The following is a 72,089-nucleotide window of genomic DNA, read 5'->3' on the forward strand; positions in this document are numbered from 1 at the left end:
CAGAGTGAGACCCCCGTCTCTAAAACAATACAATAAAAAATAAAAAAAATAACTATTTCCCAGAGGCTACCTCCTGTTCCATTTCTGCTGTAGATGGCTGGGCCTTGCACTTCTTGATCAACAGCCCACGTAGACCTAAGATGCACCATTGCATGTGCCCTGCCTAGGACTGCTGGGGCTAGGCTGCAACCCCAGATGCAGCCACCAGCAGGGCCCCTTGGGGGCCTGGCTCACAGGTGCTTGTGGCTCTGGGTCCTTCCCTAGTAGCCTTGCTGGGATCCTCCTAACCAAGTGCATTTAAATGAAGGTAGGATCTTTTGTAAACGGTGGGTTCACCTCCATTCTCACTACACCCAAATAATTCTACATTGTTCCTGGTAATACAGATTTCTGTAATATATCCTAACTATTTTGGCCACTCTGTTTGGCACTGATGATGTCATGTTGGTATTGCCCTACTCTTGACTTGCAGTGGGTTGGTTTTTGAGTGTCTCATATACGCTTCCAAGTACCACAAAAACAGATTCTCAGGAGGCAAAGAGGAACAGCCTTGGCTGGCTGAGGAGATGGCTGGTCCTCTTGCTGCCTTTGAAAAAACCTGTCCTTAAGAGCTCTTAGCCTGCCTGCTGGGGAAGTGTAGTGGCCCAACCATCCTGACTATGGGGTCCAGATGTTTTGTGAGAACAAAGGGATGTGGATTTTGGTGCAATTTCAGTAGGTTAGGAGTACACAATTAAAATACCTAATTGAAAAAACAAACAAACAAACAAACGAATATTTTTCTTTGATAAGAGCCCATTCAAGACCCATGACAATTGTGACTTCTGTGTCACACTCTATCCTTTCGTTACTTTAATTCTTCACCAAACTGAGACTTGATCTGTTTAACCCACTTGGAAATTGAATCATGGCTTGCTTTGCAGTACTTTTTCAATTTATAAACTCTGTCTCTGTAATAGATGATTGAGGCCTTGAGGGCTGTGTCCTGCTTCTTTTTATTAGCCTTTTCCCACCCCAGCCATCCTTTCCTAGAACTTTGCTAGGCTCATTTGAACCTTGCTCACTAGGCACTGGATGATAGATGCCAACTGTTTTTTCATCTACATTTTTTTTTACATGAGTGTATTAGTCTGTTCTCATGCTGCTATGAAGTGGCATATCTGAGATTGGGTACCTGAGACTGGGTAATTTATAAAGAGGTTTAATTGATTCACAGTTCCACATGACTGGGGAGGCCTCAGGAAACTTACAGTCATGGTGGAAGGGAAAGCAAACACATCCCTCTTCACATGACAGCAGGAGAGAGAAGTGCAGAGTGAAGGGAGAAAAGCCCCTTATAAAACCATCAGTTTTTGTGAGAACTCACCATCATGAGAACAGCATGGTGGGGGACCACCCCCATGATCTAATTACATCCCATGAGGTTTCTCCCCCAACATGTGGGGATTACAATTCAGATTACAATTCGAGATGAGATTTGGGTGGGGACACAGAGCCAGACCATATCATTCTGCCCCGACCCCTCCCAAATCTCATCTTTCTCACATTTCAAAACACAATTATGCCTTCCCAACAGATCCCCAAAGTCTTAACTCGTTTTGGTATTAACCCAAAAGTTCAGATCCAAAGTCTTTCATCTGAGGCAAAGCAAGTCCCTTCCATCTAGGAGCCTGTAAAATCAGAAGCAAGTTAGTTACTTCCTAGATACAATGATGGTACAGGCATTGGGTAAATACACCCATTCCAAATGGGAGAAATTGGTCAAAACAAAGGGACTACAGGCCCTATGCAAGTTTGAAATTAAATGAGGCAGTAATTAAAACTTAAAGCTCTGAAATAATCTCCTTTGACACCATGTCTCACATCCAGGTCATGCTGATGCAAGAGGTGGGATCCCATGACCTTGTGCAGCTCCACCCCTGTGGTTTTGCAGGCTACAGCTCCTATCCCAGCTGCTCTCATGGGCTGGTGTCAAGTGTCTGTGGCTTTTCCAGGAGCACAGCATAAGCAATAGGTGGATCTACCATTCTGGAGTCTGGAGGATGGTGGCCTTCTTCTCACAGCTCCACTAGGCAGTGCCAGTGGGAACTCTGTGTGGGGGCTCTGACCTCACATTTCTATTCTGCACTGCCCTTGCAGAGGTTCTCCATAAGGATTCTGCCCCTGCAGCAAACTTCTGCCTGGACATCCAGGCATTTCCATACATCCTCTGAAATCTAGGCAGAGGTTCCCAAACCTCAATTCTTGACTTCTGAAGAACCTGCAGGCTCAACACCACATGGAAGCTGCCAAGGCTTGGGGCTTGCACTCTCTAAAGCCATATCCTGAGCTGTACCTTGCCCCTTTTAGACACAGCTGGAGCTGACTGGGATGCAAGGCGCTAAGTCCCTAGGCTGTACACAGTAGGGGGTCCCTGAGCCCAGCCCACAAAACCATTTTTTCCTCCTAGGCCTCTGGGCCTGTGATTTGAGGGGCTACCTCAAAGGTCTCTGACATGCCCTGGAGACATTTTCCCCATTGTCTTGGGAATTAACATTTGGCTCCTTGTTACTTATGCAAATTTCTGCAGCTGTCTTAACTTTTTCCCCAGAAAATAGATTTTTCTTTTCTGTTGCATCATCAGGCTGCAAATTTTCCAACTTTTATTCTCTTCCTCCTCTTGAATGCTTTGCTGCTTAGAAATTTCTTCCACTAGATACCCTAAATCATCTCTCTTAAGTTCAAAGCTTCACAGATCTCTAGGGCAGGGGCAAAATAAAGCATAGCAAGAGTCACCTTTATTCCAGTTCCCAACAAATTCCTCATCTCCATCTGAGACCACCTCAGCCTGGACTTCATTGTCGATATCCCTATAAGCATTTTGGCCAAGGCCACTCAACAAGTCTCTAGGAAGTTCCAAACTTTCCCACATTTTCCTGTCTTCTTCTAAGCCCTCCAAACTCTTCCAACCTCTGCCTATTGCCCAGTTCCAAAGTTGTTTCTACATTTTTGGGTATCCTTATAGCAGCACCCCACTACCTCCTGGTTCCAATTTACTGTATTAGTCCATTCTCATGCTGCTATAAGGAACTGCCCAAGACTGGGTAATTTATAAAGGAAAGAGGTTTAATTGACTCACAGTTCCTCATGGCTGGGGAAGCCTCAGGAAACTTACAATCATGGCAGAAGGGGAAGCAAACTTGTCCTTCATCACACGGCTGCAGGAGAGACAAGTGCAGAGTGAAGGGGGAAAAGCCCTTGTAAAACCATCAGATCTCATGAGAACTCACTCACTATAGCAAGAACAGCATGGGGGGACCACTCCATGATCTAATCATCTCCCACGAGGTCCCTCTCCTAACACATGGGGATTACAATTCAAGATAAGATTTTGGTGGGGGACACAGAGCCAGACCATATCAGTGAATTTTATTTTCAGTTTGAGTCATCTTTTAAGTAGTCTGTTTTTGAAACTTATGTAATAGCGGTGAACTATCCTAGGGGGGCACTTTTCTGTTTTGTCCTGATGTTCGAGTGTGCTTTTAGAATTTTCTGGAAGACAGATTAAGAGACTCTAGGGACCTGCCACCTCCGGGAACTATGAATTGTAAAATGTGTGCAAAGAATAAGAATGCCAGCAGAAGAGAGCAACTGGAATGAGAGGAGTAGGCTGTTCTCATCTTCCATATGAGGGTACCATGTTCTCTGGGAGGTAGGTTTCCCTGTTCAGAAAATTGATGCCCTGCTGAAACCAGTCTCTGGGCAGGAAAAGGTCTCATTTGGCTGTGAGGAGGTGGGAATGTGAACAATTTGAGATGCTGACTTAGCTTGGACTCCAGTGGAAGTGATCTCATCTATTCATATCATTCTGTCTCCACTTCCTTATTCCAAGGCACCACCTCTGCCTCGATGTCCCAATGCAGTCCATCACTTAACCTATTTTTCTGGTGATTCTGACCCCAATTGGTATATTGCTATTCAATTTTGGCACTAACTTCCTGGAGTTAGAACTGACCCCAAAGCTTAAATAACATGATCCACAACAACAATACCCCTACTTCTGACTGACCAGCCAAAAATCTAGGGGTGCCCTTGATCTCCCTCAGGTTCAATAACTCACTAGAACAACTCACAGAACTTGGGCAAGTGCTATACCTTTGATTACAGCTTTATTATTAAGGTTGAAATTCAGAAACAGCTAAATGAAGGGGTACATATGGTGAGGTATGGGAGGGCCCCATCTGTAAAACTTTGATGCTCTTTCCCCATGGAATTAGGATTCTTATCCTCCCAGCACATCAATGTCTTCATCAATGAGAAAGCTCCACTGAGCTTTTGTGTTTAGAGTTTTTATTGGAGTTTCATTACATAGGCATGATTGATTGGCCATGTGATTGAACTCAATCTCTAGCCCCCACTCTCCTCCCTGGAAGATGGGAAGTCAGACTGATATTCTATGTCTCAAAGTCCCAGCCCTCTTATCACATGGTTGGTCTTTCTAGCATGACCAGCCCCATCCTAAGGTTATCTAGGAACCACCATGGACCACTTCATTAGCATAAAGTCAGGTGTGATCCAATCCAGGGCCTCTTGAAAAACAAAGACACTCCTATTATGTGGGAAATTCCAAGGATTTAGAGTTGCCCTCCCAGAAGCCTGGGACAAAGGCCAGTCATTAAACAAAAATTATTATTATACAACATTGCCTCTTAGCCTTCCTATTTTATTTTTCAGATTATCTATTTATGAAATAGAAATGGTGTCTTGCTGTGTTGCATAGGCTGGTCTTGAACTCCTGGGCTCAAGCAATACTCCTGCCTTGATCTCCCAAAGTGCCGGTATTACAGGTGTGAGCCACTGTGCCTGACCTACATTTTAGATTCCAATTCATGCATTAGCTTGGGAAAGTAATGATATTCTCTAAAGAAGGAAGCAACCAGAGCTGTTCTCCACCTCCTGAATCACTCGGGACATAGAGCTCCAAGATATGGGTGGCTTTACTGAAATAAAGCATTGTAGTTCACTTGTGCTATGTGGACCTTGTGAGGTGGTACCACTCTGTTCCTCAGGCTCATGTGGCAGCCTCATCAGGAACATGGTCAGTCACAATGGCAGAGGTAAAAAGGATCATGGCGAAGCAGGGACAGGCCCTTGAGGCTCTGCCAGAAGTAACAGACATCACTTTCAATCACATCTCAAAGGAAGGCTTGTGTCAAGGGACAGTTAGAACCCAATCTAAGATGTAGAAAGATGAATAGCATTAGTGGTCACATAGGTTGACAGGAAAGAGCAAGTATGGAAGCTTCAGTTACTGTCTTGGTGAGAAAGGACCAATGAAGAGACAGGAGTAAAGGAGAGCAGGGATGTGAGAGGCAGAGCTCAGGTAAACAAGATGTTATCTGGGGAGAAATTACACAAGGAGGTGAAGGGAAGGAGAAACTAGAGGTTCCTCAGGGTCTAGCTTGGGTAAGGTGGGAGTGCTGCCACCCAGGAAGCAAGGAAGAGTAAATGGAATGTTCTCTGCTTTGCAGGATGGTGCTGGTGGCAATTTTGACTTTCCAGACCCCCAGCCAGTAGTAGAATATAGAGAAAAGATGAGGTTTCTTCATTTCATAAACAATCAACTAATCAATAAGCAGGCAGCCCTCTTCCTTTGAATGTCCTGTGTTAATTGAAAACCAGAGGACTTTGATCACTGAAGATTGTGTTGCATAACTGGTTTCAATGCACTATTGTTTTCCTCCCTGTTTTTTTCCATGATGGAAATGATTTGTTTGCCACACTGGGCAGGAGATCATATTTAAATGTTTCTTGGGTTTGATCTCCAAATAGGGGATTAACTAATGCTTGTGCTAAGGTGCAGAGTAGTGGTAAACAGATTTAATAAACTCTAAGTATTTAAGCCGCTGTTGAGGGCAGGGGTAGTCTAAGGTGTGGGCATCTGCTGGTTTCCAGCTTGGTCAACCCCAGAACGTGTCACATTTTGTACTTAAAAACTCAGAGGAGTTTGACAGCAGAAGAAGCCAGGGGTGAAGGTGGACAGGCTGAGAGCCAGGTGTTTCTAACTTAGTTCTGCTTTTGCCATGAACCTGGGCAAGTGATGACATGTTCTAAAGATCTTCCAAGTGTTCAAGGGCAGAGATGGGGAGGAGGTGGGGGGCCACATTTGCTGAGATTCAGACATTTATGGAGAACTCCTAAGAAGGATTATGAACGCCAAGCTACCTGCTCAAGAGAAGGAGATTCATGTTTCCTCTCTTTGCTATGGGAGTGAACAGAGACCATGATTGTTTGCAATAGGAGCCTTCATGACCTCTCTGCCCTTCACCAACCAAAGTGGATTCTATCTTGGCCAGCTCCATTTCTCGGCTTTTACAATTTATAATCAGGGCAAGGCAGAGAGAGAAAGAGAAATAGGGAATCAAGAAGGCAGGTGGTGGGGAGACAGTTGGGAATTACGGCAGAAGAATCAGAGATTTCCTTGCAGGATAGAATTAAGAGTACAGGTAAAATAAAAGAAATAGAGAAGAAAATCAGGCACCCACATGGGCTGCCAGGAGGCAAGGCTTTGCTGGGAGCAGAGAGTAAGAGAGAAGTTTTGGAGAATCAGTGAGAGAGCTGGAGAAAAAGGCTTGAGAAAAGTTTTGCTACAGGTTAAACTTCACCCTGTGGTGTGCCTTGAAAATCTAAATAGTAATGGAATCGATTCTCATGAACATTTCCAGTAAAACAACCTTTGAGTTGGTGCATTTTGGAGCCTCTCTGGAACCTGAGATGCTCTGAAGCCTGGATCACTATGGAAGTAGCCTGCTGGGGGGTGGAGGTCGGCACAGGGAATGCCAGGCAGGTGGTCACCCCCAGGCCTCAGCTTACCCATCTGTAGCACTGTAAGGACCCTGCTTGTTCCGTTCTGTCTTTGCGCTCGTCAGCTCTAGCTTTCTTATTGGGTGCAAGCTCTTCAAGGCAGGCCTGTGTCCTCGTCCCCTCGTCCCTCCCACTCCCTGGTGTGCACAAGAGAAGTCAATCGCTCCAGGTCTGTGGAGCAATAGGGTAAGTGTCATGGCCAGCGTGATCCCTTCTTCTCCAGGACAGGAACCCTTCAGCCATGTTTCTTTTGAAGCTTTTCTTCCCCCTTTCCCTTTCATGCTCTTCCCAGATGATGGGCTCACCAACCACATCCTAAGTCCTCTATACAGGAAAGCAAGAAGGGTTGTTCTGACCCCAGTGCCCTTCCCTTTCCCTTCTCCCACCACCAGTAGCTCAGAAGCCAAAAGACCCTGTAAATAGGACTCTGCTTCCTTTGCTAACTTGGGCTACTGGGATACGTGGCGTCCACTCCCGCTTCCTCCTCTGTGCTTTCAGTTCTGCAACAGCTGGAAAGCAAGACTGCACTTCCCAGCACCTTTGTGCTAGGCTTCTGGATGTGATGTGGGTTCTGCCAATCAGGTTAGTCCCATCTCTCTGTCACGAGACTAAATTTGAGGCTGGGTTAAGCTGAGACACAGAGGCAGGGAGGGACGCACCCATGTAGGGGCAGAGCTCCTAGAAAAAGCACTACAGTTTTAGCCCTGGCTTCCCGGTGTGTCTGGGGCATCCCTCATTGTAGCAGAAGGCAGGTCCTTCCCCATCCAGCCCTGTGGTGTGGCTTTGGGAAGCGAACCTGCCTCCTAATGATTCCGGGAGTCACGTAATTCCCCATGAGCACTCCCTTTCTGCTTTCAGAAAGACCTGTCTCTCTGCTGCGGAGTCCTGCCTGACACCTGCGAGCACCCGGTTGGGTGGACAGTCGTAAGAGGCTGGCCCCCATCCAGGGGAGGCTTTGTGACGAGGTCCTGGCCATGGGCAGGTCTACAGAAGTTGCTGGTGGGGCTTCTGGGGATGAAGCAGAAACCCCAGTTGGCTGCTCAGCTCCTTAACTGTTTGCCATTTGCCCTCTGGGATGTGGTGTCCTGACGCCTCAGCTTGAGTGCTAAGAGGCAAGCAGCAGATGAGAACGTGAGCTCAGGTGTCGGGGCAGGAAGAGGAGCACCTGGGGCTCCGCAGCTAACCTGCTGCTGCCCTGCACATGTGTGGGAGCCTCTTCAGAGGCTGCCTCTCTCTGCTTCCACTTCCCTGATCCCCTCTCCCGCCCAGCACTAGGGAATCTTTGTTCGTTGGGCCTTTTATTTTTAGCTATAGGGTTCAATGAAAGCCTTTCTGCTTTCTCTGCATTGATTTTGCAGAACAATCCAAGGGTGGGTCTGATGCTTTTATGGCTCAAATGTCCTGGGGTTTATTTTTCACATGAACAAAAATAAATGTTAAAACTCCTGTTTGTACCTTTAGATAACCAACTTACCATGGTGGTTAAGGTGGGCGGGTAGAGATGAGGGAGACAGAGAGACTTTGGAGTCAGACTGAGCAGCTTTCATCTGGGCTCCATCACTTACTAGCTGTGTGGCCTTGGGGGAGTAAATAAGCCTCTCTGAGCTTCAGTTTCCTCATTTATAGATTAATAATAGCAACACTACCCAGGTTATAACCACTCAGGTTGTTTGTGAAATTCAAATAAGGTAATGTTTGTAAAACTGAAAGGCCGGGCACAGTGGCTCACACCTGTAATCCCAGCACTTTGGGAGGCTGAGGCGGGCAGATCACGAGGTCAAGAGATTAAGACCATCCTGGCTAACACAGTGAAACCCCGTCTCTACTAAAAATACAAAAATTAGCTGAGTGTGGTGGCAGACACCTATAGTCCCAGCTACTCGGGAGGCTGAGGCAGGAGAATCACTTGAACCTGGGAGGTGGAGGTTGCAGTGAGCTGAGATTGCACCACTGCACTCCAGCCTGGCAACAGAGCAAGACTTCATCTAAAAAGAAAAAGAGAGAGAGAGAGAGAGAGAGGTGGGGGGAGAGAATAGTTCATGGTACTTATTAAGAGCTTAATTTTTAAAAGCAAAGCTCTTATTGTAATTACCTTTAGTTTTTTCATTTATAAAGAGGACAGAGAAAATCACCATACACTCACTAATATAGCACTGGCTCTAGCACAGGGAATTCTATATTAGGCAGACCCAAGTGGGCTTTGTCTCTACAAGTCAATAGCAAAATAGAGGGTAAGAGGAGATCTGAATGGTTCTGGGAGCAGGAAAGCAGAAACCAGGATCATTTAGACAGATGTGGGAGGATGAGCTTCTGTCTCTGGCTGGCCTCTCTTCCTTTCTGGAAGCTTCTTCTGCAGCAGATGGACTATGCAGGATTCCCTCTCACCACGCACAGACCGCAGCAGGTTGGCCCAGGACTCCCACTTAGTGCAGATTTTATGTCTGTTAAACACCCATGACCCTTCTTTGGGACAAAGAAATTCTGAGTTTAATAGAAGCTCATCATCAGGCTAAAAACAATCTGGTGAGGCCAGAGTTGGGTGTATGAGGCTCTTCTTGGTCCGTAGAAAGAAAGGAAAATTCACTCTGCCCGCTGATTATATAGGCCCCTGAATACTAGAGGTTTGGGTAATCTTTTTGTTTTACAAAAGTACAGCAGGCCACTCAGAACAAAAACGTGGAGTAGTTGAGGGCTAGGGAGAAGTAATACATTTTTGTTCCTCTAAATCTCTTGGAATTGTTTTCTCAGCTTATTCTAGATCCATATTGATTTCAAACTTGATCTCTAGGTTGAGAATTTTTGAAATTTAGCTGAATCATTTGAATCCATCCCCCATGTCGACAATCTGTAACTCAAAACTTAACTATAACACAAACAAGTGTTTGCAGAGGGGAGGGTCAAGAATGCTGAAAAGTTTAATTGAAGGCTTCCTTCATTGTTCTCAAGTTTGCTCTGGGATTCACTGAGAATAATTAACATTTGCGGATAGTGTGGGCATCAGAACTGGACCTCTTCTGTGCAAGGCTTTGATGCTTCCAGCAAAGGGTGGCTGTCTGTAGTCTGCTTGGCTGTGGCTTTGAGTTTGAGGGCTGGCTCCAGGCCTCCTGGGGGCTTCCCCATCCCTCCACCTTCCCACTAGCCACTTCCTTTGTGGTTTCCAACATGTCATCTCATGTTGAGTGCTGCTCAAATCTGTTTTGATTGGGATGGTCAGTTCACAAGTTAAGAATGTGTATATTTGATCAAAACTTGCTCTGCTCCCATTTTGAAAACTTGTAAGTTCTGATGTCTGTCATTAAGAATTATGTTCATTGTATTTGACAGTACAGTAGGAAAATTACAGTTAACAGTTGTTTATTGTAAATTTCAAAATGACTAGAAGAGAAGAATTATAATGTTCCCATCACAAAGAAAGGATAAACATCTGAGCTGAGGAATATCCCAGTCACCTGGACTTGAGCATCACACACTGTAGACAAGTATCAGAATCTCACACGTACCCCCAAAATATGCACAACTATTATATATAAATTTGAAAACTATAACAAAAAAGAATAACATTTATTGAAATTAATTTTGAGGGGACTTTTGTCTTTGTTGTCTGACTAAATCTGCTTAGTCAAAATATAGCCTATCTTTAAATTCCTTTGCCCACGTATGTTCTTCAGTTAATTTTTTAAACCTCATTTCACTCCACATCACCTTCCCCCTCCTCTGCTAACTTGTCTTATGTGCGCTACCGCCTCCATCTTTCTTCTGACCTCTTTTAGTGGAGGCATCCTTACACATTTTGCTTCTCATCTCATATCCGATTTATAAAGAAAACCGGTACTGTCACACCCGCTATGAGTTACCACCTAGCGAAGTGATGTATCCCAGAAAAACATTTGAAAGTAAGTTTGCAGGTTCCTTCAAGGATTATGTTTTCTCTAGTTACAGCACATGGAGCCAGATAGCAGATGCAATACATTTATTTTCTTCATGCTTAAAAACACTAACCGCGGCTGGGCGAGATGGCTCATGCCGGTAATCCAGCACTTGGGGAAGCCAAGGCAGGTGGCTTGCTTGAGCTCAGGAGTTTGAGGCCAGCCTAGGCAACATGGTGAAACCTCTTCTCTACAAAAATTATAAAAATTAGCCAGGCGTGGTGGCAAGAGTCTTGTAGTCCCAGATCTTCTGGAGTCTGAGGTAAGAGGATTGCTTGAGCCTGGGAGGCAGAGGTTGCAGTGAGCTATGGTGGCACCACTGCACTCCAGCCCATATGACAGAGACGCTGTCTCAAAAACAAAAACACCAAACAATTCCCAGGTGAAAAAAATTAAAATAAAAACACCAACTGCATCTTTCTTTATTTGATCTTATAGTCGTACTGACCCTCCGTCTAACTTTTTCTGTCCTCCATATCCCACATCTCCTAATTTTGTTTGTCTAAAAACTTCCCACAGGAACATGAAAACTTGAGCTCTCAAGATGTCCATTGGTTTAGGGAGGAGAAGCTGGCTGAGAGGATAGGACATGGATGAAGGTGTAGAGAACAGCACCACTTCCAGACTAAGACTTTGGATTCAGGAAAAAAATGCGGGTTCTCCTTCCAATTAGGGCGCATGGCAATGAGCGGGAAATGTGACTTCTTTAGGGAAGGAGCCAAAGCTTCCTAGCTTTATAGTTTGGATAAGAACTAAAATTAAGATTTCAACTGGGGGCTGTAGTACCCAGGTCTTGGATGCTCAGTGTGGCTTCTTTGAGGGCCAGTTTTCCATTGCACACCTTGGGAGTGACCACATTTTGATTTGGGGCTTTAGTAGTCATTTCAGAAACATTTACCAAGTGTGTGGTGTGGATAAACCACACAGTGTTTAACACGAAGTATAGATGTCCTAGCCCTAGTGTCCCTCAGGGAATAATAATTTAGTGAGATGGTGAAGCAAGTTCATCCACAATTATATTCCAGAAAGGACATAACCACCAAGACAGAGATTCCAAGAGGGGAAGTGGGTGTTTGGAAATGTGGCAGATCACATCCTTTTGAGGGCAGAAAGGAAGAGAATTCTAGAGACCCAAGAAAGCAAGATAGGAAGGATTAATTTTCCCAGCATAAATTTTGGTAGTTGAGGAATTTATGGGAGCAAAAATAAAGTGTTTAAAAACCCTGGCTGTATCATTCAAGATCGTATTACTTGGGTGTCTATTCTACAATATGTATTTTACTTAAAGAAAAAATGAGTATCTCTATAACTGACTTTAAGAATAATTAACTATAGGGCTATCTTCAATTCTGCTGCTCAAGACAACGGTTTTGTTAGGTCAGCTTTCTCTCCGCTTCCATTAAGAAGTCATTAATAATTTCTCACTAAATCACAATTATTAATAATTTCTTAATGACTGTGAAAAGAGAGCTGCCCTAAAGAATGTTGTCTTGGGCAACAGAATTGCAAATAGTACTGCAGGTAATTATTAATGAATCAACCCTTTAATCCTTACAGAGATTTACCATTAGCCAGGCTTTATCAAACCACCTTCCCACACTGCAGTGCACGTGAAGATGATTTCAATGGAGTAATTGTTCAGCTCTTCCCTCCCGCTCTTGTGTTCAGGCTGGGGAGCCAGTTACTACATGGCATCAATTCTTTCTAAAGAATAGTCACTCCCACTCAGAAAGCTGCCAGGAGCGTTGGGGCCCTTGGATACTCAGAGGCCATGTGCAGGAAAATAATTTTATTCCAGGAAGATCAGCTTTTCCTGAGGCTTCTCTCAGGGCTTTCCAGGCTGTCCTAACTGGCAGAGTCGGGATTCTGCACTCTGAAACTTGGACTCTGTCCCATTGAGAACATGGTGAGGAAACCAGACTGCAAGCCCCTGTTGTGGAGTGTCCACCTGCTCAGGAGAACCCGTTCCCATGTGGGGAGGGTGCTGCTCCCACGAATGTCACCGTGGGGTTCCAGGGGTTCCAGAGCCATCACCTGCCTCCCCGGCTTGCAAGCCATGCTTCCTAATGGTGGTCCACTCTTTAACAGGTGAAGTCCAAGCTCCTGACAGGTCCTGCATAACATTTGCTTGGAAGCCCTTTACCAATGAGTTAGTTCTTTCAGAGCAATAGTGGGAGACAGCAATATTTCTCAGGGAGGAATAAGGATCCTTCGACAGTTCCTTTTTTGCTTCCAAATTAGAGTAGTTTTTAAGAGTCAGTGTATTTAATACAGGGATCAACCTCCTCTTTTCTTAGTTTGCAAACCACGTAATCTTCTCTGTGGCTTTTCACTCATCTGCAGGTCTGGATAAGCAAAGAGGAGCCTCCCTTTTCTAGGGAGTGGGCAATCTCTTTGGACTCGAACCACCAGGGAACGAACCAGCAATGCTGGGGTCTGGGGTGTAAGCAGTGGAGCAGAAAAACAGAGACAAACAGATGGGCATTAAGGAAGGGGCAAGTGAGAAGGTAGGAAGGCAGTGGCAGCAGCCAGATGACAGGAGGGCTGAGGAATGGAAAGCGAGCCTTTTGCAGAGTGCCACCTGCGGAAGCTGCTTCTGGTCTGCACAGAGGCCTGACTCTAGCAACAAAGGGGATGCCCAGGAGAGGGTAGTGCCTGAAAGAGCTTCACACAAAGGGGCAAGAACCCAGTCTGGCTGCCTTGGTCCACCTGTGTGTCCTTACACATGGTATTTCCTGAGGGGCTGGAGGCTTGGTGGGTCATGTGTATGAGAAGCTCTACCTTTACTACAGCTGCTTTTCATGGACCCAAGTATTTCCCTACTTAAGCCCAGGCAGGGGAAGTTGGGAACAAAGCAAGGTACCTTGGCAGGAGACCTCTCTACCCACCACACATAGGCCTGATAAGGACCAGGGATTCCAAGTCAGAAAGGCCCAGGCACTTCTTCGGAGGGCTGCAAATAGATCCTGTCCAAGCCCATTCCCTCACCTTTTTACAACCTATAAGCTCCCAAGGTAAGAAGAATGGGTCTCCACAACCAAGCTAAAGAGGTTGCCTCAGGGCTCCTGTACCCTCCCCTGGGCAGGTTTGCCTGCTGCGAAGTGAGTGAGCATAGAGACACTCCCAGGACCTCACAAGTGACCAGCCGCCTCTGTCACCAAAAGTGCCAACAAAAGCACAAGGGGAACACCCTCTGGGGCTCAGTGGGTGAGGAGCTGCCTGGCACAGAGCAGGTGTGCAGTAATACCTGTGACCTGAACGGATGCAGTGATAGCCAGGCTTGAGGCTCAGACTCAAATCACTGGCTGAGAGGATGAGAAGGTCCAGGCCAGCTCAGGGGAGCTCAGGGTACATGGCCACAGCTGGGCCACCGAGACTGGGCTTGTGGTCAGGTCTTCAGATGGAGGAGATTGGGACTGGGCAATACCTCAGTGCTGGAGGAACCAGACTGAGGGGATTATCACAATCAGCTCCTAACCCACCTTCTGCCTTCCTTGTCCCTTCTAGCCTCTCTCTCTCATCGGATGGTGAAGATACTTCCCTAAAGCTCCCATCTGACACATCACATCGTTCCTCTGCTCAGATCCTTTGATGGATGCTTGTAACAGGAAAGATGGTTCCCGTTTATTCACTAGATGGAAGTCCAGGAATGACGCTAGGTGCCTGGTGGAAAGACGAATGTCAAGGAGCCTGAAGGCCACTCAGCACCAAGGCAGGAACGCATTGTGGAGGCAGGACCGTGTTGGGGAGCAGAGGCTGGAGAACAGCTCCGACTTCTCCCAGCACTGATGCTGCCTTCCCATGAGCACCTCTGGATTCCTCCCAGCCCGGCCTCTGCTTTGACTGCAGAATTTGCTCCATCTCCTCTCCAATGATGCCTCCATTTCGGCTCAGGTCTGAATTCTCATTACACTTCCCTCCAGCCCCCAGCTCAGACACGATCTCCTTTCTGGCTTCTCCTGAGCTTTAATAGCTGTCTGTCCCCTCCCTGTCCCCAGACATTTCCCAGGCAGAATTCCCCAGCTACCCTTCCAGGAGAGAAGCTCTGTCAATCATGGTAACCTCTCAGTGCCTCGCACAGCATGGGCCTCAATTCGTATATGTGGAAATTAGACAAAAATTGAGAAAGTGCCCGTGGAAAGAGTTATTTGAGGAGGTGACAAAGGAAGGCTTGATACAGTAGAGCTCCCTTTCCCAGGGGATATGTTCCAAGACTCCCCGGTGGATGCCTGGAACCTCAGATAGTACCGAACCTTATTGTCTGAGTCTGTTCGTGTTGCTCTAAAGGAATACAGAAGGCTGGCAATTTAAGAGAAGTGGCTTCTTTGGCTCATGATTCTGATGGCTGGAAATGTCAAGATGCGGCATCAGCATGTGTCAAGGACCATGGGCTGCTTGCACTCTCAGCAGAAGGTGAACGGAGCCAGTGAGTGCAGAAGTCACACTCGAGAGAGGAGGTAAGGGAGAGAGGAGAGGTGCCAGGTTCTTTTTAACAGCCAGCTCTCAAGGGAACTGACAGAGCAAAAACTCCCCACTCTCTCGGGGGAGGGCGTTAATCTATTCCCGAGGGATCCGCCCCCACGACCCAAGCACCTCCCATTAGGCTCCACCTCCAACACTGGGGATCAAATTTCAGCATGCGGTTTGCGGGACAAACATCCTAACAATAGCGCCTATAGGCCTCTATGTTGCTGTTTCCTTTGCACATACATACCTAATACGAAGTTTAGTTATAAATTGGGTGCAGTAAGAGATTAACAATAATGATAAAATAGAACAATTTATGACAATATATTGTAACAAACGTTACGTGAATGTGGTTTCTCTTTGTCGTACGAAGTTTAGTTTATAAATCGGGTGCAGTAAGAGATTAACAATAATCATAAAATAGAACAATTTATGACAATATATTGTAACAAACGTTACGTGAATGTGGTTTCCCTTTCTCTTGACCTATCTGACTGTACCATACTGACCTGTCTTTGGACCATGGTTCATTCAACCGCAGACTGGGGGCTGCTGCTGTATCTTCCAGGGATAAATGGGTCAGATTTATGTGGAGCAGGGGCCTGAGGGGTGGGAACAGAATTGGTGAAGTGAGAAAGTGTGGTGCGGGGGCTTCACTAGTGGGGTCTGCCTATTGAATCTGGATGGTCTAGGGCTGGCTCAGCCGTGAGCAGGATCTTAGGCGACAGCTCAGCGGGGGCCACCTGACAGCGAGGACCAGGCATACGGTGTCACCAGCTCATCCAGAATGTTCTCTCAGGTACCAAGGACACCCTGGGGTCTGAGGTGCCAGGCCCAGGAGAGTCATTTCAGGTGAGGCGTCATGTCTTAGAAAGAAGTCTTGGGAATTTGAGGGGTTTATGAAAGCACACCTATAGAAAGCAGGGAGGCTCTTCTGTGGCTCCCCAGAACGAGCACAGCGGGGCTCCCGTGGCTCCACGGCGCAGCCTCGGTCTCGGGGAAGGCTCGGCGTGTGATTTCTATTAACTGGGTAGGTTTTATCAGGGTGCTTGGAGTCCCTGTAACTGACTTTGCCCTACTTTATAAATCCTTTCTCTAAATACTTCTGGGAGGTTTGGCTTGGCTTGGAGTGTGTGGGAATTAAAAACAATCCATTTCTTGGCCTCTAGAGTGGGTTCCATTTTCCTCAGCAGCCCTCCAACGTACCCAAGAAAAGGGGGTGGGTTTGTAGGGACTTAATTGGCTTACCTGACCGTTCTGGGCTACAGTTAGACTCACATGGCTGTGAGGCGGCCTGGTCTGCACACACCGGCTGACACCAGCCTCTCAAATGGGAAACCCACTCAGGCAGAGAGATCGTCTCTTTCTAAATCTGCAAACAAGCCTCCGCTATTTCTGTTTAGGATTTCCCAGGTTCTCCACCCTCACTTCAAAAAGATTTCACTTTCCTCATCAGGGCAATTTCCCTTCTTCCTCTCAAAGTAGTCTGACTGGCCCAGACGAGGCACAGAAGCTGTAGGTGGCTCAGAAGCCTCTGTCTCCCCTGCAGAAACGCAGCCCAGGGTCTGGGTCATGGGCAGGCCAGGACAAGCTCCGTGCCCAGGACACCCTTTCTGCTGGGAGACAAGGCCAGGGACAAAGGCAAGGCTTGGAGGAAGTGGAACCTGATGCAGATCCCAGCTGATTCACGAATCTCCGGGCCCAGAGGCACTGTGCCTGCGAGCCCCAGGCCTCAGCAGCGGGGACTGAGCCTAAAAACAGGACCCAACTTACACACATTCCACACACTCCGTCTCTCGAGAGGAGCCAGGCAGCTGGGACACCTGACTGAGGCAGCCAGCCATCAGCATAAGGCCTCAGACTGAGTCTGGGCCCACACTCAGGGGAGTGTTTTATCTGCTGGGTTTCATTTGTAAGAGCCCTCATTCCTAGAAGGTGCACATTGACAGGACACGGACCAGCTCATTACTACTGCCCTGGAGGCAGCACAAGCTGTTTGTCCCATGGCCTGAACCCCCACCCCATCCTTCTTTTCTCCACTGCCATCGACATCAACATCTATACCCCTCAGAGTGCCCCCATGGGCGCTGCCGCAGCATGAGGTAATGAGCAATGGAAAGCGTGTCTCTGGCCCATGTGAGGGCAGCAGCTTGTCGGTGGCAGGTCGCAGGCCATGGTGGCCACCCTGACCCTTCTCCTCCTAGACTTCACTCACTGCTCAGGACAACTATCAGTGACTGGGAGCCGAGGGCAGGAGAGAGAAGCAGGCAGGTGTCCATTGCCCAGGTCTGGGTGCGGCTCTGACTTACGTACCTTGTGGCCGTAGAGGCTCCTCTTCATCTCTCAGCCTCGGTTTTTCATCTGCAAAATATTCAAAATTGTTGGCACATGTGGTTGTAGATGAATGAGTGTGTTCATGAATGTAAGTGTGTGGGTGTGAGTATGTGTGTGAATGTGAATGTATGGCTGTGTGTCTTAATCCATTCAGGCAGCTGTAATAAAATGCCTGAAATGGAGTCATTCATAAACAATATAAATTGACTTCTCACAGTTCTGGAGGCTGGGAGTTTTGGTGTCTGGGGAGGGTCAGGGGTCTCTGATTCCAAGATGGCGCCATGCTGCTGCAGGAAAGGAGGGCGCTGTGTCCTCTTGTGGGGAAATGAACCCACTTCCTTTAGCCCTTTTATAAGGCCTCCAACCCCATGCAGGAGGACTCTGTCCTGGTAACTTCATCACCTCCTAAAGACCTCATCTCTTCATTCTATCACATTGGCTACTAAGTTTCAATGCATGAATCTGGGCAGACACTCAGCCCCACAGCACTGTGTGAGTGTGACAGCGTGAACACACGTGTGGGTGAGAGCATATACGAGGGCGTATGAGCGCGGGTGTGTGTGTGGCTGCGGGAGCGTCAGTGTGTGGTGAGAATCATTTTTGCATCTCCTTTTTGTTCTACCTTTCACCGGGCATCTTGAGGGCAGATGTGGGGCGTCTGCCTCCTTCTCCCAGAACAGAGGTAGCCAGAAGGTGGGAGTGTAGGCGATGTCTGCCTACCTGTCCTGGCTGCCCCAGGTCTCTCAGCCGTGAGGAGCGGCTGGCACAGCTTCCCTGACCACGTGGCCTTCTCCTCCTCATCCCACCCATGCCCTTCCTCCAAGCCCCGACCTTTCTGATTCACAGGTCCCGCCAGCCACCTCGGCAGCTCCTCGGACCACTCAGCCTCCCTGACTCTCCTTTGCCCGAAATTTCTGGGGTGAAAGGGGCCTTAGGAACCGAGCCCTTGACACTGAACCTAGGCCAAAGCCCCTTCCAAGGGCTCTTCCTTCTGCACCTGAGCACATCTGGGGTGACAGCTCATCCGTTTTGACTGTTGGGCCTGGCTGCCTTGAGCTGAGCTCTGGGTCCCCGGGAAGTCTCCACCTCCCCTCCTGGTTCTGACCAGAGGCCACTGAGCAGAGCAGGAAGATGATCTTCTCAGGACGGCCCTGTGGCTCTCTCCAGTCCCTCCTGAAACTCTCCCCCAGACCTGGCACCTGATGCCACAGGCTCAGCCACCTGTCGGCTGCACTGTGCAATCTAACAGCACTGAACAGAAAAGACGCCTGAGCTTGGAGTTGAGAAGGTCCGAATTTAAACCCCCAACTCTGCCAGTTTCACCTGCAAACTGGGGACTGAAACCTCCTCACAAACTTCTCAAGAGGATGCAGTTAAAAGGCATGTGAACGCAGTTTGTGAAGTATTAACTATTTTACAATTAGATCATAAGACTCCTTTCTGAGAGAGTGCTTCAAATTATTTCCTGAGTGTCCCTTTTGTCTCCGTGATTTTGTTAAGTTGTAAAATTAATATTAGTGTAATCGAAATTTAATTGAATCTTAATATTTAATATTTAAAAATAAGTTTGGCTGGGTGCGGTGGCTCACGCCTGTAATCCCAGCACTTTGGCAGGCCTCACCTGAGGTCAGGAGTTCGAGACCAGCCTGCCCAACATGGCGAAATCCCGTCTCTACTAAAAATATAAAAAATTAGCTGGGCATGGTGGCAGGCACTGGTAATCCCAGCTACTCAGGAGGTTGAGGCAGGAGAATCGCTTGAACCCGGGAGGCAGAGGTTGCAGTGAGCCGAGATCGCACCACTGCACTCCAGACTGGGCAACTAAAGCAAAAGTCCATCTCAAAAAAAAAAAAAAAAGTTTTCTGCTTCTTCTGTGTGCGTGAAAGCTGCCGTCCTCGCCCCAGGGCGGGGGCTGGTGCACCTGGTTCCTTTCCCAGGCTGGCCTCCTCTCTCAGTCACTGCTCCCTGGGTCTCCTTGACAAGTCAGCTCCCCGGAGCCGTCCCCACCCATTTCCCCACTTGCTCATTTCTCACAACAGAAGCCGAGACAGCACCTCGCCTTGCCACTGAGGATGGCACATGGAGTGCAAGGCCAGTGTGCCAGGCAGTGAGGAGGACACTGGGGTCCCTGTCAGCCTCCTGTCCATTCCACCTTGGAGCCTGGGGAGGAAGGACGAGAAACTGCAGAGGTGCCTGGGTCACAGTTACCCAGCCAGTCCTGGGATCTGGCCAGGGATTTTTGTTAACTAAACAATGAATGTTTTCATGGCTTAAATCATGTAGGCCAAACCCAGACTGCTGCCTGGTTTTGCGAATTGCGTTTTATTGGCACACAGCTACCCCTGTGCTTATATTTCATCAGTGGTGCTTTTGCGCTTCAGGGACAGGCATGAGTTGTCGTGACAAAGGCTATGTGGCCAGCGAAGCCTCAAATATTTATGTTCTAGCCCCTTGCAGAAAAAGCTTGCCATCTCCTGATTTAAATCATTGGCTAGTTGGTTTTTTGCTGACTATCAGCCAAATACATCCTAACTGGTCCAGTAACAGAAAAAGCAACCCCAAGAGCTCAGCCAAGGAGGTGAAAGCATCATCTCCAGGAACATGCGGCGAGAGCTCGTCGGCCAGTTGGCTTCAAGGCTCCACCACATCGTCGAGCCCCATCTTCATCCTGCATCTTTGTCGCAGGCCCACTGCATGGTTGCAGCGTAAATGCCACAGTGTCAGGACCCCTTATTCTACAAGAACGTTCAGTGGAAGAAGATGTTGATTTCCTGCCAAACATTTTTTTTTTTTCCTTTTTAAATTTAGACCAAAGAGATGTTTCCCACATGCCTCTTGGGAGACTTCTCCCTCTCCTGTCACAGCCAACAGAGCTGGGCCACATTTCTACCCTTAAACCAGCTGCAGGCACATACCGGTCACTGACCAGAGGGGTGGCTTCACCATAATTGCCTTGGATGAATCAGATCCACAATTATGCATTTTACTCTTTTCTGCATGGAGAACTCTTTTATATAGAACTTGTAGCCCCAGCCAGGCTAGCAACAAGGAGTGGCCCGTCCACATACCGTATTCTAAGTATTGACCTGGCACTAGGCTCTGTGCTGGTCACCAAGGAGTTGGAGTCCAGCTGAGTGACAGGGTTGCACCCCAGGGGCCGTGGGCCTGACCACCCAGATAAGGACTGAGGATGGTTGGGGATGGGGATACAGAGTCCTGGGAGGCATTATATCTACTGCCATTTTTTTTTTAATCCCAAAGCCACCAAGGTGAGGATGTGGAAGAAATATTTGGGGAAGTCAGGCAAGGAGAAGGCTTCCAGTAACACCTGCAACATCAAACCCTGCCCCTCCCGCCAGGCCACTGTGTGTCCTGCCTCAGTAGGAGCAATAGCTGACACCCATACGGCATTTGTCACGTGTCAGTGCTTTCTCAGTTCTTTGCGTGTATTAGCTCATTTAATCCTCCCTATGACCCCAGAGGCCAGGCATTATTACCATTCCATTTCACAGAAGAGAAACTGAGGCACAGAGAGTTTAAGTACCTCGCTGAAGGACCCCACTGTCCACACTTGGGTGCCACACGTCGGCCCGGGGTCTGGTTCCAGAGGCTGTGTGCGTTCCAGTGCGATACTCGGCCTCTCCTGAGGGATGATGGACTTGAGTGTGTGCCCGCAGGAATGCAGCCTGAACGCACTGCTCAGTATCCAACAACGTCACTCGTCTCCATAACACATCATTACGGATCCTGGCCCATGCACACTGAGATAGACCAAGAGCTGGGTGCGAAGCCAGAAATGTCTTCAGCCTACAGACATGCCTTTTGTGTCTTTAATAAATCTGAGAGAAGGTTGGAATAAGAATTCAGTTCAGCAAAAGTTTATACAACATTTTCTATGTGCCAGGGCCTTCTGTTATGAGCTGAGGTTTCAAAATAAATAAGACACCATTCTGGTCCTGAGTGACCCCTCGAGGTAGTGGGGGAGTCAGACACGCAGCAGATAACAGCAGTGAATCTGCGGGTGCTGTGACTCGGCGATGCACCCCCAGGGCTCCAGTGGATGGGGGAGGCTTCTTAGAGAGACAATGTTGATTCTGTGCCTTAAACCATGAGTGGGAATCCCATCCCCTGAGAAATCTGGAAACTCCTCCAGTTTCTTCTTGCCATGCTCTCAGTCATGGGGATACTATCACCGTCATTTCTGTGTATATGGCCATATGGCTTTGCTGAGCTTTCCCATATGCAGTTCTGATTAAAGCACACGGACCCTGTGTGGAAAGCAGCATCCTGTTGTAGTGACAGGCAAGGGCTCCAAGTGACTGCCCAAAAGCATGTGGTTGGTGTTTCAGTCTAAATAGACTCAGAAACCCTTGCCTTTGTTTTCTTCTTTTCTTTTTCTTTTTTTCTTTCTTTTGTTTTTGAGATGGAGTCTAGCTCTGTTGCGCTAGAGTACAGTGGCGCGATCTTGGCTCACTGCAACCTCTGCCTCCCAGGTTCAAGCGATTCTTTTGCCTCAGCCTCCCGAGTAGCTGGGATTACAGGTGCCTGCCACCACACCCAGCTAATTTCTGTATTTTTAGTAGAGACGGGGGTTTCACTGTGTTGGCCAGGCTGGTCTTGAATTCCTGACTTTGTGATCCCCCTGCTTCAGCCTCCCAAAGTGCTGGGATTACAAGCGTGAGCCACCGCACCCAGCCTATCCCTGCCTTTCAAACAAATCCTGTTGCACCACCAATCTGATGTATCTCCCCACCCCACCCCTGAGTTCTCAGCAGGGCCCCATTTATTTGCAAAACATTGACTGAGTCCCTGCTGTAAGCATGGCACTGTGTTAGGGACTGGAGACACAGTGGTCTCCCAGACAGGCAAGATTCCCGAGTGCTTCCAGGGACGGATCAGATTTCAGGAGGGGGAGCTCGGTTTGGAAGGAGGCTGAGACAGCTCCCACTTGAGGAGTTATGGTGATCCACAGTGCCACCGACATCTGTGCACGTCCAATAAAGGTGTATCAGATGAATAAATGAGCCACAATACACAGTTGGCAAGGCACTGATGAGCTAAGCCAAGTAGAATAAATACTAGGTCATTTGTCACATTCCGTAGATAGAGTAGCTGTGCAACATTTCTTGCACTGAATGAGAGGAGGAAGGCAGCTTACCTTCTCTGATCTGCTTTATGCTCCCTGAAGACGAGATGGAGAATGGGTCTTTTGGGGGGACACACTCATATTGCCATGGGTCAGGTATAGGACGTACAGAGAGAAATCATAAGTGATCTTTTCCCTCGGGGATCTCAGGGTCTGGTGATGGGCAGATGAAAAAGGAATGCCCACAAATATCTTCAGTGAATGTGCATTGCCTGCCTGTGGCCTCTTGGGTGCCCTAGCAGCCCAGGTACAGAGTCCCCGTCCTCATGGTGCATGCTTTCCTGGCACTAAGTAGTGGTGCGGACCTTGGCCAAGCTGCCCTCAACCCCTTGCCTGCATTTACTACCTCATCTGTCACCTGGCACCGTCTGCAACTGTCCATCATAGTGTCTGTGGTGTTTCCTGTTTCTCTTCTCAGCTGTACCAAGATGTAAAATCCTGAGAGCGTGCATCCCATCTTTCTTGTTACCATTGCGTCTGAAAGTGACCGAAATGTAGCAAGAGTGCAATAAATACTTCTTAATAAGCAATAAGTAAGAGCAAATGTAAAATTACAGCTGGTGACGAACACGGAGAAGGAAATAAGCAGGATCATTGGAAGGCAGACTGGGAGAGGCAGCAGTTGGGGAAGGTTACTTGAAAGAGGTGGCATCTGAGTTAGACCCAGAAGGACAAAGAAGTGACAATGGCTTGAAATTTGAGGGTGATGAGCACGAAAGTGTTCCAGGCAGAAAGACAACTCCATCACCTTCCAAAAGGAAGTTTGTCACCTTCAGGGGAGTGTGAAGGAGGGAATCATCCACTCTGTAGGATGAAAAGAAGGGAGGTCCCTCTCAAAGGTGGCACTGGAGCTGGTCCCTGAAGGAAACATAAGATCTGGCTAGAGAGGAGGGAAAGGTATTCCTGGTGGGAGGAACCGCAGAAGCGAAGGCCTGGAGTTCTGAGTAAGAATGTCGTTTTCTAACAGCACACAGCCTGCCTGCATGATGTGGAGGGGCTGTGGGGAGTGATGGGTACGTTGGAGGGGTTCTCCAAAAGGTTTGACTTCTAAGTTAGGTTCCTCTGCACAGGTCTGGTGGGAAGAGTTGGTGGTGACAGGCCCTCCTGAGCTTTCATCTCTCTGACTCTCTGTGCCTGTCACTTCCATGGATTGTTGAGCTTTGGCTGTGTCCCTGAGCTTCTGCATCCTCATCTGTAAAGCGAGGGGGATGCCAGATGGTTTCTAAGCGTGCATCCAGACCTAACATCTGCGATTCTCTCATGACCTGAATAATAAGGCTGGAAAACCAGTTACCCTAGAAAAATCCCTTAGTCTCCATGAAGCTTGTGCCGCTGGATGGTTCTTGAGGGGAACTCAACATACGCCCCCCTCCGTCGCAATGTGCTTGTGATGAAAAGTCTTCCTTCTTCCTGGCTGGTCCTGATGGCGGGTGTTCTGAGACATGGCAAACAGCAAGCGCTGGGCATTCTGAGACACGCTAGGGCCTGGGGATCTTGCCAGGCCCAGGTTTAACTGGCACAATTTCTGATGGCTTAAGAGAGGATATTTGTTAGGTCCTGCCTGCCTAATGGAATATGTCACCATTCTGCAAACAGCATACCTGGAGCTGAAATATCTTTGGTAAGCAGTGAAAGAGATTACCTGGGTCAAGTTAAGAAAAGACTGGTGGAAGTCAAGGAAAGATTGCCCCTTTAAACAATATCACCTTTGTGGGTAGACTGGAGAGCTGGAGAAACCGTATGAATGTCACCCCATGCGACCATGCGGTAAGGCCTAAGAAGTTGTTAGGATATGTGATTTTTCCCAGGTAGAGGGCATGCAATGGTCAAATACTTTTCCTTGGCTATTCAAAACGCCCAGTCAATCAATAAATTCCTGTCTTTTTCCAGGAATGTTGCACACGGTTGTGCAGTGCACAACCTGTATAACCATCCGTGGAAACCAGGCTATTCCACAATTAATTTATTCCACAGGGTTTATTTAATTGCTGTGTTGTGCTAGACATATGCTAGGCCATGGGGATAAATGGGTGAAATGCAATGGGTCCCAGCCCTCAGGGAAAGACAGAAAGATAGCATCGTAGGTGCTTTGATTGAAGGCTCAGGGAGGATGCTGTGGGAGGGTAGAGGAAAAGCCTTTAGCCCAGAATTGGCAGGAATGGAGGAGAAAAAGAGGACAGCTGAACCAGGAAAGTGTACTCTAAAGAGAGAGTGGTGCCCATCATTTGCTACTTTCTCTTGGCCCAGAGAACTTAAGTCTTTTTTTAACTGTGCTGTTGTCCTTCCAAACTCTACCACTAAATACTCATTCTTTTTTGTATTTTTTTAAAGATAGGATCTCACTCTGTTGCCCCGGCTAGAGTGCAGTGGTGCAATCATGGCTCACTGCAGCCTCAAGCTCCTGGGCTCAAGTGATCCTCCTGCTTCAGCCTCCCAAGTAGCTGGGACTACAGTCATATACCACCACGTCTGGCTAATTTCTGTATTTTTGTAGAGACAGGGTCTCCTGAATACTCACTCATTCTTCTAGTAGCATAGCATGGCATTATTCTTGGAAGAGAATGCCTGTCCCTGCGGATGTGGTTGGGGGAGGCGGGCTGGGGGTCACCAGGCGCGGCTCCCACCTGCTGCAGGTATGCCTACTCAGCCGGCCCCGTCTTGCATCCATGTTTGGGGAATGAGCAGTACAGTTTTTCCATCTAACTCCAGAGTCTGACTCCAGTTGCCAGGATTTTAATCTCACCCTGTTTTCTGTGGTAATCTTTGTTTAAACAATGTGTCAAAATGTTTTTTAAACCATGAAAATACTACACAGTGGCATATCTCCTATCCACAGGGTACTACTGATCTGGTAACTGACCAAGACGCCAATAAGTAAGCAAAAGGCTTCCAGGAGTCAGAGCAATTATTTTTATCTCTAGGCAGTGACGTGAAGACATCCCACTCAGAGGGGCCACGAAGCCCACACTCGTGAATGTGTTTACTCCTCACACAAAATCCCACACTGGAGGCTGGGTGAGGTGGCTCACACTTAACTCTCAACACTTTGGGAGGCCAAGGCAGGAGGATTGCCTGAGTCCAGGAGTTTGAGACCAACCTGGGCAACATAGCATGACCCCATCTCTAAAAAAAAAAAAATAGCTGGGTGTTGTGGCATGCGCCAGTAGTCCCAGCTACTCCAGAGGCTAAAGTGGGAGGATCCCCTGAGCCCAGGAGGTCGAGGCTGCTGTGAGCTGAGTTTGCACCACTGTACTCCAGCCTGGGTAACAAAGTAAGACTCTGTCTCAAAAAACAAAACAAAAACAAACAAAAAAATCCCACACTGAGTTATTGGAATTAAACCCAAGAAATGCATGTGATGGAAGTAATCATCTTCCCCAGACCTGCCTCTCTCTGAGACTGACAACTTCTCCACACCTCCAGCCTTCATTCTTCCCCACGCCATGTCGATTACAGCCTCCACATGGAAACCAGCCCCATGTCTACTCCCTACAGCACCCCTCTCTCCACTAAGTCACTGTGACAGTGACTTGCCCCTCCACCAAGCACTGTGCAGCCTGATAGGGCTTTCTTTCTTTGTTTTTGTTTTTGAGACAGAGTCTCCCTCTGTCACCCAGATTGGAGTGCAGTGGTGCTATCATAACTCACTGCGGCCTCCAGCTCCTGGGCTCAAGCCATCCTCTTGCCTTAGTCTCCTGAGTAGCCGGGACTACAGGCACGCACCCTCATGCCTGGCTGATTTTTAAAAATTTATTTGTAGAGATAGTCATGCTATGTTGCCCAGGCTGGTGCTGGCCTCCTGGCCTCAAATGATTCTCCTACCCCAGCCTCAGGTGAGCCACCTCACCTGGCCCTGACGGGGCTTTCTAAACTGCAAATCTAATCAATTGTTTAAATAAATCATACAATGGTTCTTCACTATCCTGAAGATAAAATCCACATTTCTTCACATGGCTGTACAGGACCTCCAGCGATCAGGCCTTTGTTTGGTCTGATATCCAATCTTTTCTCAAACAGTCGCTTCTTACAGCTCTCCAAGGCATCAGCTCTGTGCATTGCCAAATTTGTGCATGTGCTGCTCCTGGGCTTATATTGTGTGTGCCAGTTGGCAACTCCCTTTTTCCTTTAGGGCTTAGTTGGGAGGTGGCTTCTTTGGGAAGCTTACCCATCCTTTGCCCAGCTGGGTAAGGTGCTCTAGCATTAGTGGTCTGGTGGCATATTGGGATAATCTCTACGAGGCACTTACATCTGAGGGCTATGATTCTTCACTGGGTCTTTTAGCTGCATGAGAGCATGGCTCAGTCTTTCATTGATCAAATTTGTAGAGCATAACACACAGAAGGTATTCAATCAATACAAATTAAATGAATGAAGAGATGAGTTTGAATTCCCATGGAAAATGAGAAGAAATACATTCTTAGGGTTTGGGACACTTGATGAAGTCATACGTGCTGTTAATTAGGAATATTTTTAGCTTAGATTGACATGAAGCCTCCAGTAGTGGCGGCTTGGGAAAGAACTTAGTTCTTCATTCTTGTGCAACTCCCATGGCCTATAACTGCAGAAGCAGTGAGGTCCCGTTGATGTTGGAAGAGGAGCCATCTTCTGAAAGCTGTGCCTATGGCCTGTTTCATGTTCAGCCTTCCTGAAAATTCTATGAGTTGTCTAGATCTCTTAATAAATTACTCTTTCTGCTTTAACTAGCTAGTATTGATTCCAGTTGCGTGCAGCTAAGGACTCTGGTAAATACAAACCTTTGTCTGACTCTCACAAATATCTCAAAGCAATAGTAATGCCTAGTTTTGTAGAAGTAACCACAGAAGCTTAGAAAAGGCAGCTTGGGAAGCAGTTGAGATGCTGCAAGCTGATTTCCAGGAGGAGAACTGGTCTATGCTGAAAACCTACCTGCAACCTCAACTTTGCTTCTCTCCTGTGTTCGACTGCTGAATGTTGAAGCTGGAAGGAATAACAGGTTTCCTAGTGGAAATTTATGCATTTGATGGAGAGCGCCTGAAGTGCCCAGATTGCACGGCTTCTTTTTTTTTTTTTTTTTTTTTTAAGAGACAGGGTCTTGCTCTGTCACCCAGGCTGGCATGCAGTGGCATGATCATAGCTCGCTATAAACTACAGCTCCTGGGCTCAAGAGATCCTCCTGCCTCATCCTCCCCAAAGTGCCAGGATTAGAGGTGTGAGCCACTGTGCCTGGCCCCACACAGCTTCCTAGCAGCTGAACTGGGAGGTCAGGTTATTTCTGTCACTCCGCACTGCCAAGGGCTGACAGAACAAAGAAACAAAGAGGAACTGGAAAGGCTGATCATGGGGCCGAACCATGGCTAACTGGCTTGAATCACAAATCTGTGTAACCATAATTTGCCGACTCGTAAATGTTTTATACCCCAAGGGAGCCTGAAACAGCCTCCTTGCACTTAGAAGGCCCAGCTGGGCCAGTGCTGACTCCGACTCCTTGGTGGACAGGACCCCAGGGGGTGGAAGGATAAGGGCCAGGCTGGCCAGAGCCTCGGCGTCAAACCTGAGAAAGGGTCACACTTTTTTGCTTGTCAGTTTCCCAGCCTTTTCCATTACAGCATTTTTACCTGGGAGGTTTAATGAGCTCCCCTGAGTTTTCCCCTTCCAGGAGCTTAACTTAAAGTGTCAGTGTCTTAAGCATTTTCCCAGTAGTGGGCCTGGTGCTTTTGGAAGCTGCATTTCCTTTTTCAGGCGTTGGGGGGACCGCTGGGTTCTGGGAAGGACTGACGGGCGAATGGCCCCAAGCAGCAGCAGCAGCTTCCGGGCAGGGCTGTGCAATTCAGGCCGCCTGGGGAAAGGTGCTGTGAGAGATGAGGGGCAAGAACAGCTTTAAAAGTTAATGAGCTCGGCTGAGCTCCCAGGACCCTTCTTTCCAGGCGGCTTGACTTCTCTCTGCATTTCCTTGCCCTCCGAGCACCCAACTAACTTTTAACCCAGGCTCTTCCAAAGCTCTAGGGAAGAGGCTGCTCCCCTGGCTTCCTACAGAGTGAGTCTCCACTCCACGCTCTGGACATTGCTCTGGGAAACCCCTGCTTCCCAGACCAGCCACATCATGAACACGCTTGGAGGGGAGCTCAGTGCTGTTTCCTGCTACTGGTGAGGCTGGTGCCGGTGTGCACTGTGCAGGCGTCAGGACTGGTCATCGCTGTCGTTACGACCCCCTGCCTGCCATCCTTCACCCCCTAGTTTGATCAGGGTGCATCTCCACTGCCCGTCTGCGCAGGGTGGGGCTGAGCGCTTCCCTCAGCCTCCCCTTGCCCCAGAGCCTGCCTCTAACCGCAGTCTGCCCTGTGGACTGCTAGGCCATGAACAGCCCTGGAGGCTTGGTCCCACCTTTGGCTTGGGGGAGCACTGAGTGTGGGTCTCCAGCCTGTGTGGCCTCAGGGCCACATCTGCAAACATTCTCTTTCTTTTCTTTCTCCCTCTTCTTTCCTTCCTTTCCTTTCTTTTCTTTGACAGGGTCTTACTCTGGTGCCCAGAGTGGAGTACAGTGGTGTCATCATAGCTCAGGACAGCCTCAAACACGGGGGCTCACACAATCCTCCTGCCTCAGCTTCACTAGTATCTAGGACTATAGGTGTGCACCACTGGACTCCTCTAATTTTTTACCTTTTTAGTAGAGATGGGGTCTTGCTATGTTGCCCAGGCTGGTCTTGAACTCCTGGCCTCAAGCATCTTCCCCTTGGCCTCCCAAACATCTTGGGGCTACAGATGTGAACCACCATGCCCCACCAACATTCTCTGTCTCGATCCCTGAGTCCAATAGCAGGAAGGTAGGGGATGAGGGAAGGTTTCAGCATCACCGGGAGCTTTTCCAAAAATCTCATGTTGTCCTTCTCTCTGGAGAGCATTTGAAAGGGGCCACAGTGGCTGAGAAATATTGGACTGTATTACTATTTGCAATCTTCTGATTGTCTATGAGAATTCCCTGGGTAAGATTTGTTAAGAATTCAGATTCCTGGGCTCCTTCTCAGACCTACTCAGGTGAAAGCCCTGGGGCAGGACCTAGGAATCTGCATTCGAATAGTCTCCTGGGTTGTCTTCATACTCAGCAGGTTTCAGGCCACTGAGTAAGGGGCCTTGCAGTCCTCTAGTCCCTTGTCGCAGCGCTGGAAGCAGGACGCTCCCGGTTTGGGTGGTGTTTGGGTTCCTTTTTAGAGCAGCCCTTCAGAACTTCACAGTGAAAGTCCTGCATCTGCCCTGGCCTGGGAAACTCACCTGCCAAGTCAGTTCCTGGAGCACAGAGTGAAAGGGTGCCTTTGTCTGATTAGAAACAGACACAGCTGTGCTGTATTCTGTAGCAGGGGAGAGGAGGAAGGGTGCTCGAATAACGCCATGCCCTGTATACACGTAATGCAAAATCAACATTCCCTCTGCTTGTTCCCAGCGGGGAATAAGAGATCCCATTGCACTCCTCAAAGGAACCACCCTCACCCACTGCCCTGGACACTTCCCTTCAATCCAACAGACTCAGATGTCCAGAGCTGTGGAGAGTCCTTTCTAAAGGTAGAATAGCTGCTTTGTCCAACTCCCCAGGCCCTCTCCTCTGAGCAAATGACTTTCAGATCCCTGAGAGATAAGCTGTAGTTTGGCTTCAGAATGTTGATAAAGGAGAGAAGGGTTCTCTTCAAGAGCAAGCACCCTGAGGTTTGGCCCAAACCTGGGCAATGAGAGTGATCAAATGATACAATTTCGTTATCTCTGCCCGTCTGCGTAGATCTATTGGCTTTGGGAGGCCAAGAAGAGTTTCAAAAGAATAGTTAAAAAAAAAAAAATCAGCAAACAGCCAATTCACAGCTGTGTCCTGGATGGTAGGCCAGGTGGTAAAAGAAAAAAAAAAAAACCTGCCAAGATCACATTTAAAATGGAATGAGTTTCATTTTACAGTGAGAAAGGGAGGAACAGCCAACACCCAGGGACTGGTCCCAGGCGCCCGGCCATCATACTGCCTCCAGATCACTGGGTGCTCTCCTGTTGAACAGTGTCTGAAATGTAGACAAAGCAAAGGCATCTTATCACATGGAGGAAACTGAGCGAGGCCGAAACTGCACCCTTTTTACACTTGCCATCATTCATGAACATCTAGGGAAAGTAAGACACAGACTCAGGGGTGGGGGCTGGGAAGAGATGTGAGTGTGTAAGTGCGGGCGGTTCGGGGTGAGGGACTGCACAAAACTAGTCTGGAAAGTGACCAATTAGAAAATCAGTTTTTCTCCCATAACCTCAGGAGATGGTTGTTTAATTCAGCTTTCTAATTATAATCCAAATATTCCCAGGTGTCACCAGCCTGAAGATCCAGAAAAACCATCCACATTAACACTCAGTTGGAAGGTTCTGACCTCTCCTCAATGTCCTCCCAACGCTGTCTCAGGTGTGCTCACCTGAATTCACATCATCCAGACACTGCTGCTTTCCCCCCAGGAACTGCTGGGTGCCTGTGTCCAGGGCAGACAGTCGGCAGCCACACTCTGGGGTGGGCGTACCAGCTGTTTACAGCTGGGTGCGTTAGTTATGGCTGCTTAGTGCTGGCTTTAACGTCATGCTGGGCATTAAATATTTTGAATATAACCCTGCCCCTTCCACAATCTGCTGGAGGTGGAAGATGATGGAAAGGCCCTCCACCAACTGTGGGTTCACTTGGTCTTGGGGGCCCAGAAACAGCATTGATTGAACTCCAACCTCACAAAGTCCCTCCTGAGAACCCCACAGGCTGGACTGAAGGCTTCATACTCCTTGCTTCGCCTCCTGTCCTTGAGCCACACTGGGACACAGGCACAAAGTCCCCTCCATTTCCCATTGGCTTGAGCCACCTAAACTGTCCCTGCTTCTCCTTCAGGTGAAATCTAGAAATGCCTAAGTGGATCAGCTGTGCAAATAAATCTTTCCAGGTTCCCCAGTCCCCAGACTCCCATGTGGTCACATAGGCTTAGCTGGGACCACCATGCTCCGTAATCAAGGAGACAGACAAAATGTTCAGCACTGAACACTCCACAATAAGAGTTTGTGGGAAGAGAAAATGAACAAACCAAGCAATTGTGTTAAAAATTGCAGAGGGCAAGCCACAGATTCTAAACTTGGACCATCTGAATGCAATTCCTGGATCTGCGACTTCCAGCTTCAACATATTATGTGCTTTCTGAGCCCCAGTTTCATCTTGTGAAAATGGGCACAATAACAGTACCTCCTTGTTGAGAGCTGTTGGGAGGGTCAAACATGATAATCTAGGTCTAGGATTTGTCGTAGGACCCGTTGTATGCTAAGCGCTCCATAAATGGTGACTCTGATCATTATTATACATAATCAATGAATCCACATTTTAGAAAGAAGACATATGCAGAGATGATGGGAGAAATGGAAAAGATGAGTTGCTTTAAATTAAATCTGGCCAGAGATGGCAGGATACTAGGGTGCCATGTGTTCAAAAAGCCAAATTAAACATGGCTCACAGCTCCCTGACCCTCGCCCTCCATTGACCAGGTTTCTTGCTGTGTCAGAGGGTTGGGAGGAGGGCAGAGCAAAGGAGGCTGCAGCTGGGCTGTTGAATTTGGCCCTCCTACTAGCCTTAGCCTTAGCAAGAGAGGTCAAGGCTTTTTTGTCCTACCGAACAGTCAGCCTTGTTTTTCTTGAATGGTGATTGGCCAGGAGTCTCTCAATTTGGCTGCACATTTCTGTTTCTGTGGGCTTGGGTTGAGGATCAACAGCCACATTTCCACTTGCATTAATACATTTAGATAGACCCAGCCATCTGGAAAAAACCTTGAGATCAACTCCAAGCTGATGAGATGCTAATGGTGGCAAGAAAACCGGAAAAAGCAAAAATAAAAACATCAACTCAGCTGATGAATTTAAGTTTCACTCTTTTCTTTCTACATCTATTCTCCAGCAGAGGTGTCCATTGTCAGGAAACTGACTGCAGATACCATAGACTGGGTGGCTTAAATAACAAACGTTTACTCTCACAGTTCTGGAGGCTGCAAAATCCAAGATCAAGGCACTGGCAAATCCAGTGTCTAGTGAGGGCTGGCCTCCTAGTTCACAGACAGCACCTGCTTGCTGTGTCCTCACATGGTGAAGAGAAAGTCATCTCTCTCATGCCTTTTCTTTTGTTTTCTTTTGAGACAGGGTCTTGCTCTGGCATGGGCATACCAGCTCTGTGACCCGTGCTGGAGTGCAATGGCATGATCACAGCTCACTGCAGGCTCAACCTCCCTGGCTCAAGTAATCCTCCCATCTCGGCCTCCTGAGTGGCTGGGACTATAGTCATGTGCCACCACACTGGCTAATTTTAGCTTTTTGTAGTGGTGAGGTTTCACCATGTTGCCCAGGCTGATCTTGAACTCCTGGGCTCAAGCTGTCTGCCTGCCTCGGTGTCCCGAAGTGTTGGGATTGCAGGAGTGAGTCACTGTGCCCAGCCTCATGTCTTTTCTTAAAAGGGCACAAATCCCATCATGAGGGCTCCACCCTCATGACCTAATCATTTCCCCAAGGCTCCATTTCCTAATACCATCACACTGGGGTTTAGATTTCAAGGTTTGAATTTTAGAGGGACACAAACATTCTGTCCATGACATCAACTATTGTAGTATTGATATCTATCCATTTACTTGACTAGATCTCTGATCACTGCACTGGCATCATCCAAAAGTGTCTTCTGGGGCCTGGATGTGGTGGCTCACACCTGTAATCCCAGCACTTTGGGAGGCCAAGGTGGATGGATCACTTGAGGTCAGGAGTTCAAGACCAACCTGGCCAACATGGTGAAACCCTGTCTCTACTAAAAATACAAAAATTAGCCAGGTGTGGTGGTAGGCGCCTGTAATCCCAGCTATTCGGGAGGCTGAGGTAGGAGAATCCCTTGAACCCAGGAGGCGGAGGTTGCAGTGAGCTGAGATCGCACCACTACACTCCAGCCTGGGCAATAGAGCAAGGCTCCATCTTTAAAACAAACAAACAAACAAACAAACAAACAATAAACAAAAGCGTCTTCTGGTGTATGGAGCCTGATAATTAGAAGACCTGGTCTTGATTCTTGAAATCATGCTCATGGCAAAGTGTGTCATTGTCCTGTGTCATCTCTAAGACCATAAGAAATTTGAGGGCAGGAGCCTCACCTTGTCCTTTTTAGTATTCTGCACAAATGCTTAACAGGTATTTGCTGATTGACTGATCTCCCAAATTAACTATTTTTAGACCACTAATCCATCTAAATGTCTTTCTCTGTTTCATTTTCAAGACACAAGCCCATGCTTTACTATAAGTTTTATGTGGTATGCAACAAGTGAAGATAATGGAAAATATGTACCTATTACCATAGTAAGCAATAATTGGTCAACAAATTCACATTTCTTCCAGTGAAACTGAAGGAAAATAGATAATTATCTCTCCAATCAACTTAGACAGTTTTCCAAATAGCAGTTGGCCATTTAAAAGGTCTCTTTGCTTAAGAATATCAGAACATAAAGTTCTGTAGGCTTAGATAGCAATTCCGAGGTTTACAGAGGAGGCCTGATAGCTGGAATTGAGAAATCCTTGGACAACCAATGATCTCAATGTTATTCCAGTTTTAAGTGAAACACTCTCTTGCTAATACAATGCTAATGTGGTTATAGAAAGTAAGCGTTTTTAATGGAAGCTCATGTTTGGTACCTTGGCTTACATGGAGTACATTTGTTATTAATTACTCATTCTTTTTCAAAGCCAAGTCTAATGGGTGATGACAACACAAAAAATTGGCAAGGTCAAAAGTAGTTCAGCAGTTATTGGTTTAAGAAACATTAATTGAGCAGTTTTTGGGTAGCAAGCAGCGTGCTGGGTGCTGGGAGGTAGTGTGGTAGGAATATACAATGCCCTGCCTCCCAGCTCCATTTTATCCAGGGGTCATGGGCCGTGGGTGCAAATTATGGCTCCACGTGGACACCCAGCTGGACCAGAGCTGATCCTGTGGGTGGTGTTGTGCTCTCTCCCTCAGCACCTGTCCCTGGAGGGTCTCTGAAAGTCCAGGTCAGCCCCTGGGCTGGGTCCCCACAGTAAGAAGGGAACTGTGATGGGCAACACCCCAGAAAATAAGACTCGCAGCCTCACTTCAGGTCAGTTCGCAAGGACTGACATCACACAGCAGGCATTCGAAGATGCTGCTGACCCAGGTGGATGACACAGGGCACTGGGGTTGGAGGAAGGTGAGCGGGGAGGGGAGAAAGCCCTGTATGATACATCACAGACATACATTCCTGGGTGATAAATGGCAGCCTCTGACCTGTCTCTTTGGGCTGTCAAGGAGATGATGAAGCTTGGGATAGGGTGGAGAGAGGCAGTGCTCTGGGGGAAAGACTGGCATTTTCCTGGGGGAATGGGGGTGGCGGTAGGGGATGAGAAAGTATCTCTTGGGTGAGAAGTCAATGGTCCATTTCCAACACTGGACTGTAATGTCCTTCTAATCAGTACTCCATCTATCTGATTCCATAATGGCATTCGAGGAATGGGGACACCATCTCATCTTTTAGGGAGAAAATAATGGTCTAGAGAAATCAATGATTTTCCAAGGTCTCTCTTAAGAGACCCATAGTAGTACTGGGACTTTAACCTTTGGCTCTGTTTGGGTGCAAATAACCAGAGTGAGAATAGAAATCTAATATAATCATCCAAACCCGCCATCAAAGGTACTTTCAGCAGACTGAGTGATTCATCAAAAACAAAACCAACCAACCAACCAAAAAATGAAACAGAGATGCGCTGAACTGGTGCAGAGGAGGAGATCCACAGAAGCCTGAGGAACAATCCTTGTCCTCAAGGACATGAGCCAGAAACCCAGGTGAAAGGCAGCCCCCAACACAGGTGTTAAACCAGCCAGCTCCAGTCCAAGGTGGAATAGAGCAGGCATTCTGGGGTGATATAAAAATTGAAATATGGGAGTCTCTGGACCATGTCCCCATGCCATAACTCTTGTGCGCTTCCAAACCCTCTTTCTTACTAACACCAAGGAAACAATGAACATGTCACTACCTTGCTTAGATATTTCCGATGGTCCCATCATCAACAACAAAAGTTGCTCCTTTGTAATTTACACCCTGCTTTCCTTGCCAGCTTCCTTTCTTCAGACCATCCAGCTTGCTGCTTCTTGCCCAGCCATGTGGAGCTAATGAAGATGTGCTGTTCCACGCCTCTGTGCCTCTCCACATGCTGTTCCTTTCCCTGGAGTGCCAACCCTTTCTGCCTGCTGTCCACCTATCAAACTTCCACTCATCCTTTACAAACCAGCATAAGCATCAGCGCTTTGGGGGTGTGCAAAAATACCAATGTGTAAGTAGAAATGGAATTAAAAAAAAATCTGCCCAGAAAGAGTCAAATACATGCCTTTCATGGACTTTTTGTGAAACACGAGAGGAATCCAAGGTTTCCTTAATGAATGCATAAGCCAAATGACACGCAAATAATACAGAAAAAGAACTTCTAGGAAAAAATGAGGCCAAAGTATTTGGGGCAATTTAAGGCATCCAGAGAGCTGAGCTTTCTCTCTCTTCCCAGGTGTGTTCCGTGAACTATAATTGCCTTTCCTGGCCTTGGGGAATGACAGTAACCTATGATCAGAAGATGAACAGGCCACCCCAGCCTGAGGGGGAGATTTCACACTGGAAAAGCTTGCTGAGGTGGCTTGTGGAACATGAGTTGAGTTGTAGATAAGCAGATAGATGGGAATGGAGTGGGATGACTTGGGAGAAAGGCACAAGCAATGGTGTAGAGGGAGGAAAGTGAATGTGGCAGGGGGCTATTCCTGCTTCCTGAAGCTGCCCACTTGGATATGGTGACAATGTATGTGCCATATTTGATATATTATATATCTATAAGCATACACAAACACATCATAGTGCCCGGCTTCTGAATCTGGGAATATACTCACTATAATAGCTATACTTGGCCAGGCGCGGTGGCTCACACCTGTAATCCCAGCACTTTGGGAGGCTGAGGCAAGTGGATCAAGAGGTCAGGAGTTCAAGACCAGCCTGGCCAAGATGGTGAAACCCTGTCTCTACTAAAAAAAAAAATACAAAAATTAGTTGGGCGTGGTGGTGGGCTCCTGTAATCCCAGCTACGGGAAGGCTGAGGCAGAGAATTGCTTGAATCCAAGAGGCAGAGGTTGCAGTGAGCAGAGATTGTACCACTGCATTCCAGCCTTGGTGACAGAGTGAAAGTCCGTCTCAAAAAAAAAAAAAAAAAAAAAAGCTATGTTCTGTGGATGTGTGTGTGTGTCTCATATAGTTTCACTGTAGTATATATACAGTGTGTGTACATATATCTACACACACAGATTTTAGGATCTGGGAGTATAATCACTATAGTATCTACACTGTGTGTGTGTATATATATATATATAATATATACAGCATATATATTTAGTCACTCTCTCTCTATATTCACTCTAGTATACATGCTCTACTGAAAGTTCTGTACAGTCCTTGTAAAGAAAATGAATTCTGGCCCAGCGTGGTGGCCCACGCCTATAATCCCAGCACTTTGGGAGACCAAGGTGGGCGGATCACGAGGTCAGGAAATGGAGACCATCCTGCCTAACACAGAGAAACTCTGTCTCTACTAAAAATACAAAAAATTAGCCAGGTGTGGTGGCACGTGCCTGTTATCCCAGCAACTCAGGAGGCTGAGGCAGGAGAATTGCTTGAACCCAGGAGGCAGAGGTTGCAGTGAGCTGACATTGCGCCACAGCATTCCAGCCTGGGCAACAGAGTGAAACTCTGTCTCAAAAAAGTAAAAATAAAACAAAAATAAAAAAAGAAAAGAAAATGAATTCTTTTGGATCCTGGGACGAGTGTTTCAGAGCTTCAGGGTCTTCAGATCAAGGGAGGCCACCCTGCATTATCAGTTAAGGGCTTTAGGCAGGCGCTCGTGTCAACCTGGTCATAAGTAGAAACACTAACACAGCTACTAAAGTCTCCTAGATCACCCAGATGATCAGGATAAGTTTATTTTGAATTTTTAGAGTATTGCAATGAAAACAAAATAATTTTAAAATTATGATTAGCTAGCACACCTTTAGGAACATGCAGCTCCCCAGACCCACTTTGGGAAATGAAGCAATTCTGGTCTGGGACAGTTGCAAAGTTCCTTTTAGGGAGGAAATGTTTCTTGGGTTCGTGAAACATCTTAATGGCATTTTTAAATTTTAAGACAGTGTCTTGCTCTGTCACCCAGGCTGGAGTGCAGTGGTACCATCATTGCTCACTGAAGCCTCAAATTCCCGGTCTCAAGCAATCCTCCCACCCCAGTCTCCTGAGTAACTGGAACTACTGGGGCATGCCACTATGCCTGGCTAACTTTTTTATTTCTAGTAGAGATGAAGTCTCACTATGTTGCCCTGGTTGGTCTCAAACTCCTGGGCTCAAGCAATCCTCCTGCCTCTTATTCCCAAAGTGCTGGTATTGCAGGCAGGAGTCACCATGCCTAACCCTTAATGGCTTTTGGTTATTCAAAGGTTAACCTTTGCCTTGTCTGTATAGGAGAGGTTGAGACAGACAGTTGTTTGCATAATGTTCTGTTTTCTATGTGGTAGCAGGAGAGACCAAAGATCTGTCCCTGGGACCTGGTGAGGTGGAAGGCCAGCAGGCTCCCTGTGGAGATCAGGAGTCCCAGCAATATGGTGGCCGCTGGCACCACACAGAGGAGGTCAGTGTGCGAGTCGCTGGCAGCGGACGTAACTCGTGAACCACAGGAATACTGAATCCAACGTTCAGTCTCAGATCTTCCTAATCCTACACTGTCAGGGACAGACTTTGGGCCCAGTAGCACACTGCCTGTTGTATTTAGAGAATAGAGGGGAGGAGGCTGTGTCCACCCTGGAGGAAGAAGAAAGAAAAAGTGAGCAAGCGAATGAGACAGAGAGAGAGAGAGAGAGAGAGAGAGAGAGAAGCTCCAGATGATGAGAGTTGTGATAAGAGCAGGAATTTGGAGTGAGAGTAGGGAGGCGTCACTTGGTATTACCAGGAAGTCCTGGGAAAGGCACGGAATGTCCCACAGTCCTGTGGGAGACGTGGGCGGGGGTGATTTAAATTTTTTTTTAATAGAAAGGAAAGGATGATCACAGACAGCCTGACAACTAGGATAGACTCAAGTTACTTGTGTGGGGCAGCGATACCTCTTCCACCATCATCTGACCCCCATTTGTATGATTCACCTGCATTTGTTTTATTGTTAAACTCTCTCTGTGTGTTAGTGCCTTCTCTTCCTCAGTAGTTCTGGATTCTTTGGAGGCTACCATGGACAGTTTCACTTGAGTTTGGTGGTGCATACATAAGGAGTAATTGGAGATAAACTGGAAGAAGTTGGCTAGGGCCAGATCATTGCATGGCATTGCTTGCCATATATTTCAGAATAGACCACTGTGAACCCCGTGACATGTTTATGTGTGAAGTTAGCTTCACAGCTTAGGATCAGTTAGTAAGCATTCAAGAATTAACACTCACAGGAGGCTCTAGCAAGTACTTTCAATGTCAATTTTTCATTGGCGAAATAGTGGGATTCAGGACATGTGGGTTGTATAAGTACTTGCCCCATTACACAGTGAGGTGTAAAGACACAGCATGCTCAGTTGCCCACCCCTGGAGTGCAGCTGTCGGTGGAGAACTCTGCTTGGTCCTCTGCCCCACCCCAGTTCATCCTTCACAGAGGACTCTCCGACCCCTATAGACAGCTTGCTGACAGAACTCCTACAGCATCTGCTTTAGAGTGGATCTTTCATGCAGGATGCTTGCGGGGAGCCACAAAGGACAGAGAACAGGACCTCACTGAGGTTACAGGAGCAGATTGTATGACTGTTTCTATGCCTGTTTGATATCGTAGTTTCTACGTTTGGCAGATCTGAGTGTGGTGCTCATTGTAACATTTCCTGTTGCAGGGAGAGGAGCCACCGCTGATATTTTCTGATCAGTGTGCAACACATGGGTCGTTTTGACATGTATGCAAAGGGTGTTTGCAATCGAAGACACTGACCATGAAGGCTTTGAAGCAGGGAATGACATGGAGAAGGTGCTCTGTGCTGAGAGCGGGAGGCTGGGGCAGGGATTCAAGTTAGAACCGGAGAGTGGAGCCACGAACCTGGTGACCCGAGCTAGAACTGCTGCAAGGTCAGAATGCACGGGCTCCCCCGAACTCCTCTGAACCCTGGCACTGGCCAAGGACTTCCTGAGTTAGAGGGGATGTGCAGGCAAGCCAACTCCTTCCACCATGACAAAACCACACTTTGATGAGTCAGGAGGAGATCCATCCCAGACACAGATCACATTTCCCCTCATTACATTTGCCTCCATGCATGTGGAGTCGGGTGTTGGAATTCAGAGAAGGGCAAATGTGAAAGGCAGCTTGAGCTTCACCAAGAAGACACACTCACAGAAACGACGCTGAAGCAGTGAGCAAGGCTTGGAGCCCCAAACTTTCCCAGAGTGGCCCGGTTCTTCCAGAGGGAGCCCATTCATTTTGTCCCTTGTGAGATCTTTTGTGAGTCTATTTTAGTGGCCTTTGGAGGCAATAAGTATGAAGGATCCTTTTTAAGAAGAAATTCACAAAGCTAAGAGGCCCCCTGCAGATCACTTGGCAAGATCGGGTGGAGCTAGGCTCAGGACCCTTGCTGATTTTGGCTCTTCTTCCTCCCTCCTCTCTGGTATGGTTGGGCATTCTCTTCCCTTTGGGCTCCCTCCCTGAGACTCATTTCCCAAGCATGGCGTCTTCTCAAATGGAGGCTATACCCTTTCTGATCAAAACTCATGAGCTGTGCAGTGCACTAGGTATTGCTTCCCACGGTGGGTTTTCAAAATATCCAGAAAATGAATAGGAATAAATAGGCTCAGGAACAGCCTGGTGCCCCCTGCTCCCTTTCTCTCTTCTTTCTTTTAGTCCCCTTCCTTCCCCTTCCCTTCTCTACCCTCCCCTTCCCTCTCCTTCTCTCTTCTTCCCTTCCCTTCCCTCCCACTCTTGCTCTTCAAGTTAGGCTTACAGGATGCAGTGGAAAAACCTTTAGAAATCTTTAGCACATGGCTCTTTCTCAGTTGTCAGGTAGGTGAGGACATTTGGAGACCAAGGCTCAGGCCATCTTTCAATGCCTTTTCATGTTCAGTGCCCAGCGATTCTTTTCTCTCAAGACCTCTACCTCTCTCTATTCACAGTACTGTTGTGAGGAAAGAGAGTTGATACTTGTGAATAATAACAATTATTAAAATAGTTTACCATGATTGAGTGGATAGTCTGTGCCACGCAGGTGCCAGGTACTTCACACAGAACAACCCATTCAATCCTCATAGCTCTTTGAGATAGCAACTACAATCTCCCTATTTTACAGGTGAGGAACCTGAGATTTAGGTCAAAATATTTGCCCAAAGTCATTTTAGTTGGTTAAAAGGTGGCCCCAAAAAGATGTGTCCAAACCCCTTAGATCTGTGAATATGACCTTGGTTGGGAAAAGAGTCTTTGTAGATACAATTAAGTTGAGGATCTTGGGATGAAATTGTACTGAAAAACAAGAATGGGCCCTAATCCCAATGATAAGTCTCCTTATAAGAGACAAAAGGAGAAGGCCACGTTAAGACAGGGTTAGAGACTGGAGTGATGTGGCCACAAGCTAAGGAATGTGGACAGCCACCAGAAGCTGGGAGAGGCTGGAAAAGGTTCTCCCCTTGAGCCTTCAGAGGGAACACGGCCCTGCTGACACCTGGAGTTTTGGACTTACGGTTTCTATAACTGAGAAAGAATGAGTTTCTGCTGTTTTAAGCTACCCAGTTTGTAATAATTTGTTACAGCAGCCCTAAGAATCTAATTCAGTCAAATAGCTGGCTCGTAAGTGGTGAAACAAAGATACTATCAATATTAAAGCTGTTATAATAACCAAATTTATTTTATTTTTGAGATAAGGTCTCACTCTGTCACCCAGACTGGAGGGAAGTTGCATGATCATGACTCACTGCAGCCTCAATCTCCTGGACTTAGGTGATTCTCCCACCTTGCCTTCAGGGTAGCTGGGACTATAGGCACATGCCACCATGCCCAGCTAAGCTAATTTTTTGTATTTTTGTAGAGATGGGGTTTCATCATATTGCCCAGGCTGGTCTCGAACCCCTGGGCTCAAGCAATCCACCTGCCTTGGCCTCCCAAAGAATTAGGATTACAGGCGTGAGTCATTGCACCCAGCCAATAACCAAATTTCAACAAGTCATTATAGAAAAATAATGAATAACATACAAAAAGAATTATTATATATTATCAGTTGAAAGGAGCATGCTAAGAAAGAAAGAAAGTGAGAAAGAAAGAAAGAAAGAAAGGGAAATAAAGAAAAGGAGAAAGAAAGAAAGAGAAAGAAAGAAAAAGAGAAAAGGAAAAATATAATACTAGTGGGTATTCCTGAATAATGGAAATGCTTAATATTCTTCTTTGGCTTTTCCTGAATTTTCCAGAATTACTGATGAATATGTACTTTGATAACTAATATTTTAGAATGTGTTAGAAGGAAGTTCAGTGAACTCAGACAGGTCTGTTCACCACTGACAATAGCAGTAGGGCTGCGTCTTGGGTGGTTTCCTGCAGTGCCCCAGGGAGTAGGCTTTCTATAAAGTCCCACTCTTTCATGAGTCATCACCAGAATCCCCACATTCTCTGCAAAATCAAGCCTGGAGATTCCTCTTTGCGGTCACAATGTCTACAGATTCATTGCTTCTATTTAGGAATTATTTACATATGCTTACATTCACACCTCACATTAAGTAAATGTGTCCCAGAAAGGTTGTGATAAGTGAAATTTTTAATGAATTAAATCATCCTGAAAATGTGGATGAGTGGCTTTTCCGAAGCCCAGGCGGACAGTTGTGTGAAGTAGATTACTATCTCTCTCACACCCACTCCTACTTCAGCCCTCTCTGTTCTTCTACTGGATTTCCTTAAAGGAGAGGCCTCCAGTGTGCCTCATCAACCACACTCAGCTCTTAAATGCAGCTACTCACAGAGGACCCAGGCTCCCCCCTGCCCTGTGACACCACGTGGGACATACACCTTCACAGGTGACAATCAACACTCGCACAGGCGAAGCCTCTGGAAGCTGTTCTTGTCTTCGTGGACACAGTGTGGCAAAGAGGCAAGGCCCGTCCATGCGGTCCTGGGAAGAGCTGCAGAAAGGCCTGGCAGAGTGGGCAGGCCAGTAGGTCTGTGTTCAGGTGACAGCTGGTCTGAGCAGTGCACTGCCTGGTCTCCTGCCTGGGTGGCAGCGAGGGCAAGTAATGCTGGACTGGGAGTCAAGCTATTCCACATCCCTAAAATCCAGTTATTTCCATTGGCTTTGCTTTGTTAACCAAAAAGTATCTGAGACAGATCTCAAGCAATTTAGAGATTTATTTGGCTGAGGTTAAAGATCATGGCCCCTGACACAGCCTCAGAAGATTTTGAGAATCTGTGCCCAAGGTGGTTGGGTTACAGTTTGATTTGATAAATTTTAGGGAGGCAGAACAGGCAAAGACAAAAATCAATATATATAAGGTATACATTGGTTTGGCCTGGAAAGGTGGATTTGCCAGTCAGATTTCCTGATTGGCAATGGGTTGAAAGGGCTAAGCTCCGCCTGAATAGTTGAAAGCAGCTTGCAATAAGGTAAAGGTGGGTTGGGGGAAACTGTGGAAGCCAAGATTCTTATCATGTACATGAAGCCTCCAGGCTACAGAAAGAATGGATGTGAATTTGTCTCTTATCAAAGGTGTCAGACTCAGGAGAGACCTGGTTAGGGAAGGAGATTCTCTACAGAATGCAAATTTCCCCTACATGAGACAGCTGAGTCTATTTTGGGGTAAAATACTTGGATTTCTCTCAGGGCCTGCTATCTGTCATGTGATGCTATGCTGGGGTCAGGTTGAAGCTTGGTCTCTTATTGCTACTAGGAGTCTGTTTTGTCTGTCTCAGGATCTCTAATTTAATGTTAATGCTGGTCAGCTGTGCCTGAACCCCAACAGGAGGAGGGTGTGATGAGGTGTGTCCGACCCTCCCTGTTTCCTGTCATGGCCTAAACTGATTTTTCTGGTTTCTTTGGGCCTCCGTGGCTAAGAGGAGGGTCCATTCAGTCAGTTGGGAGGCTTGGAATTTTATTTTTATTTTACAGTTTGTAGGTGATTGAAGCCCTTTAAAAGATGAGGGTCCAGTTAAGAAGTGAATTACTCCATAGCTGACTTCACATCCTTCCATCTGGATTCTTTTTTTTTTTTTTTTTTTTTTTACATGTAATGGGTTCTAAAATTCTATTGTTAGTAAATAAGGCTTTATAGACAAAATTGTCAAAAATTTTCACGTGACATCCAGGCTAAAACCCCACATCCCAAGCTGGTCGCAGGCACTGTCTGTCTCTCAAGCATTCTTTTTAATTGTTCATTTTTCGGAGGAACAATTTAATATCGGACTAATTGGAACTGGTGGAATCTCCCCTCCCATCCCAACAGCCCTGTCTGTCTAGTTTAACCTAGGGATGAATTCCTTGCATTGTTCTAGGGAATTTGAAGAATCTCCAGGAGGGCCAGAGAGGAGACTTGGATGCCACCCAGCCAGAAATAGAGAAGTTGGGACCACCCAGCCAGGCACAAGGCCACACCTCAGCCATCACCACCCACAAGCAACGCAGCATGTATGAGTCGGGACAGGACACCAGAAACCACCTCATGATTGCTCCGGAAGAAGCAGCTGCAGGTGCTCAGCCATCCTTATTTCCTGCCATCCCCAAACTATGAAGACAGCAAAGCAGCCTGTGGAGAGACTGCGCACAGAGGCAACCCTGCCCTTACTTGGTGATGGCACGTGGAACTCTACCTCCCAGGTGGAAAATGGAAAAGTTGTTTCCTTCTCTGATCTACGGCCTGAGCTGTCATCAGGATTTTGAGGACTGACTTAATGAATAAAATATAAAAGCTTAGCGTGAGCCCGGGATATGCATGGTGGAAGAGAATAAATAGCCCTTTGTACATCAAAGATACTTTCTGGATAACCCAATCTGAGAAATAGCTACTTCAGCCACATCTGCTGGTAGGGAAGGCTGAGAAAATAGTGACTATAAAATGAAATGAGGCTTTTAGGTGAACCACATGAAATCCTGTGGACCGGGGAGAAATCACCAGCTATTACAACGGAGTCTAGCTAAGAAGGGGCACGTGGGGGTGGGGAAATCGTGACCAATCAACAGTGCAGCTTGAAAATGTGAGTTTTCTCTTGGGAAGCTTCACTCCCTGGGAAGGAAGAAGCTATAACCAAACAGGAGCAATGAAGCTTTGCCTGGAGAGAATGCTGCTCACATTTGCATGTTAAATGAACTGAGGCCTCTCCTGGCTCCCCTCCGAGGGCTCTCAGAGGCAGCTGTAGCCTCAGAGGGTTTCTTGCCCACATCTTACTCTGATTCAGAGCCCGCATCCCCAAAGAGAGCCTTGAACACAGCAGGTATTCAATCAATATTTGTATTAAATTGCATTTTAAAAGCTGATTTCTTGAGTGACCCCTTCCCCTACCCACCCCCAAAGACTGTCCTCCGATACCTCTTTGTGCATATCCTGAATTCAAGCTGCAGTGAGAGGCTTTAGCAAGAGAGAGCAAACCCACTCTAAAAGCTTCATTTGCGTCAGTTTCCATTGTATTTCTCGCCTCCGCCAGCCTTTAGATGAACAGGTCCTAAAGAGCTATGGAAACAGCATTGTGGAAACAGCACAGTGCGTTTCAGACTTGTGAGCCTTGGCAGGGCAGCCTCGTTTTTAGTTGTGGTGGCTTGCCAAAAAGGCTAGCTCTCCCTCAGCTAGCTCCCCTGGGCACTGTCACCTCCAGTAGAGCCTCTTTACTCTGAGGGGTGGCCCCAACAATGAGGGTCCCTGCTTGGCAGCTTTGTCTTGTTCATATACCCGGTCTACCTGGAGGCATGCAGGAGGCTCTCGGGTGGCCTTCATTCTTACACACCTGCGTACACCTGTGTCCAGGTACCACCACCTACACACTGCCCAGGCCTCTAAGTCCACATGCTCGGATTCTGGTTGCTTTTATTTACTTATTTATTTTTTGACAGTCTCATGCTGTCATCCATGCTGGAGTGCAATGGTGTGATCATAGTTCACTGCAGCCTCAACCTCCTGGGCTCAAGCAATCTTCCCACCTCAGGCTCCTGAAAAGTTGAGCCCAACACCATGCCTGGCTAATTCTAGTAGCTTCTGATAAATAACATTCTCTCTGTTTACTCAAAATATAGTTATTGAATGACTGGTCTGGGCCAAGCATTATTCTAGGCGCTGGGGATGCAGCAGGTACGAAATAGATAAAACCCTCTGTCTTTATGGGAGTGGTGGGGATGGGGCAGACAAACATCTAACATGATAAGTAAGTCAATCTGTTTTTCTTTTCTTTTCTTTTTTTTTTTTTTTTTGTGAGATGGAATCTTGCTCTGTTGCCCAGGCTGGAGTGCAGTGTCACGATCTCGGCTCACTGCAACCTCCACCTCCTGGGTTCAAGCAATTCTCCTGTCTCTTGAGTAGCGGGGCCTACAGGGGTGTGCAACCATGCCCAGCTAATTTTTGTATTTTTAGTAGAGACAGGGTTTTACTATGTTAGCCAGGCTTGTCTCAAACTCCTGACCTCAGGCAATCCGCCCGCCTTGGCCTCCCGAAATGCTGGGATTACCAGCGTGAGTCACCACGCCCGGCCCGTAAGTGAATATTATGACAGGAGGTGATACTCTTTTTTTTTTTTTTTTTTTTTTTTTGAGATGGGGTGCTGCTCTGCCACCCAGGCGAGAGTGCAGTGGTGCAATCACAGCTCACTGGAGCTTTGACCTCCAGGGCTCAAGCAATTGTCCCACTTCAGCCTCCCAAGCAGTTGGGACTACAGGTGCGTACCAGCATGCTGGGCTAATTTTTGGATTTTTTGTAGAGATGGGCTTTTGCCGTGTTGTCCATGGGGCCTCGAACTCTTGAGCTCAAGTGATCCTTCCACCTTGGCTTCACAAAGTGCGGGATTACAGGTGTGAGCCCCTGTGCCTGGCCAGGTGATATGTGTTTTGGATAAAAATAGCAGGATAAGGAGTACAGGGGGAGGAATTGGTATGTAAAAGAGGTCATTTTGGTAAGTCTTGGGTAACCTTTTGGTAAGTGCTGGGTAAGCCTTCAGTCTAAGGCAAGCTCACCGTAGTTTCGGAAGGAGAGCCGTGGGCCTGAGGAAAAGAAAGGAACCAAGGGCAGCTGTCCAGTAACTGACAGGACCTAGATATCTTTACTGAGATGGAGAACTAAGGGAAAGGCTAGATTGGGGCAGGGGCTGTTGGGGGAGCACAAATAACTTATTTTGGATGTTATTTATTCAATCTTTAAAAACAAACATTATGAGTGGGGAGGAGAGGCCAGGCATGGTGACTTATGCCTGTAATCCCAATACTTTGGGAGGCTGAGGTAGGAGGATCACTGGAGGGCAGGAGTTCAAGACCAGCCTGGGCAACATAGTGACATCCATCTGTAATTTAAAAAAAAAAAATTTTTTTTAAGTGGGGAGGAGAGTGAATGAAGGAAATACAACTGAGATGGGCAATGGAAGGAAGTTCTGCCCAGACACCAAGGAGGAAGGAGGGTGGAGGGTGCAGGAACAGAATGATGCCTCTGGAGCACTCTGTCCCCCTTCCTTCTGGCCCCAGACGGGACTCAGGCTTGACTGGTCCAGAGCTTCTGTGGCTCAGCTTGTGGAGACTCTGGTGGGGATTGTGCTCTGATGGGGGTGAGGACCCCCCGGAGGAAAGCCCAGGGCTTCTGTTCACATCTCCGTCTACCCCCCAGGGGAAATGCAAGGGGATCTAACATTTATCTCTGGTTTGTCTGTTTCACAGGGGGCCTGGATCATAGTCAAGATTACTAGATACTTGTTACATGAATGAATGAAGTCATCCAGTACTCATTGGCTCCACCGGGCTTCGACTTGCTGGACGTGGCAAGCCCACCAGGGAGCCCTGAATAGCCCTCCTCTTTCCAAACAGCTGGGGAAGCTGGTCGCCCTGGAAACCTACTTTAGGTGGCAGCATCTTCCTCCAGGAGGTGGAGGTGTCTCCTGGACTTTAAAGACTCCAGGACACAGGACAAAGAGCTCTGAACTGTGGAGCTGGGAAACGTGGTTCCAGCTCAGCCCAGATTTACCGGCTGTGGACTTGGCCAAGTCGCTCACAAAACCCAAAGGATGAGGCAGAGCCGGCCCTGCCTGCATGGCAGGGAGCTTCTGAGAACCATGAAGAGAGTCAGCAAGTGCCTGGGGAACGAAACCACCGAGCAGTGCAGGGCATGGCTCTCCCACTTCTCCACTGGGGAAGAAAAAATCCAGACAAAGACAGTAGAGAGAATACTGTAGCCAATACTGCAGCAGTTACCTTCCAGAAAAACAGATACTAATACAATAACTTGTGATTTTTGCTTCATATCTCTGTGGCATAAAACCATGACATATAAAGTTTATGTCCCCTTGTAACCATTCCTCAGTGCGATTCCCCTCCTGTCTCCCTCTCCCCAACGGCAACCACTGATATGTTCGCTTTATTCGATGCTTTTCATATTTTAAATATGTTGTTTATGGGAATGATCATAAATAAGAAATACACTGTTTGTTTTAAACATTTGCATAAATAATATCAAAGTAAATTATTTAAGTTTCCCCAGCAGTCCCTGCCCCCGTCCACCTTTCCCTCAGTTCTCTTCCATCACAGTAAAGAAAACTGCCCAAACCCAGTCACCACCCCTGGACTTTCGAAGTGGCTTCCTACTTGGGGCCCTGCTTCCAACATTGGCCCTAGAGTGACAAGGATCTCATTCTTTCTGTGCTCAAAGCTCTGGCCTCTTTCTCCCTCCCTGGTCTTGCCCAGCCCAGCTCCACCCTCTGTGCTCAGAACCTCACATCTGTCGTTCCCCACCTGGGGTGCCCTTCTGGCTGGCTGGCCCCTTGCCTCTCTCAGATTTCTGCTCTAATGACAGTAGCTGGAGAGGTCTTGCCCGATGTCCTTTCCTCTTTCTCCTTACCTTGCGTTTTGGTTACGCATCCTCCTCCTAATGGCTTTATTGATTTATGTGTTTAATCACCATCTTCTTACTTTTCTAAGGCTCGTCCTGAGTGTTTTCACAGCCTGGTATGTGAGCCAACAGTGATTCTATAGCTGGCAGCGGCCTGTGCACCAGAGCTGCATGTAAAGGAGTCCGTGCAGAACCCTGGGAGAGCCCAGGGAGAAAGAAAAATGAAGAGCTGGAAAGGGGACCAGAGCCTATCATTCCAACCTGCAGGTGCCTAAGGTCCATCAGAAGGTTCACCAGGAAAGACCAAGAGAATTGTAGTGACCCTCCCACAGTATCAGTGGGAAGGGAAGTACAGCAGTGCAGACCAGCCCCACAGGTGCTTAGCCAGGCCTTTGGTTCTGCTAGGGAAAGGAGGGTGCCTCCCACAGCATGAAAATCACACCACGTCCCCATGTGTCCGGGACCTGCTGCCAGCCACCTGCACAGAAGTCAGGTGGATGCCACCGGGGTACAGCCCACACTGACTCCTGACCCCGGGGGGTACAGCCCACACTTGACTCCTGATCCCGGAGTGGGAGGGGCTGGCTCAAGATGAAATCTCGAAGGTGGGTCAGGCTAGGTCCTGGAGTCAGAGGAAGCGTGGGGTTCAGGCCAGGCCTGGGTTCTCCCTGAAGTGAGGCTGACTCTGAGCCTTTCTCGAAACCCCAAATGTCACAGCAGTGCCCCAAAGGCAGGTGAGGCTCTGTTGCAGGGAATGCTGAGGAAAAAGGGAACATCAGGGATTGGTCTGGCCTGAAGCTGTGCTCCCCTAAATTATACCCTGGTTTGATTTGGGCTTGCCGTGGAGTTACCTCAACTAACTTGAGGTCCTCGGGGGAAACAGACATGGACAGGGTTGATGTATATTTCAGGTTGATTTGGACTCTAAGGATTATCCCAGCTCAGACCTCGCTCTCAAGGAATAGGAGCCTGGCATTTGTCTATCACTCTCTTGGCCCTGGGTATGGTCTGGATAAGCAGAGGCACACGTGTGGCCCTGAGAGTCCTATCCTCTGGCTCTCTCCTCCCAAGACATTCCGGAGCCATGACATGTCTCCCAGGAAGGGAGAATTATTTTTGTCTGTGGCATAAATAAAGCCAGGAATGAGTTCCAATAATCACAAGCACATGCCAGTGTGTGGAGGCTACTCTGACAGCAGCAGAAGGTTCCAGCACTGCCTGCCCTGCTGGTCCTGGCTGCAGGGAGGTGACCGGGATGGTCAGGGTTCAGGAGCAGGAGGGAGCCTCCAGGATTTTATTTAAAATGATCAGGTTTTTCAAACAAGTGGAAAAATAAAAAAATCTTGAAAACAAATCTTTAAAAAATGTACCCACTTCACTCCAGATCTTAAGAAATAAAAATAAAACATGACTATTCCTCTGAAACCTGACCCATACCATACCACTCTCTTCTCAGAGGTCATTGCCAACATCGATTTGTGTTTATTTTTCTCATGCTTGCTTTAATATTTCTACTATATATGTATGCATCTATAAATAAACTCTATGTGACATTGTTTTGTGTTTTAAAATCCTTTGACTTTTTACTGTATATATGATCCTGCAACCTTCTTTTCTTTTAGAAAATTGGGGCAAAAAACCACATAGCCTAAAATTCACCCTCCCAGCCATTTCTGCCTGTACCGTACGGTATCGTTAACCACACTCAAAGTGTTGTGCAACAGATTCCCAAATCCCCTTTCTCATCCTGCATGACTGAAACTGCACCAACTGAAAAGCGACTCCTCTTCCCTACTTCCCCAGCCCCTGGCAACCACCATTGTGTTTCTGTGAGTTTGATTACTCTAGACACCTCTTACAAGTGGAATCATACACTTTTTGTATTTTGTGATTGGCTTATTTCACAGCCTCAGGGTTCATCCGTTGGGTAGCATGCCACTGAATTTCCTTCCTTTTTCAGGATGAATAATATTCCATTGTGTTTATAGAGCACACTTTCTTTATCCATTCACCCATTGATGGATATTTAGATTGCTTCCACCTCTAGGCTCTTGCGAATAATTCTGCTGTAAACGTGGGTGTACAAATATCTCTTAAAGATCCTGTTTTCAATTCTTTTGGATACATACCCAGAAGTAGGATTGCTGGATCATAGGGTAGTGTTATTTTTATTTTTTTGAAGAATCTCCATACTGTTTTTCACAGTGACTACACCATTTTGCATTCCAATCAACACTGCACTAGGGTTCTAATTTTTTCACATCCTTGCCAAAATTTATTTTCTATTTGTTTTTTGTTTTTATAGTAGCCATCCCAATGGGTATGAAGTGATATTTCATTATGGTTTTGACTGAATTCCTTAGTGATTAGTGATGCTGGGCATCTTTTCGTGTGTTTGTTGGCCACTTGTCTATTTTCTTTGGAGAAATATCTATTTAAGTCCTTTACCCATTTTTAATTGGATTATTTGGGTTTGTTGTTGTTGTTATTGAGTTGTAGGAATTCTTCATATATTCTGACTATTAACTTTTTGTCATATATATCATTTAAAAATATTTTCTCCCATTCCATAGGTTGTGTTTTCACTCTGTTGATTGTTTTCTTTGCTGCAGAGTTTTTAAGCTTGATGTCATCCCATTAGTCTAGTTTTGCTTTTGTTGCCTCTGCTTTGGTGCCACATCCAAGAAATTCTTGTCAAATTCAATGTCATGAAGTTTTCTTGGGCTAGAATTGGGTATTTTCCCCTATGTTTTCTTCTATGACTTTTATACTTTCAGGTCTTAACGTTCAGGTTTTCAATTCGTTTTGATTTAATTTTTGTGTATAGTATATGTGATTTGGTTTTTAAATTTACTTTTGTTTTTGAGATTTACCCACACTGGTACAAGTAGCTCCAGCTCAACACACGTTACTGCTGCTGGAAACCCCTGGTAATGTTAGTTATCCACAAGTTGTTCATTCATTTGTAAACTCTTTACACACAGTGCTGTGATGAGTGCTCTCTAAGGTTCCTGTGCGCATGTGCGACAAGCAGAATCACTGGCCCTGAGGTTGTACTTCTTCTGTATTAATAGATAAACCCCAGTTGCTATGCGAAGGGGTTGTAGGCACTGGATATATACCCACTTCTGTAAAGACTGAAGAAAAACTCCTTGCACTTCTGGCAGGGGGAGAAGAAAAGTAACCATTTTAAAATATACCAGAATATTCTGTTCTTTTTAACAAGCCTTCCCCTCAGGAGAAACTATTCAGCAAGAGTCTAATCTATTTATTAGAGCCTAACCAACGTGGAGGAAGGAAAATACCCAATTCTAGCCCACGAATTAATTTCAGACAAAGTAGACTTCAGAACAAGGAAAATTATCAAAATAAAGAGAGATATTATGTAATGATTAGGGTCAATTTTCCAAGAAAACATAACAATTCTTAATGTGCATGTACCTAAAAGAACTGACATTGAGACAAAATATGTGAGAGAAAACTGATAAAAATCCAAGAAGAAATAGGTAAATTCACTTTTATAGTTGGAAGCTTCAACCCTCCTCTATCAGTAATTGACAGATCCAGTAGGCAGAAGATCAGTAAGATATAGTTGAACTGAGCAACATCATCAGTCAACTGCATCTAATTGACATTTATAGAATACCTCATCCATTAATAGCAGAATACACATCCTTCATAAGCTCCACAGAATTCACCAAGAGAGACTGCATTCTGGTTCATGAAGCACACCTTAACAAGTTTAAAAGAATAGAAACTGTATAAAATTTGCTGTCAGATGACAATAGAATTAAATTAGAAATCAGTAATACAAAGACAGTAGGAGAAACCCCCAATTACTTGGAGATAAAACAATCCACTTCTAAATGGCACACAAGTCAAACAAAAAGTCTCAGGAGAAATTTAAAGATATTTTGAACTAAGTGAAAATGAAAATACAGCCTATCAAAATGTGTAGAATGCAGCGAAAGCAGTGCTTACAGGGATATGTATAGCATTAACTGCATATATTTGGAAAGAAGAAAGATCTAAAATTAATAATCTAAGCTTCCACCTTCAGAAATGAGAAAAAAGAAGAGCAAATTAAAATCAAAGTAAGCAGAAGAAAACAAGTAATCAAAATAAGTATAGAAATGAAACAATTTAAAATAAGACATCCTAGAGAAAATCAATAAAACCAAAAGCGGGTCCATTGAAAAGATGAATAAAACTGATCAAGCCAGGTTAATTAAGAAAAAAGAGAGAAGACACAAATTATTAATATCAGAAATAAAAGAGGGCTGCCACTACTGATCTCATGGACTTCTAAATAATAATAAAGGAATATTATGAAAAAGCCTATGCCCACAAATTTGATAAGCTAGATGAAATGAACCAATCCCTTGAAAGGCACAATCTACTAAAATGCATACAAAACCTACACAGAAATAAATATATAATCTGAATAGGTTCATATCTATTAAAGGAATTGAATCAGTAATAAAAGAAAGCACCAAGCCCAGATGGATTATTGGTGAATTCTACCAAACATTAAACAAAGAAACTCTACCCATTCTCTACAATCTTTTCTGGAAAACAGAAGCAAAAGGAATACTTCCTAGCTTATTCTGTGAGGCTAGGGTTATCCTAATACCAAAACCAGACACAGACATTACCAGAAAGGAAAATTACCAACCAATATTTCTCACAAACCCAGATGCAGAAATCCCCAACAGGTTAAGCATGGTGGCTCACTCTGGTAATCTCAGCACTTTGGGAGGTTGGGACAGGAAGATAACATGAGGTCAAGGAGTTTGATATCAGCCTGGGCAACATAGTGGGACCCTGTCTCTATGGAAAATAGAAAAAAATAACTGGGCACGGTGGTGCATGCCCATAGCCCCATCTATTCAGGAGACTGAGGCAGGAGGATCACTTGAGCCCAGGAAATCAAGGCAGTGAGCCATGTTCACAACACTGCACTCCAACCTGAGCGACAGAGTGAGACCGTGTTTCAAAAACAAAACAAAGCAAGCAAACAAACAAAAAACAAAAGAATAAAAGGTAAAAAATAGAAATCTTCAAAAAAGATCAGCAAATTGAATTCAACAATGAATGAAGATAATTATTTACACCACAACCAAGTGGGATATATTTCCAGGTATGCAAGGCTGGTTCAATACTTGAAAGTCAATTAATGTAATCTGTCTGCTCTAGCTGCTAAAATGCCACAACTGGGTGGCCTAAACAACAGAGATTTATTTTCTCACAACTCTGAAGCTTGAGGAGTCCAAGGTCAAGTGCTGGCAGATTGGGTTTTTGGTGAGGGCTCTCTTCTTGGCTTGTAGGTGGCCACTTTCTTCCTATGTCCTCACGTTCCTCAGTGTGTGTGCATGGAGAAAGAGAGGGCATGCTTTCTGATGTCTCTTCTTACAGGAACACTAGTCTTATCAGATCAGAGACCCTTCTGATTTTATTTAACAGTAATCACTTTCTTAGGGGCCCTATCTCCAAATACAGTCACACCAGTGGTTAAGGCTTCAATCTATGAATTTTGAGGGGACACACACATTTAGCTCATAACATAATCCAACACATCAATAGGCTAAAGAAGAAAAATCATATGATAATATCAACAGATGCAGAACAATATTTGACAAATATCCATTCATGATAAAACAAAACATAAACAACTCCCAGCAGACTAGGAATAGAGGGGAACTTCTTCAACTTCATGGAGAACATCTATAAACAATACACTGCGAACATCAAACTTAACGGTGAGAAACTAGATGCTTTCCCACTAAGATCAAAAACAAGCAAGGACATCCCCTCTTGTCACTCCCATTAAAGTAGTACTAGAAGTCCTACTTAATGCAATATGACAAGAAAAGAAAATAAAAGGTATGTGGTTTGGTAAGGAAGAAACAAAATTTTCTTTGTTCACAAATGACATAATTACCCAAAACTCCTATAATAGCAATTATAGCAAAGTTGCAGGATGCAAGGTTAGTATACAAAAGTCAGTTATTTTTTATATATATACCAGCAATGAACACTTGAAATTTAAAACTAAACCCAAAATGCAACTTACATAAGAACTAGAAGAAAAAGAAATATGTAGGTACACATCTAACAAACTATGTACAAGATCTGTATAAGAAAATAAGAAAACTGATGAAATAAACCTAAGGAAATCTAAGTAAGTGGATAGATAGTTTACACACGTGGAAAGAGAGTGTTTTAGTTTGTTACGGCTGCTGTAACAGAATATCACAAATTGGGTGGCTTAAATAACAGAAATGTATCTTTTCACAGTTCTGGAGGCTGGAAGTCCAAGATCAAGGTGATGGCAAGCCAGGCACTGTGGCTCATGCCTATAATCCTAGCACTTTGGGAGGCTAAGGTGGGAGGATCACAGGAGTTTGAGACCAGACTGGGCAACAAAGTGAGACCTGTCTCTACAAAAACAAACAGAAAAATTAGCTGGGTGTGGTGACGTGCTCCTGTAGTACCAGCTTGTTAGGAGGCTGAGGTGGGAGGATAGATTGAGCCTGGGAGGTCAAGGCTACAGTGAGCTGTGATCACACCACTGCACTCCAACTGGGGGAAAAAGGTGAGACCCTGTCTTAAGAAAGGAAAAAAACTTGTTGGCAGGATTAACTTCTCCTGAGGCCCCTTTCCTTGGCTTGTACATGGCTATTTCCTTCCTGTGTCCTCACATGGTTTTCTTCTCTGTGCATGTGCATCTCTGCTGTCTCTTTCTTGTGTCTTTATCTCCTTTTCTTATAAAAACACTAGCAGATTAGGTTAGGGTACATTTCAACTTAACTACCTCTTTAAATAGCTCTATTTTAACTTTAAGGTCTTATCTTTAACTGTCCTATCTCCAAATATATTTACATTCTGAGCTACTGGGATATCAATACATGAATTTTGAAGGTGGAGGGACATAAGTCAGCCCCTAACAGGCTAACTCAATATTATCAAGATGTCAGTTCTTTCCAATGAGGTCTATGTATTCAATATAATCTCAACCCAAATTACAGAAAGTTATTTTGTGGTTATTGAAAAACTGATTCTAAAGAGTATATGAAGAGGCAGAAGACCTGAAGTTGGAGGACTGACTCTAAGGCCACAATAATCACAGCAGTGTGCATTCACACAGAAATAAACTGATCAGTGGAACAGAAAATAGAGCCCAGAAATAGACCCACACAAAGATAATCAACTGACCTTTGACAAAGGAGCAAAGGAAATTCAACACAGAATCTTTTCAATACACGGTGCTGGAACAACTGGATAGTCACATGCAAATCAATGAATCTGGACACGGATCTTTCAGCTTTCACAAAAAATTAACTCAAAATGAACCATAGGCCTAAATGTAAATCAAAAAACCATAAAACTCCTATAAGATGACACAGGAGAAAATGTAGGTGGCTTTGGGTTTGGCAATCCCTTTTTAGACACAACAGTAAAAGTACCATTCATAACACGGAACATTGGTAAGTTGGATTTTACTAAAATTAAATATTTCAGCTCTGTGAGAGACAGTGTTAAAAAAATAAAACACAATTCACAAGATGGGGAAAAATATTTGCAAAACACAAAGCTGATAATGGTCTGGTATCCAAAATAGACACAGAACTCCTAAAACTCAATGATAAAAAAATGGACAACTCAATTTAAGAATGGGCAAAAGACTCAGACAGACACCTCACCAAAGAAGGTACACAGATGGCAAATAAATATATGAAAAGATGCTCCACATCATCTGTCATTAGGGAGTTGCAAATAAAACAATGAGAGACTACTACGCACCTATTAGAATGGCCCAAATCCAAAACACTGACAACACCAAATGCTGATGAGAATGTGGAGCAACAGGAACGTTCATTCATTACTGGTGGGAACACAACATAAAACAGTCACTTCAGAGGATAATTTTGTGGTTTCTTTTAAAAGTAAGCAGTTACCATATGATCCAGCAATTGCACTCCTAGGAATAAACCCAAATGAATTGAAAATTTATGTCCTCACAGAAAACTACACATGAATTGTTTATGGTGTTTTTCTTCACAATTGCCAAATCTGGGAGCCACCAAGATGTCCTGTAGTAGGTAAATGGATAAACAAACTGTGGTACACTCACACAATGAAATACTATTTATGATAAAAATAAATGAACTATTAAGCCATGAAAAGACTTGGAAGAATGTTAAACGCATAGTACCAGTGAAAGAAGCCAATCTGAAAAGGCTACGTCCTGTATGATTCCAACTGTATGACATTCTGGAAAAGGCACAACCATGGAGACTGTGCAAAGATCAGTGGTTGCCAGAGGCTTAGGCAGGGGAGGGAGCGATGAGCAGGCAGAGCATGGAGGATTCTTAGGGTATGAAACTACTCTGCATGACACTATAATAGCAGATACATGTCATTACACATTTGTCACAATTTGTACAGTGTACCACACAGAGTGAGACCTAAAATTGTACCGACATTAGCTCACCAATTGTAACACATGCACCACACTAATGCAAGATGTGCATAATAGCGGAAGGTGGGGAGGAAGAAAGTAAACAGGACTTTGTATTTTCTGTTCAGTTTTTCTGTCAATCTGAAATTGCTCTCAAAATTTGAGTCTCTTGGTTTAAAAAAATGTAAGAAAAGCAGGTGGTTTTGGGAATCAAGAGGCAACTGAACAGATGACTAAATCAGAATCGCAAGGCAGATGGGAAGACAGAAATGATGCGGGTATTGAAACATTACACACAGAGTTGAGCCTGAGGAACAAACAAGCTGACAGCTAGGAACTTGTAACTCATCCTGACAATACAAACTGCTCATGAAGGATTTCTCCACCTGAACTTTGCCTGATCAGAGAAGTGCATTTCAATGGCAACCACTGGACTCCAAAAGTATTAACTACTCAGAGCAAAAAGCTGGCTGGGCTTGGTGGCTTATGCCTGTAATCCCAGCACTTTGGGAGGCTGAGACAGGAGAATCACTTGAGCTCAGGAATTGAAGGCTGCAGTGAGCCATTATCATGCCACTGCACTCCAGCCTGGGCTACAGAGCAAGACACTGTCTCTAAAAATGTATTTTTTAAAAAAACTAAGTAAGCTGAAGAACCTATAAAACACTGTCTCCTAATTAAGTAAACCTTAACCTTGTAGCATTTTTGCCTTACTACTTGTTTAGCAAAACTTTCCTTTCATAGGTAATTCTAAAGTAAACTAAAAACAAGCCTCTTGGGGATTCCTGGGGCCCACGGAAGTGAGGTTTTATCAATTACTATTCTACACTAAATTGTCCCTTTCTGTAATGATAGCACGGTTTCCTGTTTTTGAGTATTGTAGAGGATAGGAGAAAAATAAATACAAGCTCCACTAATTCAGCTCTGGGATCAGCCATTGGCCATCAGTAAAGCTTTATAGAGGTTGAAATTGTTTTTCAGGGACCTTGAAACCCTGCTTCTTGCCTCATTGTATAATAATGGGAAGAAATACCACTGACAAATCTCTGCCACAACTGGATGAACACAAGAAGGCAAACTGTTCAGCCCAACATGCTGGGCCTCGGTGATCAGCCTCTGTGTTTGCTGCCAAAATCTTACATCCATAGGGCTTAAGACCCTTTTAACAATATCTGATAATGGGCTCAAAACACAGACTTCCTAATTTTTTTTTCGTTACAAAGAAAATGCACATGCATATGGATTTGAACTTGAATTGGCCTTGGAGATGTTCTATCTAGTTAAACTCTTCATTTTAAAGAAGTAGATATTCTCAGAGTTTGACTTGTCTGGGACTCACCCAGCTAATACTGAGAAGAATGATTAATAATTGCAAACTTCTTTGTTAGGATATAGATCTTTTGAGGGCAGGACCTAATTCCTATTTGTTCTTGGACACCCAGCACTTAGCACCTTCCACAAGATCGGTGGTTAGTGAATATATATTGAATGAACACTCAAATGAATGGATGTGTGAGCCCATTAATAGGGTTGGAATACATGCCTCCAGACATCCAGGCTGTTATTTGCCATTTGCTCTTGTACTTTGAATCCACCAGCAGCTCTGGAGTACTTTGATTGTCCAGCTTTGATTGTCCAGCTTTGATTGTCCAGCTAAGTCTTTGGTGTTGATTGGTATTTTGGGCTCATCAATTTTATCATCTTTTAAAATCACTATGTTAAAAGAGTTTTGAGTATGATATTTGGTACCTTCTTGATGCTCAGTAAAAATCTGTTAATAAATGTTAAGAAAGGATGATTTTCTTACTCTGTAATTTTTGAATACTTACTGCTTGCTTGGAGGAAAAGTCGGGAAGTTAAAGTCCCTGACATTGATCATTCAGCTTCTTATAATTGAAGAGCAGAGTCAGAACTGTATGGTCCTGACAATTTCAGGTTCTTCCAGCCATGAGGGAAACCTCTATTGTTTTTTTTTACGTTTTGTTCAACATCCCAGGATCTGCCACCACTGGTCCCATAAAAAGTGAAGGTGCCCAGGCACAGTAGCTCACACTCATAATCCCAGCACTTTGGGAGACTGAGGTGGGAGGATTGCTTGAGGCCAGGAATTTGAGACCAGCCTGAACAGCATAGTGAGACCCCCATCTCTAAAAAAACAAATAAATGAGAGAGAGAGAGAGAAAAAAAAAACAAGTGAAAGTACAGCAGAGTGATTAAGTAGGTACCAAATAGCAGTTACTGACCCCCCACCACATACACACCTTTTAATCAATGTGCAAATATTCTATGAATGTTCATGGTAATACAACTCAGTTTCTATGTGGATTATTACATTTGGATAGGAGAGTCTTCAGAGCACATTCACAACTATTTGATCACCATATAACCATAACAATGTAAAAAAAAGTGATAGTATCAGTAGCTAAGTGTTTTCTACTATTTACACATTTAGTTCTTCCAACCTGTAAGAAATGCTCTAGCATTATCTTCATTTCATATATGAGGAGGCAGAAGCTTAGACAGGTTTTCACCTAGGTTGTCCAATAAGTGAGTAGCAGCTGGATTCAAAGTCAGATCTCAACTATGCTGTCCTCCAGGCCCCACCCCCAGAATGTGCTTCCACATCGTGGTTCTGGGTGGTCTTTTAAACAGTCCTCCCTACTGTTGTCTCTTTCCAGATTCACAGCCAAACCGCTTGAAAGCAGGGTCTACACTGGGCATCTCTGCTTTCTCACCAATTAACTCGTTGCTCTTTGATATTCACCCCACCGCTCTGTTCCAATTGCTCTCCCCCAGGTCTGCATTTTTCTTTCAGAAATTTGGGCAGCGACTAACTTGGATTAATGGCCTGGAATGTGCCAGACCTGCTGGAGGGCCTGAGTTTCAAAGGTGCTCAAACAAGACCTCTGTCCTTCTTGGCTTACCTGGCTTACTTCATGGTCCTAGTCTAACTTTTCTTCTGGCAACATTTGAATCAGTATTCCTCTCACTTCTTGGAATAGTCCCACCTCCACCCTTTTTTGACAAGCAATTGTCTGGGTTTTCTTCCTCTCCTCTCCCTGCTTTTCCTCAGGCTCCTGTGGAGAGGCCCTCCTTTGTACTCCATTTATCCCCTAAGTGCTGTGTTCCCAGGGCTCAGTGGTAGGAACTCTTCTTTTCTCTCCTCTGCTCTCTCCTACTCTTTGCTGAGCAACTTCATCAAGCCACAAGGCTTTATCTCCACCTGTGAACTGACAACACCTCATTCCCTTCTACTGACCTGTGGAACTATGCTGACCTGCCAGCTGGACAGCTCCTTCTGGATGGCCGTGGGTGCTCACACCCCATGCGCCCATCACTGGAGTCAGCTCTGCCTCCTGTGATCTGAGATCTGCTCATGCTCAGAATAAAACCACCATCCTCCCAGCTACTTCAGCCAGAAAATGTCCTCTCCCTTCACTCCTCCCTCCTTCCCCTTCCACACCCAAGTATCTAGGACATTCTTCACTTCCTTCTCCCTTCAGAACGACCCCGGTCCATATCACCGTTACTTCTCATTGCAGGTTCCTTTGCTAAATGCTGTCAAAGAATCCTGTTCTTTTCCATTAGAAAACCGACCTCTGTTTGTAACTACACGTTCATTGTTGTGGTCACCTGATTTTTGAATCCAGCTGCTCCTCACTTATTGGACAACCTAGGTGAAAACCTCTCTGAGCTTCTGCCTCCTCATATATGAAATGAAGATAATGCTAGAACAGTTCGAAGAGGTCAACCCTCTTTGGATTGTAAACTCCACGAAAACAGGAGTCTTTCCCTTTTTGTTTTATTTCCCTTCACTGTTTTATTTCTGGTACCTGTACAGGGCCTGGCATAGACTAGACCCGGGTCTAGTTTATTGAAACAGCTCCCTAACTGCTCTCCTGTCTTTGCCCTTCTCCAACATCTTCTCCCAACAGCAGCAAATACACATATCTGATCATGATGTCATTTTCTTGCAGAAAACATTTCAACAGCTTCTCATTGCCCTTGGATAGAATTCTACGCTTGAGACGGCTTAGGATTTGGCCCTGGTCTCTTCTGTCATCACTCTCCAGCAGCATCCCTAGGCGCTGGGAGACGTTCTCTTCTTTGTTGCCATCCTCGCCACCTCCCTTGCTTCCAAGCCTTCCTATCAGTTGCTCCTGCTGCCTGGGATCCTTGCTCTTCTGTCTCCTTTTGTTTAACCTGATTATTATCTCTCGTTTCAGCTTGGATGTCACCCTGCCAGAATCAGACGCCATCCCTGACCCGCTCCAAAACATCAGCACTCTACATACCACAGAATTTCCTCTCTCCCTTGACTTAGCTTACCATATTTCATTGACACAGGTAATTGCCTGATTTCTTCATCGTATGTAAATCAGCTGAGAGCAAGGACAGCTTCTATCTATCCATTGAGCTTATGGCACAGTTCCTGGCTTGGCACAAACCCAGTAAATCTTTGCTGAATGAATGAATAAATAAGTAGCCCAAGGGTAATGCGAATATTGGCTAATACTGCTAGGCTTTAGAAATGGAGTGGGAGGTAGAGTATATCCAAGGTTTATTCAGTGAATATACATTGTATCTTGAAAGTACAGTCAGTGTGTAAGAGACAGTGTCTCTTAAGACTACTGTCTTAAATAGTGTGGTGAACACCTTGTGAGCTCAGAAGGGCACCCTGGCTGATGCTCCCAGGGGAGACTTCCTGGGCTCTCAGAAACACCAGGGAAACTTGGGTGTACTCCACCATTCCCATCCCTTTGCCCTAGACCTCGCTGCCCTAGACAGCAAGTTCTCTTGTTGTGCATGGAACATTCAAGAATCAGAAAACCATGGAATCGGAAAGCCATTTGGTTAGTCTGCTTGCAAAAAAGACTGCTCTTTGTTTAAAGGCAGTGAGACAGAGGCCCGTCACGGCTTCCATCGAGTCCAGAATTCAGTAAGCCTGGATGCCAGGAAGGTTTTCCTCTTACAGGTGATCTCAATCTTGCCTGCTGTAATTTGAGTATTTTTCTTCTGATTGCACCTTGTTGGTGACACACCCAGTCCCTCATTCGTGCTGTCCTCTCTCCCAGCAAGGACCTCCCTTCTCTCATGACTCTGCCTAGATGCTGTCCTCCCTGAGCACCAGCCCCTAAGAGTGAGGACAAGGGACTGCTTCCATCTAAATGACCTTGGGGGAGATAAAAGGAATGAACTAAATATCAGTGTTTCAACATTGACAGAACTCAAAAACATAATGCTGAAGGAAGAAAGTTAAATAATGAGGCAGACAGTAAATTATTTATGTAAATCAAATATATACAAAGCAATACTACACATTTGGTAGCCACACGTGCATGCACACTTACACACAGACAGGCATTGGGGGAGGGCGGGAGGGTGCTGATCCATAGTAAGAGAGTGTGATGATGGGAAGGTGGGACTGGGGGCAGGGATAAAGGGCACAGACGAGAATGAATGTCTGCACGCAAAAGCCAGCCTCATCTGAGCAGATGATGCTCTTGTGCCACCAACTGAGGAAATGGTAATTTGAGCTTATTGAAGTCCAGCCCCCCAAAGGAAAAGGCATGACTAGAGTCATGACCAGGATTCAAAGGTTGGTCTTCTCTTCACTCTTCACTCCTTCCCTTCCACACCAGAGCACAGTCAGGTAAGTGAGACCGACTGGAGAAAGCCCGTCTGGTGAGAGGCACCCGGGGAGCTGCGAGCAATGTGGAGGCTCTGGGACTTCTGCTGCTTGGTGCATCGATCCACAGAGGGAGAGAAAAGGGAGAGCCAGGGATTCTAATCAAGGAAAAAGGATCCAAGTTTTCTGGGATTAGAAAAGACATATAGCATGTCCTCCATAAAAGAACAGACAAGCCTAAAAGGGATCTTTAGCTTCAAACATCAGGAATGATGATGTAAGCTGAGGAAGGTTTAACACCATGACTTAGAGAGGGAGCATTTGATTTAGTATGTTTAAGGCAATGTCAGAACAGATTCACAACCCTTGGAAGAAGGTCACCCGTGGATAAAACACAGCCTCCTGAGTGTGGACTCGCCTGGCTGCCTTCAAGTTCCCTCTGCCCTCCTGTGGGCTGGGGTGCCCACTCCTCTTCCATACTCCTTCACATGTGCTCTCTCCTGCCTGCAGGCCTATGTTTTTCCTTTGAACTTTATGTATTTATAAACATTTTATGTGATTATTATTAATCATATTAAAACATAATGTGATTATTTTATTTTGTTTTTTTGAGATGGAGTCTCGCTCTGTCGCCCAGGCTGGAGTGCAGAGGCACGATCTCGGCTCACTGCCACCTCTTTCTCCTGGGTTCAAGTGATTCTCCTGCCTCAGCCTCTCAAGTAGCTGTGATTACGGGCATGCACCACCACGCCCAGCTAATTTTTGTAATTTTAGTAGGGATGGGGTTTCACCATATTGGCCAGGCTAGTCTTGAACTCCTGGCCTCAAGTAATCCACCCACCTCGGCTTCCCAAAGGACTGGGATTACAGGCGTGAGCCACTGTGCCCAGTCCATAATGTGATGATGTTTTGCTGCTTTACCTGGTCTGTCCTTGAATAGGATTGAGTACATGCCATAGAAAAGCATGGTTCGGTTCACCAAGCCTATGGGAGTGAAGGTCTTCAGACCACAGAGCCCTGAGCCCACGGCACTGGCTTGCCTGGTCCCAGAGTCCCATGTTTAGGAGGAAAAAGCTACCTCTCTCTTATCAGCCCACAGAGAGTGATTGCCGATCCCAGCTTCCCTGCCCACCCCACTTCTACCCTGATAATGTGCGTTTATTTATTTACTTATTTTGATTTTTATGTTTTATTTGTATAAATTTAAGGGGTGCAGTGCAGTTTTGTCACATGAATATGTTGTGCAGTGGTTAAGTCTGGGCTTTAGTGTAACTGTCACTCAAATGTACACTGTACCCATTGAGTAACCCCTTACCCCTCACCCTCCTCCCCACCTTCCCTCCCAAGCCTCCACTGGCTATTCTTCCACACTCTATGCCCGCATGTGCGATTCTGCCTCAGTCTCACATGAGGCACAAGTCAGTAAGTACCCAGCACCCCCATGTTCCAAAGATGGGAGCCAGCCCCCTCCAGAGGTCTCTGGACCCAGTGTGGTGCCATCCTAGAAAAGAGGCTAGAGATCCTCGGGCAGTTGGAGAATTTATTTATTTATTTATTTATTTTTTGAGACAGAGTCTCACTCTGTCACCCAGGCTGAAGTGCAATGGCGCAATTTCGGCTCACTGCAGCCTCTGCCTCCTGGGTTCAAGCGATTCTCCTGCCTCAGCCTCCCGAGTAGCTGGGACTACAGGCGTGCGTCACCACACCTGGTTAATTTTTGTAGTTTTAGTAGAGACAGGGTTTCACCGCATTGGCCAGGCTGGTCTCAGACTGCTGACCTCAGGTGATCCACCTGCCTTGATCTCCCAAAGTGATGAGATTACAAGTGTGAGCCACCGTGCCCAGACAAGAATTCTCTGGAGTGTGTGCAGCCAGTCCTTTCCCTTGTGGGGAGGGTAGAGAACATCTCTTCTCCTCCAGCTTAGGGAGAAGGGCCTTAGGCAGACACAGCGGGGCACTGATGGGGACACAGTGGACTGGTCTGCCCCGGCCTGTGGAATCTCGGGGGTGAGGGAGAGGGAGTGAGACCAAGAGTGCCGGTGGGAAGTTGTCCACCCTGGGAAGGGATGCACCTGTGTTTACAGCAGAGAGGACGCGACAGAGCAGGCCCAGGCTCTCCTCCATGTCCTTGCCCTCGACACTCCTCAAAGAATGTCCTCCTGCTGCCCTGTGTGGATGTGAGCCTCTGAGAATCCAGGGCTGAAAGGGAGTGGATGGTGGCTACATGAACGGTGCGTCACCCTCATCAAGAGAGCTGGGGGTGAGCGGTTCCCAGAAATCAGGAGAGGCTCCCCAAGGACCCAAGAAGATGTTCCTGAGAGGAAAACAGTTTTCCTGTAGGCCAGGGTCAGCATTCCAAAGCTGGATCTCAGGCCGACAAATGCAGTCCCTCCCTGCCTGGTACAGCGCTGCCCATCCCTGCTGTGGTCCTGGAGAGGTCAGAGTGAGAGAGAGATGGGGGTGGAAATGCCAGCAAGGAGAGAAGCTCATGAGGCATTAGGGGCTGAATTGGGTCCACTCAAACTCACATGGTGAAGTCCTAACCCCCAGCACCTCAGACTGTGACTGTTTGGAGACAAGGGCTTTAAAGAACTAATTAAGATAAAATGAGGTCTTTAGGGTGGGCCTAATCCAACCCAATTGTTGTCCTTATAAGAAGAGATGAGGACACACACACACACACACACACACACACACACACACACACACGGAAGACTACGTGAGGAAGACAGCCCATGTCGGGAGATGGCCATCTCCAAGCCAGAGAGAGGCCTCAGAGGAAACCAGCCCTGCCAACGCCTGGCTCTCAGCCTTCCACCCAGCCTGGGCCACTGTGTTGGGCAGCCCCAGCAGGCAGACTCACTAGGTCTCTGCCATTCTCTGTGCGTGCTTCCTGCCTACAACAAACTGAGCTTTCACTTTGAATGAAAGTCACACTAGATATATGAATAACTGAACTATGATCATGACCATAGTTCTCATGACGAGAAAACTTCTCTTTGTCTCGTAAGCCGCAGCCTGGCTTTCCAGACGCGGGAAGAGCTAGCCGCACAGCTGGGTTTACAGGAGGGTCCAGATAAACACTGGGATTGCTTCATGGCCACCATTAGGGGCTCTACTCTTTTAGGGTCCTACTGATATCCTTCATGAAGGCAGCAGGCCCATCACTGTCATCCTAAGCAGCTCTCCCACATTTGGCAGAGGAGCTTACACTTCCTGGGTTAGAGTTTGGCTGCACCGACTATTCTTTGGAGAAAATAGAAGTTCTAAGTCCAAAGGAATGAAGGGACTAAAGCATGCCTGCTTTCAGCAGGGACCAGGCTCCAGCTCTGTTCCCCGCATCCCATGTCTGTTGAGTCTATTCTACTTTAAAAGACTGTCTTAGGGCCTGGTGGGGGGAAATGAGTTTCTCCTTTCACCAGGCTGCAGTGGGGTCTTAGTGGCCTCACCTACAGATCTTTTTCCCAGATTTCAGTCTGTCTGGCAGATTCTCCTCTATGACGTACCTATTAAGGCTTGTCTTAAATTAAATCTGCTGAGCCAGGCTTGTTGCTGAAGTGACTCCCCTAGAGGTGTACGGTGTCCTCAGTAATATGAAAACTGACCCAAACAGAGAGGGAGGGATTGGTTTGGTCTTGTTCTTCAGAGTAGCCAGGGGGAAGCATCAGGACTCCACCGCCCTAGCAGAATGAGGCTGCAGCAATTTATTCGTGTTGAAATGAGTGCATTCTTTTTGATCTATCGTAGATGCATTAACCCCATTTCCTAGACACACTGAACAAACCAAGAACAGAAACTGAGATCAAATCCCACCAATTCCCATTAACCAGCGCTGAAGTGGGAGGATTGCTTGAAGCCAGGAGTTTGAGACCAGCCTGGGCAACAAAGCAAGACCCTGTCTCTACAAAAAAAAGTGTTTAAAAAAATTATCTGGGCTTGGTGACACAAGTCTGTAGTTCCAGCTACTTGGGACACTGAAGTGGGAGGATCGCTTGATCGCCCAGGAGTTGGAGGCTGCAGTGAGCTGTGATCACATCACTGCACTTTGCCTGGGTGTCAGAGTGAGACCTCATCTCTAAAAAAAATTAAAATAGAATAAAATTATAAAATAATAATAAAAAAGAGAAAGGTCACTCACCACAGAGAGCAATTAATGTCCAGAGAGTATGAACAGATCCTGGGACTGCTTTGCAAGACAGTTCAGTTAAAGTTGCTTTAACTTTGTAGGCGGACCAGCCTCTGCTCAGCCCTTGAAAGGGAAGCTGGGCACTCACCACACTCAGTAAGCTGAATAAGAGCAGGCCACGAGGCCGCCAAGCCCTCCAAGGATAAAGCATGAGCCCTGGGGCAGCTGGGCATGTGCTGGAGATAGGTGGCTCAAGGCCAGTGCCTCTTCAGTGCTGGAAGCTGTTGACTCAAGATTCGTGCGTCACCGGGCCCTTGGGGGTGGGCCAGGGATCATGACTCTGGGAAGCTCACAGAGTGCCTGAGATTGAAGCTGCTATGCATGATGGCTGCTTTATGTTCCTGCAATAACTGACAGGAACCAAAGCTGAAAGCATCCTGTGTATGGACTGAGGGTGGCTGGAATACACATTTGGAGGTTTGAACCTAACCTTTTCAAAAACAAAACCAATCAAATGAAACAACTCCTTGCCATCACCTGAGGACTCTTCACAAACTTTCTGGTAGATTCCAGGAGTTTCTGATTCCCCAGGCTGAGGCATTACTAGGTGGTTATTAACATCTTGCAGAACAAAATGAAATGCAGATCCTGAGGTCCTTTGGGACTTAGAACCTCAGCCAAAGTTCCAGAGATCCTGCGGTTGCTTTTCTGAAGTTCCAGTTTCTTCAGCAAAGTCACTCCCAATTTCTCAGATAGTGGGTACACCGCTGGAGAGTGGCTCTCAGTCTTAGAAAGTGTGAGATGTACCTGGAGAGCTTGTTAAAAGTTCACATTCTACACACATAACAATGGCAAAAATTCAGAACACTGACAACACCCAGTGCTGGTGAGGTTGTGGAGAAACAGGAATTCATTCATTGCTGGTGGGAATGCAAAATGGTACAGCCACTTTGGAAGACAGTTTGGTGGTTTCTTACAAAACGAAACATATTCTTCCCGTATGATGCAGCAATCGTGCTCCTTGGTATTTACCCAAATGAGTTGAAAACTTATGACCACACAAAAGCCTTCACACAGATGTTATAGCATCTATCTATTATCTATCTATCTATCTATCTATCTATCTATCTATCTATCTATCTATCTATTATCTATCAATCAATCTATATATCTATCATCCTATCATCTATGTATCTATGCATCTATCCATATATCATCTATCTGTCATCTCTGTATATATCATCTATCATCTATCTATTTATCTGTCTATCATCTATGTATCTATTTATTTATCTATCATCTATCTATATATCATCTATCATCCTATCATCTAGCTATCTATTATCTGTCTATTATCTGTCTGTCTATTATCTATCTATCATCTATTATCTATCTATCTATCTATCTATCTATCTATCTATCTATCTATCTATCTATCATCTGTCTGTATATCTAGGTATCTACCTATCAATCATCTATCTATCTCTCTATATCTCCTATTGACTGTTTCTTTGGTGAACCTTGATTAAAAACATTGCTCTAAAAAAATCATGGTTTTTTTTTTTTTTTAAGAAAGATTATATGACTGGGATCTTCTCACCATCCACAAGAAATTTTGATTCATTAGTGCTGGAGCTGGGCCTGGGAATGTATGTTTTGATGACTTTCCTCTATTTTCTGATGCCAGTGTCATGTGGGTCACCTTCAGAGAAGCAAAACCTCAGAGCTTCTCCCTGTAACTGGCAGAGACAGAAAGAGCTACAATGTGAGGTCCCCTTCCCATGGGACTCTCTTTTTTCCCCCACCCCACCCCAGCAACTGAGGTGGGCTGTGTACCCTGGCCTGGGGTGCAATGCAAGACATTTTGGCTTCTCATTCTCCTAGCTATGGCCTTCCTATCTTGTGCATCAGATAGATCATGTGGTAAACTAGGGAGAAGACTTGTGAGTGCTTCACCTACCCGGCAAGAGGCTTCCTCCTGCCAGAGGCCGGATGATTGCAATGACCTCCTCCTCCCCGGCTGCTCTTGGACTGTAGGCTTTCCCCCTCTGCAGCACTTGTTTATACAACTGACCACACAGTCTTCCTCTCCCAACATTTCCTTACAGTATCGCCTTCCTCAAGAACCCTCCCTGCCCCCTACTGTCTTTAAGGTCAAACCCGAATGCTGATCTGTGTACAAGTCCCTTGTCTGTCTGCACGTGTCCCTCCTTCCAGTGTGCACGTGCCCCCCACCCCCACCATTGCTTTCCGAGACTCCTTGACCCTCGGGGCCCTCAGCACTCAGCTTCAACTTGCCTCTTTCCAGTGCTTCTCTGCCTGGTTCCCAGGACTCTTCCAGCTTTGTCAGTGCCAGAGCATATTGCAGGGTCATTACTGAGGGGTCTTTCTACTTGAATTTATCCTAGAGTGTGCTCCTACCTGCCCTGCCCTGCCTCAGTGAAGGGGCCGGTGTTTATGCAAAGCAGGGAAGCAGAAAGACCAAGAGCACTGGACTCAGCAGACCTGGGTGCAAGGACACACGCAGCCCTTCAGGAGCTGTGAGACCAGGGACAAGTTCCTCAGCTTCTCTGAGCTTTTGTTTCTTTGCCATATACATGGGAATAATGGGACCTGTTTCCCAGGACTGTTGGGAGGAGGAAAGTACGATGGTGATGGAGGTGAATGTGTGGGAATCATAAGGCACTTCCCAGGAGTCGCTCAGCAGCATGAAGCGGGCTTCGGCACTACTGGACAGATTTGGCTGGTGCATTGGTGGCCAGACAAGGCACAGAGCGGACACAAGGGTCAGAGAAGGGGACCACTGTTGTCCTGATGCACAGCCTGGAGGAGGACCTAGAAAACAGTGCTCAAATATATGAAGTCAGGAACGAGGGGCAGAGTGTTGGATTGGAGATGTGCAGAAGCAGGTCTGCAGAGTTGAACAGGGACAGAGGCCGGGGACAAGAAAGCAAACAGGGGGAAGAAGGAGGGATGAGGACAGAGAAGGCCACTCCATGTGGCTTAGAGAAGAGCTTCTGGGACACTCTTCATCCAAGGTCAATTCTGTGGCTTAAAACATCACCGGTACAGCCCAAGAATGCGTCCCGGAAGTCAGGAGCCCTGGAGACTCTGGAGGCTGGCAGCTCCCCTGTTCTGTCTGGGGGTGGTGTGTTTGTGCAGGATTTGAGGAGACTGAATCGTGTAATCATGTGGAGCTTTGGCTTTGAAATGCTTTCTGTGCCCTGGACAATGACATCTCAAATGTTATTAAAGTTCTTGAAGCCCCGGTTCCTCCTCTGTATGACAAGAATCCTAGTGACCACTTCACAGGGTGGTGATAAGATTTCAGTAGATATAGCACAGAAAGTGCTGAGGACAGGGCTGAGCACAAAGGAGGTGATCTTGGTTGTAATAATCATTCTTATGCTTATAAAGGCTGCTTAGGTAATGCATGGAAGCTGGAAAGATGTGAGTCTTCTCCATACAGAATAAGGAGTAAGGAAAAAGCTTACTCTCAACATCAAGAGATGCTTCCTCCGGGCTGGAGTGGAAAAGGAGCCCCTGGCCTGCTTGCTTTAGTCTGGGAATGTCTCTGTGGCCTCCAAAAAGCAGATGAGGCTGGAGAGGGTTTCTTTTCCGGGGCAGCTTCTGGAGTTCAGACATTCAGGTTTCCCATCCTTCACAGGGCGCTTATCTTAAAAACGTGTACCTCAGTCAAGAGGTTCACTTCTAATAAGGAGAAGTTCCCAGAGCTGGCCACAGAGGGCGGTGAATATAAGTGTAGCCCCGTGGTGTTATGATAGATACTGGTTTTCGTCCATGCTTCCTGGCTAACAACTCCCATAGCCCTCGTTAGTCTTTTATTATAATGTTGGGTGTGTTAGGCCTCACGGTCATGCTTCTGACCTTCTCCTGCCTTCCTCCCTCTCAAATGTTCCCCAGCCTCTCTGACTGTGCATCTTAAGACCTCCTATGAGGGTTCCACCCTATACACTGGGGAAAGGAGTGCTGATGTCACGAAGTTTCCATAAAAACCCAAGAGGACGGGGTGTGGGGAACTTCCGCATAGCTGGACACCTGGAGGTTCTTGGAGGGTGGTGCTTAAGGAAGGCATGGAAGCTCCGCACCCCTTCCCGCATACCTCACCTTACTTGTCTCTTCATCTGTGTCCTTTGCAATATCCTTTATTATAAACTGGTAAATGTAAGTGTTTCCCTGAGATCTGTGAGCCTATCCAGCAAATTAATCAAACCCAAAGAAGGGGTCGCATGATCCCCTCTTGAAGCTGATTGGTCAGAAGTTCCGGAGGTCTGGACTTTCGACTGGTGTGTTTGCGGGGGCAGTCTTGGGGACTAAGCCCTCAACCTGTGGGATCTGACACTATCTCCATGTAGGTAGTGTCGGAACTCAAACAGAGGACACCCAGCTGGTGTCCTCTGCTTGGAGTGTGTGGTAAAAAAAAACCCCACGTATGGTGACAGAAGTCTTCTGTGTTTGATGATTGCTGTGGTATGAGAGTAGAGGGGAAAAATAGTTAGAAAGAGTTCTCTCCATACAAACCCCCAGTGGGAAGGTTTGGTGATTATCGGAAAGGTATGAATGGGCTGGAGGCTGGGCTGCAGGGAGAGGTACTTGCATGCGTTGTGGTCATGCTCTCAGCCTGGACACAGGGGCCAGAGGGCTGGCCCCGAAGGGTGGCAGGGCTGCCTGAGGTGGCATCTTACGCTCTGCAAACACAGGCCCCTCAGTTGCATACATGAGAGCAAAGTCCAGGGAGACTTTTTCTGATCCTTGAGATGGCTCCTTTGTAACTGAAGGAGAAAATGCATTTTAGAGGATTAAAATTTGGAAGTTGGCAGTAAAGTTGGCCGTGTCCTAATGGTCAGCACTTGGAAAAAGGAAGTAAGAGAAGGAGGGAGTGAGGAAGGGAGGCTGGATCGGCTCTTCAACTACAAAACTTTTGACAGGTTCCATCTTGATTTTCACTCCTCTCTTTCCCATGCATTAAAGTCGACATCTAGGATAAATCACAGTGCAATTCATATAGATTCTGAAGATGAGTGTGCTGGACATTTCTTGCACTGCTGTTTGGCTGCTATGCACTCTTACAGGGATTTCTCT

The 72,089-nt window shown here is 46.3% G+C and overlaps 1 long non-coding RNA gene across 1 annotated transcript; it reads left to right on the plus strand.

Moving 5' to 3' along the window:
• Nucleotides 1-12,968: 12,968 nt before the first annotated feature.
• Nucleotides 12,969-48,858, plus strand: LOC139357455 (uncharacterized). The gene is made up of 3 exons (XR_011610588.1): nucleotides 12,969-14,117; nucleotides 14,277-15,226; nucleotides 47,606-48,858. It is a non-coding gene; the product is annotated as an uncharacterized lncRNA (long non-coding RNA).
• The last annotated feature ends 23,231 nt before the right edge of the window (nucleotides 48,859-72,089 follow it).

This window comes from Macaca nemestrina, chromosome 1 (genome assembly GCF_043159975.1).
Source record: "Macaca nemestrina isolate mMacNem1 chromosome 1, mMacNem.hap1, whole genome shotgun sequence".
Lineage (NCBI taxonomy): Eukaryota > Metazoa > Chordata > Mammalia > Primates > Cercopithecidae > Macaca > Macaca nemestrina.